At 40.7% G+C, this 72,089-nt stretch overlaps 1 protein-coding gene across 1 annotated transcript; it reads right to left on the reverse strand.

The window, feature by feature from the left end:
* Nucleotides 1-36,719: 36,719 nt before the first annotated feature.
* LOC148021219 (pentatricopeptide repeat-containing protein At2g33680-like) lies at nucleotides 36,720-37,589 on the reverse strand. The gene is made up of 2 exons (XM_087698222.1): nucleotides 37,148-37,589; nucleotides 36,720-37,021 (listed from the first exon to the last, which is right to left on the reverse strand). Exons 1-2 carry the CDS (start codon nucleotides 37,587-37,589, stop codon nucleotides 36,720-36,722), a joined length of 744 nt encoding a protein of 247 aa, XP_087554348.1.
* Nucleotides 37,590-72,089: the final 34,500 nt, after the last annotated feature.

Below are 72,089 nucleotides of genomic sequence, written 5' to 3' on the forward strand. Positions count from 1 at the left end.
TATAAACAGCCAACATTTTTCATTTCACTGAAATTGGTATTCAACATGGCCCTTGATATAGCTCGTGATATGAGGTATTTGTATTCTCAAGGTGTACTGCATCGGAATTTGAAGTCACAGAATCTGTTCTTGGTAGAGGACTTGACTGTAAAGATCACAGATTTTGAGGTAGCTTGTTTTGAGTCAGAGTGATATTGTTTAAGGAGTGATGATATTGGAATTTCTCACTAGATGGCACCTGAAATGTTCAGTGGTAAGCCTTGTTCTAGGAAAGCAGATATTTACAGCTTTGGATTGGTAGTATGAAAGCTTTTGATAAGACAGGTACCATTTGAAGGCTTATCTCCATTGTTTTAAAAAAAACACATAAGGAGCGCTCATCCAGTTCAAAGACAACTTCGGTCATTTTCTGCTACACTTGTATATTCTTTTCTGCCCATCCTGGCCAAATTGAGAGAAAACGGACCATGATTTCTGTGTTGCTATTTGTAGGTTTAAAAAAATCGTTTCTTAAGCTAGAAGCATCCTTCGTGATTGCAGAAATAGGTCTCCTGATCTATGTATTAACAGCAGGCATAGAAGTCGTTCACCCTCATCCAAGAAACATCAAAGGAGCTGATCTATCACTCCAAAACGTCATCTTTTTCACCAAAGAGGTACAGGATTCAGTCCCTATTTTCAAAGCGCTTGAAGGTCGTCATGGCTGGACAAGCTCCCTTTTTAATTGCGATGGCCTTGTTGTGTTCGCTCTCAAAGAGCTGAATCAATAGCCATGAAAACAAAGAATCCAAGAATAATGCGTCCAACTGGACATTGATTGCCCCTTTTTATGGTTGTCTCAAGAACAGTCCTTCTTCTAAAAAACTTGTCCAAGCTTGTTTTAATGGGTGTCTTCAATTCCGTCTCTTCGTGTGGCTCGCACGAGCTTAGAGCCAATCGATCTCACCTGCCTCGCAAGCATAGGAATGCGCATGCGGTTGGCGTTCATGGCGGCTTGTCATCTCTCCTTCTCCTCACTCTTTGTATTTATTCCTCCTCATCCTTCTCTCTGATTTCCTTCAGTGTCCTTCCTCTGATTGTTTTGTGTTGCCTCTTGTGCCGACTCACCTTCATCTTCACAGCTTTTGCGTTCGATCTGCCTCCCGTCCTTTGGCTTCTTTTAGATTTCACCTCCTAGTCCACCGTTTCAGTCCGCCGTCGTCTTCCTATCATCACTTTCCATTCATTCTCTCCATCAAGCATTGACCCCCCCTTTTTGTCTCCGTAGCTCATCATTGATTGACAAAAATCCTTCTTTTTTCCTTTCTTCCAACTCCTCTGTTCCCCTCTAATTGACGACAATCCTCCCTTTTCCCCTTCCATCGAGCTCCTCTGATTTTTTTCTCCCTCTGCTTTCTACTCTTCTTCTTCATTAAGCTTCTTCCCCCCAAAAAGCCCTTTTCAAAAATAGCCCTCTGTGCATCCTTACTTTTTCCAACATTCCCCAATGCTTTTGCTTTCTTCCTCTAGAAATACAATTTCCTTCAGAAAAGCATAAGGATTCCTTACACAAGTTGTCCGAACTTCACATACATTGCATGTAAATACTGCACGCATACATTGTCTTGGTGATTCACTCCAGGAAGACCAACACTCTCCAATGGATTCAAATTATCCACCAGCTTGTGAAATATGCACAAAACTGTCCCTTCCTTGAAAGGAGCCATTCTATACACAACTCCAATCCATTTGAACTGCACCAATGCATTAAAATGTCCTACCTGTGAAGAAAGTAGCAAACCAGAGCCAAACAGGGATATGAATCTGTAAACGGACATTCCACTCACATCTTCTCCAACTATTATAGCATTAGGATAAAGGGCATGAATCATGTCATTGGCAAGCATTAAATAATTGACTGCATCCATATCAGCTGCTAGCCCAAAATACAGTCATATTTCCCATGTCAACATAGCCAAGGATAAAGGGAACTCCAAAAATATTCATTATGTTGTGACAAGCAGTCAAACATGTGCTGAAAATCAAGCAAGCTCCTACATTTGGCATACATATCCACTAGTGTACTTCAATCTGCATCTCTTTAAAACAGTTTAGTACTTCCTCAAAAAGCCCATAATCGGCATATCCTGAAATAAGTGTAGCCCATGAGACTGCATCTCGAGTTACCAATCTATCAAAAACTCCATGTTCTTCTACAAGCATGTCACATTTCGCGTTCCTCTTGCACCAAACCCCTCTTCACTTTATTACCCACGTAGAATAAAAGAGCAAACATAACGACTAAGTATGTACAAAGTATCAAATCACACACACAACTTTTGGGTGGATTTCACACCTCGGATGCACAACAACACAACATCGTGCATACTCAAGAATCAATTTCAGGTGGTTAAATAATTATTAACTTTGGTTTTTTTATTATATTAAGTCCAATTTTAGGTGGTTAAATAATTGCGCATCTGGTGGTGCCTCTATATTGGCGTCTATTTACGCGGATATATAGACGCAAAATTTGTGTCTATTTACACGCTCTTTTATACTCACATATAGACGCAATGATAGACGCGCCGACTTTGCGCGTCTAACATGCGTGTTTATGCCTCGTTTCTGTTGTAGTGATGGAGGAAGATTAGGACCTCCTCATGATGACATGTGCATCATGCATGAAGTATGATATTTTGCTCCACATACATTGCCTCCATTTTTGCTTGACAAAGAAGAGACTAGTACTACAATTTGCACCATGTTTATCAACCTGTTTAATGGCATGACGCAATGTTTAATATAACAAGTAAATGGTTTACACAGAGTAGAGACTAGTACGAAAATTTGTACCATGTTCATCAACACATTTAAAAGCGTGAGTTACTATACTTTTGCCACATTGTTAGACATTGTGCACTTACAACAACCAAATACACACTCAAAATTTTACAAAGGTCTAGGCAAAGAATATAGCATCACAAAGTGCTACACAGTATATAGAGTGCATTTATCAATGCATTCATGTTCATGGATCATTGATTTTTACCCACGTTGTTACACACATTTTTAACATAGTTTGCTATAACAATAGTTGATGTAGAATATACTACATAGAGTACTAATAATAGTTATTCCTAAACCTAAAACTTAACAAACTAGTAAGGCAAACAACAAAAAAAAAGTGCATATTTTCAAGGTAAAGGAGGGGAAAAAACCACCTTTCTACACAAGCTTGGTTGTGTCTTCCTTTGAGTTCCTTCTTGCCTCTTCGCTTCAAGAGTCGAAGGATAATTGAAGAAGAGGAGAAGGAGGAGGAGAATTTGAAGCATATAGATAGATGGGTTTGTGAAAATTTGACGTGTGGGCCATTTCCATCACCCCCCTACACCTAACCCTCTTCTCACCCTCACAAAGCCTCTTTTCTTCAAGTGGTTAAGGACAAAAGAAGAAAAAGAAGAAGAGGAGGAGAATTTGACACATATTAATAAGTGGGTGTGAAAATTGGACACATAGGCCATTTCCATCACCCCCCTTCAACTTACGCTCTTCTCACCCTCACAAAGCTTGACACATGTTTTACACTCAAGTCTTATAATATCAACAATGAATTGTCAGTTTCCCGCTATACACATATATTGAGACCAAAGTATTTGAGTATGTGTAATCAAAAAACAATGTCACAACATTGTGCTAGGAAGGGTAAGGTGTCCAATTGGCTAGCAAACAAGGTTTATGCTATCAAAACCTAATCATAGGAAAGCTATCTAATTGGATCAAGTGCTTGCACACGCAGAAGCTAACTAATGAGATAATGTGCTTGTATTCTTCCAAGATATTATCATTCCACAAGAATACAACCACTTTGGCTAACTAAATAAATTGTAGAAAGCCCATTAACCACTTTAGCATTGGGTGTGGTAAGGCTTTTACCATAATGACCAAACCCTAAATTGCAAGAGAAGTATTAGCTTAAACAAAGAAACTTCAATGTACAACTAATTACAAAGATATAGACACTTTACAAGGATATAGATACTTTATAGTTGCACTTGCACCTTAAACAATCAATTGTACAAATCAATACTTGCACTCCTTAAACTCACCATTATGTCGAGAGCCCTTATGTGGACATGAATCCACATTAAGGGGGAGTGTTCAAATCATATGAATACTTTGAAGTTGCAGTTTAAATCTCACCCTTATGTGGATATGAATCCACATTCAGGGGGAGTGTTGGAATGTGTTTCTGTATGGTCCTTAGATAGAATACTTAATGTATTCCTATCCAAGCGTGTGGCCGAGGAGGACCCAAATGAGCGTCAGAAGCTCAGCGCCGGATGCGAACTGTTTTACATGAGCCATGGGGCGGTTGTTGGCCGCCGCCGTCGCGAGCAATACATTATACAAAATCCTCCACATGCCATCCCCATGCAACTGCACATCGTTCATGTCACCCCCGTGCTGATGTCGATCGTCCATGGACGCTGTAGCAGTAGGAGGAGGTTGGCTTGCAGGCTCTGCGGCAGCTGGATCCTCATGAGCTTGAAAAGCCCCCTGTTCGTCGATAAACAAGAGCTGCCACGCCAGCGCTACGCCTCCATCCAAGGGAGAGTTCTGTAAGTGATCCACGTTCAGATCCCCGGTAGACTGCAGCAACGTCATTCTCTCGTTTATCCAGTGCCTTACCTCGCCCACGCTCCTTGCAGCCACGTCGAACCCTAACTGCTCCGCCTTCTTCACCGTCCCCGCCCACACCAACTCCCTCCCCACATACGGATGGCACGTTGCTAGCGCCGTCCGCTTCTGCAGCACGTACGCCATGTACTCCGACATGCGCAGTGCACATCTCTTCATCATATCACGATCCGCCATCCCAGATCCATTATCATCTGCGCCGTTGCTGGCAGCAGCTGTGGTTGCGGATACTCTGCTAGCCTTACTGTACAGAAACGTCGCCACGTGCCATATCAGAACTTCACACTCCGGGTCCGTCCGCGCTGCCCAAGCCAGAAGACTGTCCACTCCCATTTCCTGTAGCAGTGGCAGGCAGCCCCCCGCCACTCCCAACAGTTCTGATCTTACACCGCTCAAATCCGACCTCAACACGGACTTCCGTGACTGGCCAGCAGGCCGGTCAAGCCTCTCTTCGCACAGCCTAAATATATCGTTGATCAGGTCCTTCCTCATCATATCCACATCTCGCAGGTCAGCAATGATCGTATTTGGCGCTGCCACTGCCCCCACGCGACCGCATATCACGACCCGTACGAGGGCCTGTGCCTCTCGTGCCCATCCTCCCCACACCTCTTTCAAGCGCCTCAGCAAAAGCCCGATTTTGTTGATTATGGAATTACTGATTCCTCCTGCATCCATAGCTCCAACTGTAAAAATGCAGGACCGGCCTATGTCTTTCACCCAGTAGCTGCTTCTTACGAATGGCCCGGACTCCAACAGGTGGAGAAACGTCAAAGAAAACCAGGCACAACACCTCCTCAAGGCATGGATGAACTTATAGCACACCAGCCTGCGTATGCGCAATTTCCTTCCGCCCTCCATCTGTCTATCTATTACTTCGGCTGCTAATAAGGCTTTCGTTTGAACATAAGAGAAAGCCAAGCGAACCCTGGTCCAGTCCGACATCATCCAACGACGGAGTTGGTAGACATCGATCAGTAACCCTCCTAGAAACAGCCATGCCGTCACCGCCTTGAAACCGGGCCCGTCTTCCTGGGCATCAAACTCCAAGATTACGAACACAGAGATGGCCGAGAAGAAGAGGAGACAGACACTTCGCTATGCGTAATAGCAGGCCCCAGGCTGTAAATGCCGTCCCTGCGGCTTTGGTGTAGATGCTGTCGAAGTACAGGAAGCGTAGCTCCACTTCCAGGACATCGCCTAGGATGTTTTCCTCCACGAGTTTCCTCAGGAAGAGCCTCATCCTTACCCCACCTGATTCAGGCATGGTAAGGCGCAGAATCCTGCGTCTGTAAAGCTTGAAGAGAGCAAAAGCCTTGCACAGCGTCATCAAATGGGGCATCTTGCTAAGCTCCTCGCAGCAAAGCACTTGGCCTAATGTAACATTGCTTGCCTTCATCCTGCGGTCATGATAGCTGACTCTGTCGTTCACGTCCAGCTCGTAATCGAACTCTCGCCACTGATCATTCTGTTGTGCACGAGATGCTTGTGTTTGCATCTGATCTTGTGAGATATCCATATTCGGTGACCATGCGGCAGCTGCAGTGGGAGTCCTAGAGCTATTACTTATATTTTGAGGGATACTGCTGCAGGAGGCAGAATTATGATTCGGAGTATTAATCTGCTCAAGAGGGATCATACTACCAGTCAGTTGCTCCCGATCGGCAGTATGGTAACTTGACATGTGACGAACTTGTCGTGTAAGAGACGCAGCGCTGGCGCATTGGAGTGCCCAGGTCTTCTCCATGTATTTGAGGGAGCCAAAGAGCATGAGCGGGAAGCTGATGCCCGCGAAGGCCCCTCGGGAAGTTCGGCTAAGGATGTAGAAGGCCGTGAGGACCTGCTGTGCCATGAGCAGGCCATGCGACCCCACAGCTCTGCGTCCTCCGGGGAGAAGGCGCTGATATTATCGACGCCGCCCAGGTGCATGAGCAGCATGGCGGCCCACACGGAATGGAGGGAGAGCACCTGCGAGAGGCGGGACATGGCGCCGAGGCAGTAGGACGCGACAGCGTCCGCGCCTGCGTAGGCTAGCCAGGCAACCGCTTGCAGGAGCTGCATCCATTTACGGGTGCCTCCCGTGAGCAGTAGCAAGATCTGGCACGCCATACTGGCTAATACCAGGCCGGCGATGAACCAGTGCTCCTCGAGCTGGCGCTCGGCAACCTTCTGTTCTGGGGAGACAACCATGGCGGAGGCCGAGGAGTAGGGATAAGGAATTTAGGACAGCTTCAGATGAGCACAAATCTTTCGATAAAACGGAGAAATTAGAACTGTTCAGCGGCTAGCCGCTAGTGTGTTTCCCTCCAGGAAGTTGAACAAAGGTAACTTGTAAGTACGTGAGACTAGGACTTTTTCCTCCAAGAAACTAGTTAACTAAAGGGCAAGAGACGTGCTCCGGGGCCCGCACTGACAACTGTTAGTCCTGTACCGAGGAGAGAGAATAACGTGGGTACACCAGTCTCATTCAAGTCAACACTAAGGTGGGACCGTCGTGCGGAGGAGAGAGAATAACTTAGGACCTTGCCACTTGGGTACAGCAGTCCAATGCAACTCAACCCTAAGGTGGGAGGTAGGTTTCTTTTTGAGGGTTGCTGAGCCCTTCCATAAGCATTTTGACCTTCAAAAGAAGGCAAAATTTTTTATGGCCTTGTCATAGAAGGCCAAGAGAAAAAATTGCCCTTCTTTAGGAAAGGAGGTTTTTTCTAACTTTGCTTTAGAAAGGCAGTCTTTTATTTAAAAAAGTAATTAATAAATATTATGAAGAGCCACCAAGGCCAAATTTAAACCCTCGTGACTGGCCGCCCGATTCCCACTCCCCAGTGCCTAGTCCCCAAGTCCCAAGGATTGAAATTTGAAACCCCTAATTTTTAACTTAAAAGCCACTCAAGACTCAAGAGTCGTGAGTATGAGAGATGCGGAGCGTTGGGGACTTGATAGTGACAGGCGAGTGCGACTCATCCAATTTCCAAATACTTCCATCTCGAGACTCTCGAGTCGTCTGGGTCTCAAGTCTCGACTCTCCTCTTAGTACTCAGCATCCACTCTCGACTCCCGAGGTACAATACGCTCAAGCCTCAGCTACACACAATTGTGACAGCCCACGACGTCTTGCAGTGACCGATCACAGTAGCAAGCTACAGAGTACACCATAGCTCCAGGCTCCAGCTGGCAGCCTCCCACTGCCCAGAGTCCTCGTGTCTGGACTCCCGACTCCAGAGTCCACTCTCCCATCGGTCGGCGGCCACTCCACCAACGCACTCGGGAGTCAACACTGCCAAGCAGGCTATAGCAACAAGACGGTAGAAGACCAGGTGGCACGGCGGCAGGGTCCAACTTCCAAGAAGGCTCAAGTGATGGCAGGCGCCTAAAGCGAGCGGCGGCCTACGGGCCATTGGCCAACGATCTTGCACCTGCAGCCTTGCAGGCTGCAAGGGTTGTCGCAACTTGTCGGTGCCATCGTGCTACCACTGATACTAACTAGCCTAGTAGCCAGCTGCTGCCAGCCTCGACCCTCTAGCGACGACTCGCGAGTCCAGCCTCCAGGTGGTTTTGGACAACAGAATCTGCACAAGTATGGCCATTGCAATTTGCCAATTGGCTACTAGCTAGTGACGTCACTAGAGCCTAGAGGCTAGGCCTTGGAACTCAAAATCTTTTAATTGATGCCCTTAGTCAAATGCTAGTATACACTTTATAGTTGTATGCTCCATCATTATGTTTTCAAAAGAGTTGATTTAATCATTTTTTCTCTACATTTACTATCAAGGATATCCTCATTTTTCTTTGGTTTGTCTTTTTTCATAGAAAAAATATGGTATTATAATTCCAATTTGACTAAGAAATGAAACCATTTTTCTTTGAGATGGATGGGTGAAACCTTGACCTTACTAAGATATGTATGACATAAAATAGTTTATATGACCGTTGAAAATTTATTTCATTGTTTGAAATTTATGATCTTATTGTTATTGATAAACCAATTGCATTTGAAGTTATGGCTTTCTCGACAAGAATTGGGCGCCCTAAAAAGGATTCTCAACAATTAAGCCTCTCAATGGCTTTTTTGCGAAACAGAAAATCAATAGAGGATATGCCCAATTGTATTGGAGACAATGATGTTCCAAATGCAAGCTCTAGTGCATACACACATCCTACAAGGAATGTGGGTGTGGACCTCAATGTGAGGTTAGAAGAGGAGGAAGATAACATTCATGCATAAATGAAGTAAGAGAACAATATGAGGCACATGTGGATGCAGTTTTAGACTATGAAGGTTCAGTGTCAAAAAAAATAAAGGGTCAACGTGTGTATCAGGAACATTGGAAGGTGTACTTTCCATGGAGCTATGCTACACATGATGCAGATGCAAACAAAGAATCTGTTGCAAGATGTGTACACACTTTAAGATGAGCAATGTTTTTGCTAATATTGGTAGCACAGTTCTCCAACGACCATCATTGGAGATACACGAAAGGTCCAAAGAACAAAGACCCTTTGGATGTTGATTAGGATGTCATCTATGCCACGTGGGACGGATTGAAAGCTCACCGTAGTGTCAATGTGGTAGAAGCAGAGTTCGTGTAAGAAAGCATGAGTAATGGTATGCTTTGATTGTGTTGCTATTTTGATATGTGACCATGGATTATTATAGAACTATCTTCACTATAACAAAAGGGCTCCATAGACGCCCTTGTAGACGCAATATTTGAACTGTGTTAAAAAATGTCGGACGCATTTATTACTGTGTCTACTGCTGTGTCTAAAATTTCGCGTCTAAAAGCGCGCTTATAGTCAGAGTTACACGCCCATATAGACGCGCATATAGACGCGTGTATTGATGCGCTACGTAAATATATAATCATATTTATAAAAAAGTGGATATATTCATATTGTACATCTATACACGCGTGTATTTGCGTGTCTAAAAAAGCATTTACTCTGCAAGTTTTTGACGAGAATAGACGTGCATTTATCCTGCAATTTAGACACATTGATAGATGCGCAAAACAAAGGTATGAAAAAAAACCAGAGAGCATGTGGCTTTGCAAGCCACATGCTCTCTAGGTTTTTTTTCCCCATCAACATCAAATTGTATTCTTAGGGAAAACAAAGAAAGATTATTTCGAAGATTTTTGTACTGAGAACAAAACAATGTATGTAGAACACGAAATTTCATATATATAGATGAAACATTTTTACATGATGAGTTCTAGTGTTTGTGACCTCAAGTATGGTCATGGTCGCAAGCACGCTGAAAGTAATACATATCAAAAATGAAAACTACAAGCCAAGGGGAGGCATGCATGCATGGGGCTCCTCTACATCTCCTCAGAAGAGGCATCATCGTCGCTACCACCACCGCTGCCTGTGCCGGTGCTCGCCTACACAAAGGATTAAGGTATATAAATACCATTACAAACAATAAATTAGAGTTGCCTATATATACTTTTCATGTAAAAAATAAAACATACCTCTTCTGGTTGTGGAATCTCATGGCACGATTATATTGCTCCTCCATGATGAGTCCCTCCTCGTAGAAATGCTGCCAAGTGGACGCCCGGTTATGACCTCGATGGTAGCCTACCTCTCTAGGAGTAGGCATCCTACCAACGATATGATACTACAAAACAATTTGAGCATACAACATATTAGAATACACTACATAATGAAGTGAAACAATTTACAAAATTTAATTTTTTTTAAAAAATCAAATAATACTTACAAACTCAGCCTCTCATGACTCCCTGCCACCCAATCCATAATGCAACGATTCCATGGTTGCCATCTGGATACGTCGCGCCTCTGCATGCTAGCGACTTGTCCTTTTCTCTGCTGCTCTCTTCTTGGCCTCTTTCCACTCCCTGCGGTGGCAATTGGGTGGTTGGCCATATCCAGGGCACCCTTGCTCTTGTCTTCGCAGTGACTCCTTGGCGCGTATCATACGGTGAGACCTCTTGTTATGAAGCGCGTCTCTCACCTTTGACCATCCCCAATCATCTGAGAATCGTGAATTCTCGAGATTAGGGTACCTTCAATGTAGTGCCCACAACACCTCTTGCCACAAACCATTTTTTTGGTGCTTGAAGGGAATCATGCAATCTTTGTATATGGCAAGCACGACAGTCCTCAAGTAGGCTATCACTTCCCTCCCCTCAGAGTCATGCAAGATACCACCAACGTTAGTGACAGAGTAGTACATTTGTGGAGGCTCACCTCTCTCATTTCCCGATAAGGGTGATCGAGAGCCACCTCTTAGGCAATCCCCACAAAGCCCTCGACCTCCTCATCCTCCCGCACGACTCTCCCTCCTTCCTCGATGGGCACTACCCTTTACCTCACTTGATGCACGTGCTTCTGTAGATACACGTGCTTCGGCTGATCCATGTACTTCAACTGATCCTTGTGCATCAATTGATCTGTGTGTATGCATAGTGCATGGAGTACCTATTAGTAAAGGTATACCAAGGTTTGGTGTGCCAAGGTTTGGTGTTTGTGCGGCAGTGCTAGGCAAAGATGTGATAGGTGTCCCAGACGTGACACTGAAAACCTCCTCTGCAGTGGGAGGGCGACCAAGATAATTGGTCATCTCCCCCATGAATTTCTCCTTGTTTGGAAAACCTCCAAAAAAGCTACTAACACCTCTAGAAAACTCCGCTAAGGTGTTGTTCATGCATTCCAACTCAGGATCAGTGCTGGAAGATCCAGGATTCCACATCTACACAATAAAAATCATATTACCCTGTGCAGATAAAACATATTACATGCTGCGTCTATATCTGTGTCTTTGTGTGCATCTGTCAGCACGTCTATTTCCGCATCTATACCTGCGTCTACATTGTTATCTAGACGCGCTGACAAACGTGCACAATCGGACCATTTTTTTCAAACTTGGTTAAAAAATGCGCAAAAACACCTCCATAGATGACAGCCTATAGCATGTAAAGAGAGAGAGAGAGAGAGAGAGACAAACAGACAAAGAAAGCAAACAAGATTGAGAGAGAGAAGAAGAACTCACCTTCTTTGCTTGTTCCAACGGGTAGCGGCCTGGTTGCAAGCTCCTTGTCCTCCTTCTCCCTTCCCTTGGTAAGTTGCTTGAATCTTCTTCTCTTCCTTGATGTTTGGCTCTTGTTCTTTACTCTTTGGCTCTTCCTTCCTTCTGTCCTCTTTTTACTCTTATTTCCTTCCTTCATTATCTGCATGAAGTGATAGATAGACATGATTAGTGATGTTGAGCTCGAACTGCAAAAAACGCGCAAAAAACGCAGGAAAGCACTGGTTTGAAAAGAAAGCCACAACTTTTTTTAATTTTTTTTAAATATTTGCGTAGCACGTCTGTAGGCGCGTGTAATTGCGCATGTATATGTGCAAATAATACATATTACACGCCTGATAGACGCGCACTAACAATTAAACTAATTAGATGCTAGCTTTTGGTTGTTTTTGGATCAACATGACATGACTTTCCCTGTCTTTCAATATCAAAATGTTTGCCTCCATGTTGTAAGTATCAATGCATGCATTTAGGGAATATGACATATATACCAAATGAAATCACATTTGTCCTTATGATCCATGTGTAATTATGTCGTCATCTTCTACTAGTATGGGACATGCTGAGTCAACAAACAGTACATCCTCCAGTGAGGATGAGACATTGCGTCTTCACAATCGAGACGCTTGCCTACGACGGAAAATCAAATGTATGTGTGATTGTTGTCGAGGATGTTTTTTTTAGCACGTCGAATCACAATGTCACACCTCAGCATGTATAGAGAGTGGGACCAAGAAAAAGACCGAGTAATTTTTATTACTTTATTTGCACAAATATTATTGGTCTATGTTGCGTCTTCACCATTAAACAAAACCTCCTTTTTTTTATTGAGTAGAATGCGGTACCACATTCTCAAATGGTCCCTCTAGGGCGTCGAGAGGCTACAAAGTGTCGACGCGAGGAGGCAGAGTCCTCAAGAAGAGTAGAGACTGATGATGATGATAGTAGCCCTCTTCAAATGCCCCATCAAGTTTTGGAGGAAGAGATTTTGGACAACATGGTGCACGATTTATTTTTCCACGAGGTTCGGGGGGAGGGTGCCACTAGAGAGACAGATGACCCGCTACACATAGCATCGAAAACTCCATTGTACGAAGGTTACACCTACTCCGTTCTACATGCATTTCTCGAGATACTGAACTTACAAACTATTTATGGATGGATTAATGCTAGCTTGAATGCATTATTGAAGTATGTATCATTTGATATTAATTCATAAATGCTTCTAGACAATATTCGCGGTTTGTTAAGTGCTCTGTTTGCACAATATATGCTTGTTATTGTCACAAATGCTTCCAAATGGAAATAAATTACCAACTAGAAGGGAGCAAGCAAGGCGTTTCCTGACATCTCTTGGAGGTCTTGATTACGTTAAAATCCATGCATGTGTTAATGATTGCATCTTGTTTCGTGGGGATCATGCATCTGCACGACAGTGTCCTATTTGTGGTGAACCAAGATACAACCAGGAGATGAAATTAATGGATGTGCCTCGTAAGGTTTTGCAACATTTTCCTATTATTCCACGTATTCAACTTATGTTTAAGTGTGAATCTATTGCGAGACTCATGTCATGGCATGCTAGCCACCATTCAAGTGATGGAAAGTGGAGAATTCCTTCAAACACACCAGCTTGGTAACACGTAGATAATATGTGGCCTACTTTCAAAGAAGAGCCCAGAAATTTGAGATTTGGTCTAGGATTAGATAGAATAAATCCATTTGGCATCAAAAGCACCTCATATAGTGTATGGCCAATGGTATTGGTGAACTATAATATCCCTCTGTCCATGGCAATAAAAAAAGGACATGTAATGTTGTCCCTTTTGATTCGTGGAAAACACAAAGTAGAAAACATGGACGTTTACTTAGAGCCTTTGATGGAGGAGCTAGAAAGGCTATGGAGAGGTATTGAGGTGCAAGATGTGAGTGCATCATTGTCCTCTAGAGATTTCACTTTAAAGGGCATGTTGTTGTGGACCATGCATGACTTTTCAGGCTATGGAGAGTGTTCAGGTAGTTGCATACTCTGTTTTATTCATTCTTACGTACCCTTAATCAAATATATATCATCATTAACCCACTTGTTTTTACAGGTTTAACTACATCAGGATATCATGCATGTCCAATTTGTGGTCCCTCTCTGGTTTCTTCTAGACCAACACGCTTGAAGAATGTTATCTTTGACAATCATTATTGTTTTCTTCCTATTGACCACCCCAAATATGCACCCCCCACTAATGGAAGAACTCCACAATCTCTAACCATTCAAGATTGGAAGGACACTTAGACACACGCCAATGATCCTCCACTCGGCATGAGTCGGTAACTAGTTTACTTCTTTTGTTTGTCTTTAAAGTACACTCCATTATGAGAACAAGAAATAATATATTGTTTGTGCCTTAGATTCTCTATATTTTTTCGTCTCCCATATTGGACTGAACTCAAGATCAATCACCTATTGGACCCCATGCATATATTCAAGAATGTTGTCTCTACATTATGGGATCACTTAATCGGGGCTCATGATTCTGTCAATGTAAGGGAGGATTTATGTAGCATTGGACGTATGAGACGAGCTTGGCCATGCATCAGACCCAAAGGAAAGATCGAGTTACCGCGTGCACCTTCGATGTTGTCGAAGACTGAAGAAAAGATGGTGAAGCAACAAATATGTAGCTTTCGAACTCCCACAGGATATATGAGATGCCTCAAGGGAGCCTTCATAAAGAAAAATAAAAGAGGTGTGGAGCAACTATCCCGTTTAAAGTCTCACGATTGGCACAAAATGATTCAAGTAAGGATTTTCATAGCCATAAATATATTAATTAGTAGAGTAACTATGTAGACTAATTAACAATGTATGAATATTTACATATAGTTCATCCTTCCTACTAGCATATCCCATTGTGTTTCGAAAGATGTGCATGATATCATTTACAAGATGGGTGAGCTCGTGAGGTATGTATACTTTATACTTATTTTTTAGTTTACATATTACGTACATCACATAGTAAACCTGCTTTGAATTTATGGACAAAACTAATCATTGTTCTCAATTGCATGTTGGTAGATTTGTGAGTTTGAAGGAAATCGATCCAAATACGTTGCAAGAGGCTCGAGTATTGTCCATTGAGGTGGTTTTTTTTGTGGAGGAAACTTTTCCTCGCTCCATTTTGACTACTCAATAGACTTACTTGTACATCTGATTGATGAGATCGCAATTTATGGGGTAGTTCATGCAAGGTGGATGTTTTTCCTAGAGCGCTTTATGAAAACCCTAAAAGATTTTGTAAGGCAAAATGCACAGCCCGAGGGAAGCATGGCTGAGGGTTGGTTAGTACAATCATCCCTTGTACAAATCTCTAAATATCTTACTAAAATGGACTCCTCTTTACCACGACTATGGAAAGATGATGAAGATTTGAGGATGACCTCTATAATACCTCAAGGAAAAGGAAGGAGCAAAGTGCTAATGAAAGAGGAACTTCATAAGTTAAATGTATTTTGTGTGCTTAACAACGAAGTAATGAGCAAATGGGTGACACTATATTAAGAAGCAAGGGTAAGAAGAGTAAGCGAAAGGCAAGCATTTCGTGCTAGACATGGACGTAATGTCCCATATCTAGAATATTTAAGTGCGCTTCCACGTCATATTGATATAGATTGGCTACATGAAGAAATGGAGAATATGGAAAAAGAGGAGGCGATGGATATATCGCAAGAGGAGTGGGAATACGCACAAGGTTGCTTATCAAAGGTGAGACATACTTATAATTAAATTATCTTTAGTTATATATGATATAATAATTTCACATGTATCATCTTTAACTAAATCATTAATATGATCTCAACAATGTACTACTAGTGCACATTGTTCAATGCTATTTGGTGTGAAGGCAAACATTTTCGAACTCAACGTATAGATGATAAGAGAAATACCTAGGATTGTGGTATCCTTGCAAACTTCCAGGATACCAATGGCACCATGGAAGATTATTGTGGCTTGATCCAATATATTTTGAAGCTTGACTTTAGGCGATTTTTTATATATGTGCTAGATGTGAAGTGGTTTAAAGAAGTAGTAACAACGGGTGAGCATTGCACAATTAGACGTCATCCAAGTGGTTTTGTAGTGATTGACTCTACAAAATTTTACCAAGGCAAGAATGACACATTCGTACTACCTCAACAATGCGAGCATGTATATTAGAAGCTATTTATTTTTATATATATTACTTCTTGATACATTCTCAAAATACAATAAATATCTAAGTTGCTTATTTTTTGTTTTTTAAATGCAGGTTGTGTATCACCCAATGGTAAACAATAACCGATGGTGGCACGTCATCCCCATATCTAATCATTCAAAACCAATATATGGCAATGCTACCAACATAGAGATAGTTGATGACAATCCAACAATCAATGATGATGCACATGATGATGCCATGATTGATGATATACATGATGCAGTGCAAGATGATCCCCGCGAGGATGTTCAAGGAAGCATAGAAGAGGATAACAATATGGTTGCAGATAATGATAAAGAAATTGAGCATAGCAATACATCTGACTGTGGGATAGACTTATTTGTTTCATTGCCTATTGGTAACATAGACCTAGAGGTAGGTAGTCTAACAAGGGCCAATCTCATTGAAGATGAGATTGATCATTCATTGTAGCATATATAATTAGCTTTGAATGATTGGATGTATATTTGTAATACTCAGAAAGAAGTAAAGTTGGTAATGTATTCAAACAAATACTAGCTGTTAAGATGTTTGGTCATATTTAGGGACTTTATGAGAAATGAAAAATATGTGTGTTTATTTTCGCATCTATAGGTGCGTTTATAAACACGGGTATATAGACGCGTTCTGTATACTAGCGTGAATAGACGCGCTGATACACGCGCCCGCTATTTCGCGTATACAGTGCACGTCTATAGGGCCTTTCTCTTGTAGTGCTTGTTTCCCTTTTGAACTATCTTGCTTAATTGAACTCTAGCCTTCCTCCTAGCATTACACTTTATTCTCATGATATTATTTACAATTTTATTTTGTTATGCTTAAAATCATTAGCTGATTAGTATACTAAGTGTAGAAAATTTTACTGTATCATTGTTGGTATTATAGTTTTGTAAAGAATAACGAACTTGACAAGGCAAGACAACAGTTCAAAGAAATTATACATTGATTAAACTGGAGCTTGTAAAATAGTATTCTTTTAGCTAGAAAGGTAAAATGTAGAATAGGTGACTCTCAAAGGGCAAAGTTTTGAAAAGGCCCTTCCATAAGAAAGGCACTTGCTAATGAGCCTTTCACATGAAGAAACCTAGGGTACTTGCAAAAATGAACACTAGCACTTGGACCATCGTAGGGGCCTAAATTTGACAGTTGTTTTTCCTATCAAGGGCTATTTTTCTTGTCAAAACAAGGCTTTTCAAAAATACCTTGTCAAAATACAAGTCGAAGATCTAATTTTTCCTATCATCACAACATGCCCAGTCAAAATACCCCTATCATTTGGCATGTTAACATTTTCAAGTTGCCTTTCATTTTTACTAGTTATATATTGGTATGATGTATTATATAACAACTTGCAAGTCTAGAATTGGTGATTTGAGTATCTACAAGTCCCATGCAACTTGCAAGTTTTCAAATTTCAACTAGTAACTAGGCTAGAAGTTAAAACTTCGTGGCTTGGTAAGTTGGACTCTTATTATTACAATTTACTATATTTCACTTACCTGATCTAAAACGAAAACCCAAGATTTCATAATCGATGGTCTTGAATCAATCTAAGCTTGTAATGTGGTTGAGAATCAAGATTTGAGAAAAAATGTACTATTGATTGATACTCTCGCCTTCAGTCCATATTGCAGATTGCACTCTCTGCAATCAGCCATTGCTAAACCTTCAGACTTCAAGCTCAAACTCTGTCTAGTGTCGTGCTGCATGCACACTGCTCGTAGACTGTAGCTCTAGTCTCCATCCAACAGACTTACAGTACAATCACGATTCACTAATGTACCTAAAACTTAAAGTAGACATTGGGTAGGAAGCTCAACTCTCAACTATAAGGCTTAAAGCCTTAGCCTTAAAATAGCTGGACCGTGGAATGGTGGAAGTAGGCATTGGACAGAGCTGAATCGTTGATGCTCGAGGGCTGAGGGCTGGTCGCGACTCACTGCAACTCGAAATGCACCAAGGTTCAGGTTACTCGTGAGGTGACATTGTGTTGCGTGTAGTCTCCTGAGTCGTCACTCGTGTATGGTGCAGGGCTTTGGAGTCTACAACTAAGGCTGCGGGGGCAGTGAGCACTCAGCACCGTGAAGTCAGGAGTCGACGGCTACGACTGCAAGCACTAGCGGCAACTGCTTAACTATAGGCGCTCGCCACAGTGCCGCCGGCTGGCTAATAGGTTATTAGGTGGTAGGCTAAGGCTCAAGGCTAGAGCCTATAGCCTATAGCTACGAACTCTAGCTCAAGACTCAAGAGTCAGAGCGAGTGATGCACAGACTGCAGTCACTTAGTTAATAGTGACTCATCACAGGCTATATCAAGCTGAGGAGCATCGAGGAAGGTGACACATTGCCTGCAACCCACTTCATGAATGACCAATATCAAATGGCAACTTTGGGCCTCTCACAACTCAGTGGAGGGTGAGGGAGGTGAAGGAGCAAGCCTACTCAACATGAGTCTAAGGTGATTGCAATAGGCAAAGGCCCAAGGTTCCATTGGCTCCCAAGCATACTCAAGAGTCGAGAGGAGACCTCTTCAACCAAACAGGTACCTACAGAGCCCAAGCTATTGCTACTGATACAATGAATTTTTCTATTTTATCAATTGATTGATTTGTCCTAGGAGTTAAGGTTGAATCATGATTCATGATAACTATTAGCTATTACTAATTAGCTATTAGGCTTTAGCATTTTGTCGGTTAGTAAGGAGTACTTACTAAAGTAAGATTTAAGATGAGAGGGTGAGGCTTGTAGGTTCCTTTAATTAACTTAAAAGTAGTAGATGAGATAGAAACTATCCCTTTCATTGAGGATTTGTTTTGGGTTTCTCAACCTAACTTCATGCATGTCCTTAGGAGCCATACCTTAGCCAACATGAGTGATTGGTGCATGCACATCATCTAAAATTTTGCTTCATCTTTTCCAAAGAGAGACTCTTATGAAAAAAATGTAGTCTTGAATCCATTGGAGATTATCTTTTGAACTTGAAATGTAATGTTATACTCAAAGTACATATGCATTATGATTCAATCTACCAATGGTGCTTAATATGCAATATTTGAAACATAATGCTATACTCAAAGTATAATATGCACTATGATTCAATGTTTGATGGATGTGAGCATCCTTGATAGTTATTGTGTGACAATAGATACTATTGGAGATTGAGTGGGAGGCTTGGGACTTGGAAATCTCTATCCAATTCACCAACATATATCGACTTTAGCTTTTAGCCTTTAGGTACACATTTACAAACTCATTTTGTTGTTTCACATAACAACCTTTCAAAAGCATACATATTATAATCATAACATTATGTACATTACTTTATGTGATCTTTTTATGTATTGTAGGTAGCTAGACCATGGATCCATCCAAATATCAAAATGGTTTGCCAAGGAAAATAAAGACTTATCCTTCTATAGCCTCTTTTTTATCAAGAGGCCAAAGTGCTTATGGAGGGTCAAGGGGTTTGGTATCAGGAGATGCCAATGAAACTATGGGTCAAATGTCAGCACTAAATGCAAATGTTTCTAGGATGCAAGAGGGAATGATTTCAGTAGTGTCAAATGCTACATAAAATGTAAGGGTGAATGTGGGAAACGCAACAGAGAGTTCTTCCAATGTTGATGCTTCTATTGAAAAGGTGAAACAAAAGTGGCGACATCAATGGACTGTTTTGCATCCATGGGCATATATATGTAAAAATGTATGTAATGAGGAAAGAGTGAAATGCCAATCGTGTCAAGATGCCAGCAAAGTAAATACCTATACAGAAGGAGGCTCTCAAAGCATCCAATTGTCAGCATTGAATGATCAGGCCAAGACTTCTGATCACATTAGTAGTGCAGTACGTGCTCGTAATGCCAAGGCAAAGATTGACACTGATGGCAAAGGACCTATGGACCATGGATTGGATACCATAGTCCATAGTGAACAAAATGAAATTATATCATGCATGAAACTAGTATATTTTTGTATGTGTGAGGACATACCATTGGAAAAATATCCACAGTTATGCAAGTTGCAAAGGGAGCTTTCTACTCCAAATATGCTAGCATCAGATGAGTACGGATCGTATGTAAATCCAGTTTCAGGAAGGGAAATGATGTTGGCTATAAGGGACCATGTTCGAAAGCAAATGTATGCAGAGATGCGTGCTAGTTCTTTCTTTTCATTGCTCATTGATGAGAGCACGCACTATGGAAAAGCATCTAATTATCTATGTTCCATATATCAATGATGGAGGTAGAGGACATGCAATTTGTAGATTTGTGCGGTTGTTACCAGTGGATAATGGAACATCTGAGGCCATGTATGATGCTATACATGCATTTTTCTTGGAAAGTGGTTTAGACATGCAAAACTTAGTTGCTATTGCAACTGATGGAGCTTTAGCTATGATAGGGCATAGGACAGGAGTTGTGGCATGCTTTCAAGCATCATTGCCACGTGTCATTGGAATTCACTGTATTGCACATCGACAAGCACTTACAGCAAAAGATGGATTTGTGACACGTCCACATATATTTGCCTTTATAGATAAGGTTGCAAGAAAAGTATATTCATGGTTAGGAAGATCAACAAAACGGTGGCTCTCAAGGGCAAGGTGATGGAAAGGTTTGTTCAGATTATGCCTGCTATTCTTGAGCAGCGAAAAAGACATGAGAAAAAATGGTGTAAATATGCTACAATTTTTATGGTACAATTCATCATATACCTTTTGGTAGGGGTACTTGGAGAGTTAAACAAACTCAACTCTAAATTTCAAAGGCAAGAGATGGATGTAACAACAATTGGTGCCCTTATTGATCTAACATCTGAGAAGCTCAATAGGAGATATATCACATGTGATGATGACCAATTTGGTATTGGTTCAAAGCATCTCTTGGCATTCTTGAAAATGACAAAAAATGGAAAGTTGGATTTTGTAGATGGTAATGGTATATCACATACACATGTATTGAAATATGTTGCAATTCCAAAAGTGTCAAAAAAGAAGAAAAAAAGAGCAAAGAATACAAGTGATTTAGAAAAAGAAGATGAGGACTTGGACTTAAATACAATTCCTGGAGTTGATGGAAATGAAATGATGTCAGCAGAATCAATATAAAGATTCAAGCAAAGAACAATAATATAACTCTGAAAAAAATGATGTTACTTAAAATGCATAATCTAGAGTACCCTTATAAGCGATTCATCAACAAATTGAGTAGGAAGATGCTACAAGTGTGAGGTAGCCTATGGTTCCATATCAATCTCCTCGCACAACTCCACATACATTGGAAGGTCAATAGACAAGTCACTACAAAAGGATGAGTCTACCTCATTCTCAAAGAATTCTTGGCCTCTAGCCTTTCCATCATTGTTACCCGATTCTGCCTCCTCTACACGCTCCCAAGCCATCTTCAACCTCCACCCCTTGTAATATCGACCCCTCCACTTGCATACTCTCCTCATCTATGCTAGGAACATTGCTTTCATCATACACTCTTGCACTCCCATGAGCTGAAGGCACAACATACCACCATTGAGGTTGTCAGGGATTTAGATAGAAAATCACATGTTCAAAATCATATATAAGAGAGACTTAACATTTGTGACATATCTATGTTGTGAAAAAAATAAAATAACAGTTTTATGTATTGCTTACAATGGGCCAGCAAGAAAAATGTGTCGCACAAATCCATCCATCTTTTCTCGGAATCTATTTCAAGAAATCTAGATGGACCTCGCCGAACAGTTGCCCCGACTCCTTCCAATATCACTTTGAACCACTGCACGTCGAATATGATCATGGAGAAGCTACGATAATCTAGTGAGATAACACTTTACTAGTTCCCAAAATACTCTATCTTATCTATAATGGTATTTGGATCCGTGGCTCGCCATCGGCTCTCTTGCTCAAACTTTGCCATGAGACCACAATCCATTGTGGAGCGCATTTTGTCGATGTGCTCGACACAAAAATATCGCCCGCGTGACCATGCCACATTGTATATCTTGTACTGTACATTAAGACGGGTAGTTGTTACATATAAGATCTAGATACCATAGCTTAGTAGTGTTAGAATATTAGAATGTACTCATATGAACATGTAGAGAATTTCTAGCCTCCTCCGCCAATCATCTATATCTAGCCACTTGGGCTTTGAGGAGCCACTCTTGAGTGCCTTGCGTGCATTTGATCGTTTGTGTGATATGTACGTACCAAAGTAGATTTAATGGAACGGCTTGATGATATCCACGACAGCTCCTGGTCTGCCATATCTTTGTATTGGGCCATCTAATTTGGAGATATATATGTGAATATCTCTTGTAACTTCTCGTCACTCATCCCTTGGCTCATCCTGCTCTCCGAATATCATCAAAGGTCACTTGCATAGACATAAAATGATGTCAGCAGAATCAATATAAAGATTCAAGAAAATAACAACAATATAACTCTGAAAAATGATGTTACTTAAAATGCATATTCTAGAGTATCCTTATAAGCGAGTCATCAATGAATTGAGTAGGAAGATGCTACAAGTGTGATGTAGCCTATGGTCCCATGTCAATCTCCTAGCACAACTCCACATACATTGGAAGGTCGATAGACAAGTCACTACAAAAGGATGAGTCTATCTCATTCTCAAGGAATTATTGGCCTCTAATCTTTCCATCATTGTTACCCAATTTTGCCTCCTATACACGCTCCCAAGCCATCTTCAAGCTCCACCCCTTGCAATATCGACCCCTCCACTTGCATACTCTCCTCATCTATGCTGGGAACATTTCTTTCATCAAAAACTCTTGCACTCCCAGGAGCTGAAGGCACAACATACCACCATTGAGGTTGTCGGGGATTTAGATAGAAAATCACATGTTCAAAATCATATATAAGAGAGATTTAACATTTGTGACATATCTGTGTTGTGAAAAAAATAAAATAACAGTTCATGCACTTGTTTACAATGGGCCAGTAAGACAAATGTGTTGTGCAAATCCGTCCATCTTTTCTCGGAATCTATTTCAAGAAATCTAGATGGACCTCACCGAACAGTTGCCCCGGCTCCTTCCAATATCACTTTGAACCACTGCACATCGAATATGATCTTGGAGAAGGTATGATAATCCAGTGAGATAACACTTTACTAGCTCCCAAAATACTCTATCTTATCTATAACGGTATTTGGATCCCTGGCTCTCCATCGGCTCTCTTGTTCAAACTTTGCCATGATACCACAATCCATTGTGGAGCGCATTTTGTCAATGTACTCGACATAAAAATATCACCCGTGTGACCATGCCACACTGTATATCTTGTATTGTACATTAAGATGGTCTGATTAGTTGTCACATATAAAATTTAGATACGACAGCTTAGTAGTGTTAGAATATTAGAATGTACTCATATGAATATGTACTTAGAGAATATCTAGGAAGACAATATCTAGATATATAGGAGAACTAGATAAGATGGATCTAGAACCTGTGGATAAGAGAACCTACCATATCCATACCTTTATTATATATATGTGTGTACTCTCACCTATTCCAATGCAAATGTGTAAGAAATTTCACTACATGGTATCAGAGCACAACAAGCTTTTGAGGGCCTAGGTTATTGGCTTTTGGATTTTTTCTACTTGGTGAATCCTTAGATTCATTTATGACATGCAATCCAAATCAATTGCTTTATGTGTAGATAGTAGAATTTTAATTCACGCCAAGGTAAATTAACCTTATCCACATGCACCTTATCCTCATTGTCTTGAACTTATTTTATCCTGTCCACCTATTTTTTATCTATTCTTATCATCTTCACCTACTCTTATCTTCTTCATTATCACCTCACCTTAAGATATATATATATATATATATATGTCCTCTTTATCATTATTATCATCCTTATCTCCTCTCTCCACCTACCTACCCCTTTGGTCCTTTGCCATATTAAGATCTAAACCCCTTCCCTCTCAACCTCATTTGTGGCCCACCCATCCATTACCCATTAAAGTGATCTCCCACACACAACCCATTTAATTCTCACCCAACCTTATCCTCAAAGAATCTTTTTCCTAGCCACACATATTTTCTATCTTTTCTCAAACCAACCTCACCCTCTTTGCCTTGAGACATTGAGATACCCATGCAACATATGCTTCACTCATTTCTAATCTAGCTCAAGCCTTTACATCACCTTCCATTTTTCTCCACTTTTATTGATCCTTATCCACAAACCTTATATGTAATCTTATCCCTCGGGTAAGTTACTCATGAATATATGTGTGAATCACGTGGGGTTAAAATAAGATATTTTTAAAATATCATTTTTATATATTTTTTACATACAGAAGGATGCAATGAAAAGGGGTTATTTACAGATTGAATAGAAAAGGATTATGTTTTATTTAGGAAAAATTCACAGATAAGGATATTTATAAATAGGCCTTGAATGCATGTGATATAAAGGATACACATATAGTAACTTTCCCAAGTCTTATCCTCACTTACATAGACTACCTTATTACTTTGTGCCAACATGCATATGCTTCACATAGTTTCCTAGATCCTTTCCCTTGCCACATGTTTATTCTCACCTCCTTTGTTAAACTTTAAATGTTCTCCATTATCTAAACTATTTATTACAATATATTTCTATCACATCATGCAACACATATATTCCTTGCTTGTATCCTCATTAAGTCCATTGTTCACTCTCTCTTGTAAACTAGTGGAATATATAGAAAATTCTTTGATAGACAACCCCAATCCTCTACCAAACAAAGGCCCCTCATATTCACATCTCTCTCATGGCTCTTCCATTTTGTGCTCTCATGCTCTCAACTCATCCATCCTAGCACGTTCTTGGTTTATCAGACACTCTCAATACTACAATGTTTGTCTTCCCTATCTGGCTCTTCTCTTACATCTTGAAATAGAGGACTTTACCTCAATTAAAACAACAATTGAAGAAGGGGACACCCTTTGTACTCTACATCTCGAGGCCCAAGAAGGCATTGTCGGTGGCCTCTCTATTGAATTGTATTCTTCAACACATTTGGATGGTACTTTAGTGGCAAGAAGATGGAAAAACCTTGTCACTCTATCAGTTAACAATGTGAATATGCATAAAATTCCTCATAAACTCCTATTGGATATTTCTACCAACCTTCAAGGTCACTCCCTCATGAGGTACATTGGTTCCACTTCTCTTACATCTCTATGTTCTATCCTATTTCCTTACATTTGTCACTCAGCATCTAGTCTTTATCTAAACCCTACTTCAATCTCAAGATCACATCTTGGTCCTTATCTCACACACTCTCTACGAACTCAATATCCTCATATTCTAATGGTCACCTACACATTCCACTTCACCTGTGTGCCACTATCTCTTGAACAAATGCAATTGCATACACTCTAGGCTTCCTCCTACACATTCAGAATTCTCAAAATGTTTCCAAGTGCACATAAAAATCCTATTTCCTTGAGTTTCTCATTTTCACATCACTATTTCTGAATATGCAATCCTAAATCCCTACACATGATGTTATCCTACCATCACATTCCATCCACACCATATTCATTCATATCCCATCAATCCCAAGCTATCAAATCATCATTTCTTTCTATCCTATCCTATCCTACCTTCCTCTTGAAATCATCATGCTCTAATTGTATACCCAAATCTCAGTTATTATTCTATGTTACATGGCAACAACCTCATCAACAATCACAAGTACTCTCTCTTCCAATTTTCTCTCAGTATCATCATGAAATGATCTATCTCTTGCCTTACCCAAATTACCATCTACAAATTGTATGTTTCTCAAATTGGCCAACTATTTTGGCCTTCCAAAGAAGGAGAAAAGAATGGATAAAGTACAAAGAAATACTTGTGCACATTTGCATAAACTACTTTGTATGGATAAAAGAGCGCACTGACGCTAAGTATGCTATTATTAAAGACATGATACTCAACCCTTAGAGTCCTCTCACACACAATATGCTTGACATTTCTCATCAATCACTTGTTACTTTACACTTCCATATTCATCAACAACCTTCCCAAAGATCATGTCTTAAGCACCTTATCAATCTCTATCTTACTATGGTATCTAGTGACATTGGGATCATATTTCCATCTACAAATATGCTCTCACTATTATTTTACTCCACAACTATCAAGCTCCAATTGAAATACATCATCTATCTACATGATGCACCCAAAGTCTATCATGAGGCAACCTATGGTGATCAGCTCCTCATCAAGGTATCCATCAACCAAAGCCCAAAGATCTTTATCATCAACTTACATCCCTTAAATCATTGCAAGCAAAGATTGATATACCATCTTCTTTATGGTTTGTGACCTTCCGGAGTCTAATTGTGGCCCACTCAATGGACATACACGATAACTTGAGGTAACCAAACTTGTCTCAACCTCGGGTAAGTTACTCATGAATGTATGTGTGCATCACATGGGTTCAAAGTAACATATTTTTTAAATATCATTTTTATACATTTTTTACATATAGAAGGGTGTAATATAGAGGGGTTATTTACAGATTGAATAGAAAAGGGTGAATTCACAAATAATGATATTTATAAATAGGCCTTGAATGCACATGATGTAGAGAGTATATATATAGTAACTTTCTCGAGGTCTCAACACCCCTATTGAGTTAACACAAACTTGAACGAGCTATGTTAGATATCACCAATGAGAAAAAAAGCTTGCTTACCTAAGCACTCCCTGAATCCCGAAAAGTCATGCATGGTCCACATAAGAATGGCTCGTATATTGGCGGGGACCGTCGACCATTGCACTTGCTTATATCTTCCACAGTGACCCCCTCCTCCCACAAAATCTTAAGCTCATCAACTAATGGAAAAAGATAGACATCCATATTCTTGACTTTATAGCTCCCAGGAATGAGTAAGCTAAGGATTAGGTGTCGTTTCTTCATAAAAATCCATGGTGGGATGTTGTAGTTAACAAGGACTGAAAAGGTAGAGTCAATGTGGAAGATATGAGCAAGACCGAGCCAAAGATTCCTTGGCTCTCATGCAAAGCCTGGAAAGGTACACTCAATGTGGTTCCATACGCGTGAATCCACTGATTTGTTGGACTCCATCTGTGGATCTATTCTACGCATGATGCCATGTTGTCAAGCTCGCCATGTCCGACATACGAAACATGTGACATATATGCGGGATAAGTGGAAAGTATCTAAGAACATTATGAGGAATGGTTTACCTTTGCAAGTCTTGTCTATACTTATAAGCACCACACTTTGTGTGAAGCTTTCATAAAACATGTCGCGCATCATCACATGACTTAGGCATATCAACGAAGCAAACAACATCTGCAGGAAAAATACTCAACATCCATCATATAATGGTACGTATGCTTCCTCTCTAAGAAGCTTAGATGTCTCAACATCCATGGGCATCAATGCATCAATCATTGCCTCCGTCTCTCTAGTTCCAAGATTGTAGGAAAGTCTGAAAGGCTGCCTATCTCCTCTGGTATTGACGCTATAGACTGGGTAGTGCCTTCCAAGTGGTGGATTGGCTTAGGCACTCCATCCATCGGATGCCCACAAACTCTTCTAACTGGCTGCAATAGGTGCACTCCTTCTTGGAATCAGACGTCACCTCCCTATAATAAATTTTATGATCACATCCAATGTTTTTGTATATGATATTCAATTAGTTTGCAAATACAATGCATGATTAATATACACTTTTCTTACCATTTTCTCAAAGTTTGAGATCGCTTAATCAATGATCTCTGATTGAAACTCATAGAAGTGTCATACGTGTTTTATAGACAATCGGCGTTTTTGTCTAATTACAAGCTTGCATTGAGAGTAAGGACACGGGACATGCTGATTAAGATACACCTCGCGATCTTGAACATCATGACCTTCATAATTTTCCATCTAGTCTACATTACGATGAATAATTTGTTTTTATTCTCATTATCTTTTTCTTTCATAAATTGTTTGATAAGGGATTTCTTCTCTTGTAACTCAACAAAATTAATATCAACTAAAGTCTTGGTTTTCTCCCCCTTTCTTTGCACCTTTCTTTGCACTCTTTGTTTTATGTTCGCTCCCCTTTCTCTTTCATGTTTATTCTCTCTTTCTTGTTCTCTCTTCCTCTTCCTTTCTTCTTCTCTCTCTCTCTCTCTCTCTCTCTCTCTCTCTCTCTCTCTCTTTGTTACCCCTCTCTTTATTTCTCTCCACCCCCTTACATGCAGTCCTACAGTATGTAAAGTCTAATATGCGATGCATGGGGGAAAGGGACTAGCTACCCTACGTCGGAGTGTTCCCCATCGTGTAGTATTGCACTAGACCTCACCGCCTTTTTTCCTTTATGTGTGACTCGATATGCAAAGCGTAGAAGGAGGTAGTGCAAAGCATGTCAAGAAAACCATCCATTCACCTCCAAGTCCAATCTCTCTTTAGCTTTACTGGGCTTGGAGACACAAGCCTTCTGTGCCTTCCTAAAGCGTCGAACACACCCAAGGTGCACCTTTAACAAAATCTCTCTCTCTCTCTCTCTCTCTCTCTCTCTCTCTCTCTACTGCTACTGCTACTGCTACTGCCACCATCCCACCTTTCATATATTTCTTTAAATTTTATAATACGAGAGTACAACACACACGATGACCGTTTCTCTGTTCATGAATCATATACACAGATTCTAGAGACGAAGAACATGCACATTGTTAGAGCTCTCTCTTTTTCTCTCTATCTCTCTCTAAATACTTAAAGTGAGCCTTCAACATGCTCCTCACTGCTCCATTCATGTGAGCGCATGATCAACTTCTTTTCACAATACCCTTCATCCTTCTGCAACTCTGCTAGCTCGCTCCCTCACTAAGATATGATTTTAGTTATGGTTGTCTTCCCATCATTGTTACCCGATTTTGCCTCCTCTACATTCTCCAAGCTTTGGGTAGCCTCCACCCCTTGCAATTCTATGTGCATATTGTCCTCATCTTTATTGGAAACATTTCTTTCATCACATGCTCTCGCACTTCAAGGAGCTAAAGGTCCATATTCTTGACTTTGTAGCGACTAGGAACGAGGAAGCTAAGGATCAATGTCATTTCTTCGTAGACCATGGTGGGATATTGTAGTTAACAAGGACTACATGCCACACACTGTAAGAAGTTGAGTGGAGAATGAATGGGTTCATGCCATCCATAGTAAGACCGAGCTGAAGTCTCCTTGGCTCTTGTGCAAAGCCTGGAAAGATAAAGTCAATGTGGCTCCATGCGCTGTCGTGTTGCTGCGCATTCGAGTCGTATACACCTCCATTTCTTTTGTTGTGCATTTGTGTTATTTTCTGCGTGTGATTCATTGTGTGTGTGATGCATTTCGATAATCTGCATCCAATGTACATATTCCCTTAGTGCATGTGTATGATTTGTTTGGAAGCATGATGTGTGTGTATTAGAAAAATAAGAAAAACTGATGCCAAAGGACATTATCAAGCTGATAATTTTAATGATGAACTCGAAGAAAAGTGCAGGATACCGTGGAATCAAAGGAAGCTTTATAGAAGCTGACATTTAAGCTATGAAGACAAAGGAGTAAATACAGGAATATCAAGTGTAATGGGAAAAGTTCAAGGAGTGCTGAATGGGTTCCCTTGTCGAGATGTAAACTCTTGGAATGCACTTATTGCTGGGTATGTACAGCACTTGGGACTGCTGTGGTGGATATGTATGCCAAGTGTGGTGCATTTGGCAAAGCACAGGGAGTGTTGGATGAGCTTCTTGTCTGGAATGCAATAACTTGGAATGCCCTTATCACAGGTTATGCTTTACATGGGCAGAATTGGAGATTAGCGTTAAAGCTAAAGGTGTAAAAGGAGGAAGAGGGAAAACCTATATTTGGGTTTTAAACTGCTTTTGGAGGGAGAAAAGCAGGCTGTTTTGGGAATGGCCAGAATTAACGGGTTAAGGGGAGAGCGTGCTGGGAGGACATACTCAGAGGCAGAGAGCAAGATAGGTTGCTTTTGGCATGGACAGGAGTTACTGGTGTCGGATGGTGGTTCTGGTGGATGTCGTCGCCTACAGCTCCTCCACCGTCTCCTTCGTACATTTTCTCCTAAGATTTTCGCATCCTTTTTTAGCACTGATGTTCAATTGTGTCAAGAGGGACGAGATTCAAGATTAATCACGATCATGTGATCATCCTGATGCTTGTGTTAAATCGTCAGCGAGGAGACTGGAGTTGAATTTTTTTTTATAAAAGAATCGACAACACTGGCACTGCGGTAAATCTTTATCTACCTTAAGGATTCGGCAAAATTCTGTTTCGGAGAGTAACCTCTTCTTCAATTCCAGAAGCTGATTGGTGATGCAAATAATGTCTTAACAGAGACTCTCATGTAAAAATTTGACTGATCAAGCTCTCAGTGTTAAAGAAATGAAGATGAAGAGAAGGTCGATTCAATTTTTCGTCTGTGGCTACGCTGTTGCGTCTGCGTCATCTCTCTGTACAGAATAGCACTGATAGAGATGGCATCCTCGAGCTCTTCCTGTACGTTCGGCTTCTCCAGCCCTATGGGAAGTCCCATGGCTAGATCTTCCTGGCTCTGCCCATGTTTCCGTTGACCAGCAGACCATCGTCGCCCCTGACCTTTACTTCGATGAACACGTCGTCATCCACGGCATCTCCCGAGCTCTCAACCCGGACTTTTACATGTTCCCTTCGTCCTCGGCTGTCAGAACTTCACCCTTTCCAGAAACTTAAGTTTTCAATGTGCGTGTATGGAAGAAGAGTTTGGGAGTCTGGAAAAGTTATGAATCCGTAAGGATTGTATTGCATTACTCAGATGTCTTGTTATGGGGATTGTATTACAGTGATTAAGATAGTGCAGAGAGAAGGCACCGCAGGTAGATCTTTTGTGGTCTGATGTGATGCTAAATGTGCAAACTAGACAATACTGTGGGTGGAACTATGTCATGTCCTAAAGCTGACAACACACTGTCCACCAGTGGGAGAATTAATCAACCAACCAGTGCATGCCTTCATTCAGTCTCATTCAGCCTTGAACATTGGTAGAAGGAGAGAAGACAACAATGTTGCTGCTTGCGCTGCTAAGGAAGAAAGTTTGATTCTTTTGACGGTGCTTTAAGCTCCACAGTAGCTTCACAGAACAGGCTTTCTCAAGGTGTTTGCATATTTACTTATTTGCACTAAGGCTACAACTTGGTCTTCAATTACCGATTTACTTTATGACATTCAGTGGGATTTCTGCCAGTTAATTGGTTCAATCAAGAGCAGTGTTTTCCATGATTGGACCATGTTGGCTAGATAATTTTTTAATGCCTGGAACAACTGGCTTTGTCTTCTTGGCAGAGTGCTGGCTACTGGTTCTGGTTTATTCTGAAAATCCTAAAACACATCACTGGATTGCTGTCATTACTGGAAGCGATTAAGAGCATACTGTACTCTTCAGAGGTCTTGCCACAATTATGATAGAAGCTCACATGCAATAGCTAAAGAGAAAATAAATCAGATTTTTCTGAGACAAAAAGGAGGGACTTATCAAGTGTATGGTTGTGTGGTTTTGATAAAGCAGATTACTATGCTCATTCTGACCATTATCATTCTGAGTTTCATGTAACTCACTTGACCTGAAATATAATGTATTTTGACATCAATAATTCAAATTTTCTTCTTGGTAGTCTCTTGCATTACTGCATCTAGAACCCCGTGTTCTGCAGCCCTTGCGTGAACTCTACGACAGCGCGTGAATCCATTGATATTTGTTGGACTCCATTTTTGCATCTCCGATTGAAGCTCGTCGGAGTGTCGTACATGTTCTATAAGCAATCGACGTTTTTGTCTAATTGCTAGTTTGCATTGAGAGCAAGGACACATGACACACTAATTAAGATACGCCTCACAATCTTGAATATCACGACCTTCATAATTTTAGATTTGGTCTATGTTATAATAAACAAATTATTTTTGTTCTCATTCTCTTTTTCTTTCTTAAATTATTTGAGAAGGGATTTCTTCTCTTTAACTCAATAAAATTAACATAAACTAAAGTCTTGGTTTTCTTCCCCTTTCTTTGCACATTTCTTTGCGCTCTTCGTTTTCTGTTCTCTTCTCTTTCTCTTTCATGTTTATTCTCTCTTTCTCCTTCTCTCTTCCTGTTTCTTTCTTCTTCTCCCTCTCTTGTTTCCTATCTTTCTTTCTCTCTCTCTCTCTCTCTCTCTCTCTTTCTTTATTGCCCCTCTCTTCTTTTCTCTCCACCCCTTATGTTTTCTCACTCATTCTCCTCTCTCCCTTCCTCTCTCTATCTCTCTTTCCCCATTTCATTGTTATCTTTCATGTTTTCTCTCTCTCTCTCTCTCTCTCTCTCTCTTCCTTTTCCTTTCTTCTTCTCCATCTCTCATTTCCTATCATTCTCCCTCAATGCGCCATATTCTCTGTCGTCTCTTATTTCTTATCTCATTTCCTCTCTTTCTTCCTCAATGCATATCATTGTAAAAAAAAAAAGACAAGAAAAGAAGAAATTAAAGAATAAGAACAAACCCTCTCTTTGTTTTTCTCTACCCCCTTGTGTTTTCTCATTCATTCTCCTCTCCCTCCCTCTCTCTCTCTAAATCTCTCTTTCTTTATTATGTTTCATGTTTATTCCCTCTCTTTCTCATTCTTTCTTCCTTTTTCTTTCTTCTTCTCTCTCTCTCTCATTTCCTCTCTTTCTCCCTCAATGCACCTCATTCTCAACAAAAACAAAAAAAAGAAAAGGAAAAAGAACAAAAACAAACCAAGAGGAAGCAATGCACTCATCAAAGGCCCGAGGATGGATTCTTTGTCTCCTCTTCGTGACAACAACTCCTCTTCGCCCTTCCTGCACTTCCTCCTCTTCTTCGCGAATGGCGACAGTGCAAGGTGAGAAGCTCTCCTTCTCTCTCTTTCTCTCTTTACCTCCCTCTCTGTCCCAAACACACCATCTATTTTGCTCTCTCATTCACTCTTTGCAAAAAAATGCGGCGCTTGGATTTCCACTCGTTTTTTTTTCTGAGTACCATCACTATTCATTGCTAATATGCATCGGATCTGCCCGCCGCTATTCCCCTATATCCTTGTAGTATGGCCTACACTTCATTGTCAACTTTTTGATCCTGCAAGTTCTCCTCATGATCAATCTGAAGAAGATTTCTATGGAAGCATACTGATTCAACTACATTACCACAACCATTACAAGCATATGAAGATATTTGCCACCCCCATCTCTCAAGATCTTCAAATTTCTCCCTTATACTCAAATAGGCGACCTTTTTTCTTAGTATTCACATGGATTTGTAGACTTCTAGATCACTGTCTTTATCTTTTATGGATCCTCTAGGTTGTCTTATTCTTGATACCATATCCAATAGGCATAAACATAGTTGTAGCTCCCAGTAGACTTCTTTGTTGTAGTCCATGACATCCTTTCTTATGATATTCTATAATTGGGTAGTTGTGCCCTCAAGAATAGGAGAAGCTCTCCCCTATAGTCCTCTAACTCTGGTGCAGTTAATTGCTTTCTTATTCTCTTTTCTCACCATTGTCTCCTTTTGAAATTTGATCAAATTTTCTATCTATATTTTTCTTCCCACATGTGTTGTGACACGAACTTATAACTTTTTACTCAATCTAGAATTTTGTTGTAACGTGTCCCCTAGTATCATCCAAGACACGTCTTAGCACTCCATCGGAAGGGATGTCTAGAAAGCTCCGCCCGGCACTCCCGTGGAATGTTACGGGTTTTGCGATCTAGGTCTTTCCGCGTCTGCCACGTAGCGGAAGTATCCTGTCCGTTCCCACTTAGGATCGACCGGAATTAGGGTTTTCCTGATGGGTCATCAGTAAACAGCAACTAGCGTCAGACCCGAGTGAACTACTTTATGCAGAAACGCCAGGTGCGAAGCAAATTCACACTGCACTTGGTTCAAGGAGAATGGGAAACGAGAGGGATGCAAAGCTCAACCTCTCTGCCATAAGTCATAGTCCCATTCCGTTCCCCTAAAACAACGTAAATCGGGTAAGACGTAACTTTAGGTCGTCCTTCTCGTTATTCATTTTGATGATGATAATCATTCCGCTATTCTTCGAGATTTTTGAGAAAAGTTCCCGGCTAATCGGGACCACCCAACCGTAGGACGGACCCATGGCCCATCCTCCGCACTTTCTTCGGTTTGTTTTAGTTATGTAATTATCTAACATATTAATTTGACATATAACAATCAACTTCTTTAATTAACCTTGTTAAGCACTGGTTCCTTCACGTAATCTTATCACGTGACATAGAAAAACAATATCAAGAAAGTTCTTTTAACATTTCATCATTTTATTTTTAAAATACAAGGAGTTCCGCCCGTAGGCTTGTCCATAATCTGCCCGAAGGCTAACCAGTAATCTCCAGGGATCACTACTCCAAGCTTTCGCCCGTCAACTAGTATGCGGGCCTCGAGATCCAATCCCGAGTCACGTTAGCCTCTTGTGCAGGACCCGGAAGGTGAGGGATTTACGGCTAGAGCCCCCCTTGGCACCCAAGCGTCCTCCTACTCCAAGTAGAGCTTAACGGAGAGACCTCTTGCGGCGGGTTCGGTCCACGTTCCCGGCGCGATCAACAACCCCCTTGGTTAGGGTCAGGCAGGCAGTCGGGGGTAACTGAAGCTGCCTCTCCCTTCAGGCCTTTCAACCTGAAGTATAGGTACTCATTTAATTTGTAATTCATAATTCAAACAGAGTCCTAAAATCTCTAGCAAGCACAAACATTTCCATTAATCAACCCAGTTGTATGGCAAACTGCTAAGGAAGTGTTCTTTCCTTTTTGAGTGTATCAGCACTCGTTCCCAAGGTGTCTTGTAAATTGGCAAGATCCTTTTACATTCCGGTGTTAGGGCATACCCAACTTGGTTAACCCTAAAGTGCTTTAGATATGCTAGTTTCCGGTTTACAACTTTCCTTATTTAGAAGGATATCCAAAAATACGTCTTTTTGCAAGATCACTTGCGTAAGGATCTGCCGTCCTTGATGAGGGTTTTTCCCCTTTCTCCTTGTGAGTCAATCACAAGACTAAATGATTTCATACATGTTGCGCAAGTCCTGCGATGGAATAATCTGTTTAGATTCTTTAAGCTGACGTATGTCAGGCCTAGGGTTTCTTCTTTTAAGAACCTTAGGGACAAACCCTAGTTTCTTATCTTTATGAATTTATTGTCCCTACGGTAAGGAAAGTAGTCAAGTGTTTAGGGTATGAATGTTTCTATGTTTAGATTGGTTCAATTATCTTTTGGAAGGTAATATTAATCGTCTTGTCACGGTTTTACTATCCTTGTGACAATTTACTCTCCCAATCAATACAGTTTAATTTGGCATATAGCCTAATGCCAAGGTGATACAAAGAGCGACAATACTCCTTGGGACAAAAAGGCCTAGCTGTGAAATTGGTGTATACACACTTTATTAGTCCCCAAGTCCTCAAATAGCAAGGGAAAAGTGTTAATAGAGTGTCATCCAGCGATCCCCCATTACATTTTCTTTCCAAATGAGTTCGTATATCTAATTTTTATACTTGTTAATTCCTAACATTTAACTTTCGTTTTCCTTAAAGATGAACTCATGCCAAATAACAGCAATTGCCTTGCTAAGATGTGCAACTAGCAAAGATAACTCCCTAGTAATTTGAGCATCGAAAGAAACCTTTCATGAATTTAGCCATTTACCATGATTCATTGCGAAAGGAATAAGACTAATGGTGCAAGATATAATTTCTACACCTTAGGATTTAACTAAAATATATTACTATAGTAAATGGATAATCTTGCTCGTAATTTATAATGCTTGATGCAATTTGAAGAAAGCTAAGTTTTATACATTGTCATTCCTAAGCTAAATTCCTTCGTTACAAATAACTCGAACAAATATATCCTATCCTTAACATTTTTCCTTTGCATGATCGACTTAAAACCGAATTAAAGCCAAGAGAAAAAAACCTGGTTTTGGTGTGAGATATCCACATGGATACCGAGAGATGACCCTCCCGCAGCTACACCTTGAACTTTCTTAGGCGGTGTCGTAGAGTTCACGCAAAGGCTGCAGAACACGGGGTTCAAGGTACAGCAATGAAAGAGACTATCAAGAAGAAAATTGAATTGTTGAAGGCAAAGTACACTATATTTCTTGTCAAGTGAGTTACAGGAAACTCATGTACAGAAAAATCTGAAGTTTCTCTTAGTCAGCATTGCATCTAGGTGGAAGTATCTCTTAAACTGTTTACATTCAGATGTATGATGACATTTACATTGAACGGAATGATGGGCATTAACTAATAATCCAATCAAGCATGTCCTTTAGTGCAGAGAACCTTCTGTTGTTCCACACATCTGATTTCAGATGCTTTCAGAGATTTCTATCAAATTTGGATCACATCAGCATGTACATTCTATAACCAGACTAGCAGAAGCTTTCAGCAATCCAACTCCTGTTTTTGAGTATCAAGGGTTCACAACTGGAATTGTGTATGCATAAGAATAGCCATTCTCTGTTTTCCAGCATGACCTCTATAATCAAAGATGGTATGAGTTCATCATTAGCAATCTGCTTTATAAACTGTTTTATTGTATATGATTCATGTTTCTAAGAGTTAAACACCTTGATCACACCCATAGCCACTGTTTGCTTTATATCACGGACAACAAAACGTCCAAGCGGAGGATATTCAGCAAAGGTCTCTACAATCATTGGCTTGGTAGGAATCATTTTCACAAACCCAGCATTTCTGCCTCTTATCACAGACAGCAAAATGTCCAAGCGGAGAAAATTCAGCATTGGTAGGAATCATTTTCACAAACCCAGCATTGGTGATATCAGAATAAAGTTTGTGGCCTCTTTCCAAGGCCTTTAAGCTGCTACAAGCCTTCAGCATTGAAGTATACGTGACATCGGCTGAGGGTACTCCGTCCGACCTCATCTGCTCAAAACAGTCCAGTACTTCCTCGCCAAGCTCATGGTCAGCATATCCTGCAATCATAGCATTCCAAGAGATGCCATCCCAGACCTGCAGACTCCGGAAAATGCACTAAGCATCTGGGAGGCAACCACAGTTGCTGTACATGTCTACCAAAGTGTTGCCAATGAAAGGGTCACCTTCCAGGCCCTTCTTGACAACGTCAGCGTGTATGGCGTGTCCTGTTTCGAAATTGACAAGCGTAGAACAGCCTTTGAGGAGGGAGACGAAGGTGTAACTGTTCGGTTGGACATGTTCCTGCTGCATTCGATGGCAGAGGTTGAAAGCGAGGTGCAGATCGCCGGATTGTGCGAAACCAGAGATGAGGGAGCTCCAGCAGTGCTCATTACGGGAGGTCAGCCTGCGGAAGACATGGATGGCATCTAGTAAACAACCACACTCGATCAGGGCAGGCACCAGGTAGTTGCCAAGGACTCGGTGATCTTCAAGCTTGTGGTGGCAGAGGTAGGCGTGGATCCGTTTGGCTTGCGGCAGGCTCTTGGTTTGTCTACAGTCATGCAGTAGAGCGACTAGGCTGTCCAGAAATTTGACGGAAGTAAGACCCTTAGCCACACTCCACATTCGATTCCTTTTTCCCGGACTTGCAGACTTGCAGCATATAGTCGGGGAGCGGCTCCCCCCCAAAATAATCAAAAGCTCTCCTTTTCTTTTTTTAACACTTGTGTATATTTTTCCTCCCAAATCCTTGTTGTTTCTCCTTCTTCCACGACTTCCTCTCTTTTTCCAGCAGCATCCCCTCAATTAGATTCCCCTTTCTCCTCTTTTAGCTGAGCGGAAAAGAAAAACTTCTCTTTGACAAGAATAACTTTCATTCCTTTACACCCATAGGAGATCTATGCACCCACTTTAATTTTGACCTTAAGGACTAACGTAGGGTATCTTTGGAGTCATGAATTGCCCCGTTAACAGTCAACTTTACGATGATCTGCGCACAAACTTCGACTTCAGCCTTGAGGATTGGGTGGCAAAATGCTCCCTCGGTGCTTCACTAGTGCTGTCAATAGCCCCATTGAAGGATTCCTTTACTCGCTTAAGCAGCTTTTGAGAGACTTTCTTTAACTCTATTTCATTAGATGATCGGCTTCCACAAAGCTTCCTTTGTTTCCACAATTCCCTGCACTTTTCTGAGAGATCATCATTGAAATTATCAGCTTGCTAATGTCCTTTGGCATCAGTTTTTCATATTTTTCTAACACACACACATCATGCATCCAAACAAAATCATACACATGCACTAAGGGAATACATATATTGGATGCGAATTATCGTAATGCATCACACACACAATGAATCACACACAGAAAATAACACAAATGCACAACAAAAAAAAGGAGGTGTATACGACTCGGATGCGCAGCAACACGACAGCGGCATCGTAGATGTAGTCTTTCCGTCATGGAAGTAGCTTTACAATTCCTTTTGAAATTCCACCATGGCTCCCTTTTGCAATAACTTGCACCATCCGTCAAAAGTAGTTTTAGAAGGCTTCCTCCTTGAAGTAGGGAATTCGGAAGGGGGTGATTCACAATCTTTTGCGGATAAGACCCATTAAAGCCATAGGAGGGGCTTAATGGCCTTGTAAAACTCGCACAAACAAGGAATAAAATAAAATAAAAGTGTGGAATCCCTTACGAGGGTTTTTGAGTGGGAAAGGGAGGTGTTAAAAAGATCCTCAACACTCTTTTTCCTTTTACGAGTGAAAACAAAAAAAACAAAGCCCCAAGGGTATTTTGCATGGAGAAAGGAAAGGGCTAAGGGGGGGCCCTTAGGGGGGATTTGAGATACGGGGGAGGGGAAATAAGGCCCTTTTAGGGAGAACTTACAACAAAAAAAAGCTATAGGGAAAAAGCTTTTGAGGGGGTGGAAAAAGGGGCCTAGGGGTTTAAAACATGGGGAAGAAGTAGCTTTAAAGACTATAGGTAAGGGCCTAAGGACCCTTAGGGAAAATTTCGATGGAGGGGGGTTTCAAGAGCACAAAGGAAGGGGGGTTAAAAGAAATTTTAGAACACGGGGGAGGGGGTTTCAAGAGACACAGGAAGGGGGGCTTGGAAGGTTTTAAGGCACGGGGGGGAAGAGTAAGACCTTTAAGGTCTGAGTTCTTTTTTTTGGGGGGGGGGAAAGGGGGCTTAAAGATCCCCCCCTTAGAAGCTTCCAAGAAGCTTCTTGGAAGCTTCTGAATGCACGTGGCGTGTGGAGGATGACGGAATCCCTGACGGCTCTTTGTGGACTGATTGACGATGGCAGCGGCGGTCTCAGGATGTAGGCGGTAGCAGCCTTCCTTCCTCCTCCCTCAGCTCGGTGATATGGCGGCACTCTCCTCACGGCAGGGTTGTCTCCTTCGGCCTCTTCTCTCACGGCTCCGCCTCATTTCTCCAATGGCCCCCCCCTCGTTTAAATAGTGGAGAGGAGGGGGATCTTCCCTCCTTGCGTGTTGACACGCACGTCCCCCCCCTGCCTCATAAGGCTCCACCAAGGAGCTTAAATGGCTCCTTCTATTCCCCTCCCCCTCTAGCTCGTCAGTCGACTGGAGGGATAAGGGGGGGAATATTTTTTTTTTAAATTTCTCCCATTTTATTTCTTCCGCGGAATATTACATTCTCTCCCCCTTGGAGGAATCGAGATGTCCTCATCTCGAGATAAACTGGGGATATTGATGGTTGAGAGAGCTTTCATCTATCCAAGTAGCATCCTCTTCGGGATAATCTTTCCATTGGACGAGGCATTCTTTCAAGGCTCTAGATCTTAACTGTCTTTCCCTAACATCTAAGATCCTTTCTGGCCTTAGTTCAAGGACTCCTTGACTAGGCATTACAATTTGTTGGTCATCAAGTACATGATTAGGATTGGGTACATATTTTTTCAATAGGCTGATATGGAATACATTGTGAACCTTTAGGTTCTCAGGGAGTTGCAATCTATAAGCATTGGGTCCTGGTTTTTGAGGATTTTATATGGCCCACAATACCTTGGACTTAGCTTCTTGCATTCTCCTAGGGATAGAGAACTCTTTTTAGGGCGTACCCAAATGAAGACCATGTCTCCTTCTTCGAAGACTCTATCTTGACGTTTCAAATCTGCGTATGCCTTTTGCCTATCCTTGGCCGCTTGTATGTCTTGTCTTATTGACCTTATTTAATCATCCATGTCCTCCAACATTTGTCTTGAAGCTTCAACTCTTAGGGTTGGATCAGAAAAGTTTAGGGGACTTCGACAATGATGACCATACAATGCCTGGAAAGGGGTCATTTGAATGCTCTGCTGGTAAGAAGCATTGTAGGCAAATTCAACCAAAGGCAAGTATTGAATCCACTTGTTAGGCTCTCGACAGACAGTATGCCCAAAGCATATCCTCGATGACTTGATTTACTCGCTCTGTTTGGGGATGGTAGGCGGTGCTAAAACAGAGTTGAGTCCCAATAGCTTCAAAGATAGCTCTCCAGAAGTGTGATGTGAAGAGAGAATCTCGATCACTAATGATTCTTCTAGGTAACCCATGTAGCTTGAATATCTCCTTGATAAACAATCTTGCAATGTCGGAGGCTTTATAGTTTGTCTTTACTAGAATCAGGTGTGCAACCTTGGTAAGCATGTCAACCACAACCATAATGGAATTGTATCCTCCTTGGACTTGGGGTAAGCCCACAACAAAATCCATACTGATGAATTCCCATTTCATTTGGGGAATGTCAAGCAGTTGCAGTTTCCCTGGCAGCATGACATGTTCGGCCTTGATACGTTGGCAAGACAAACACTCAATGACATACTTGAGAATGTCACCTTTAAGCCTCTCCCAATGATAGCTCTTCCTAACTGCATTAAGAGTTTTAGCATAGCCAGGATGTCCTACGAAAGGAGAATCATGAGCTTCCCATAATATTTTCTACTTAAGTGACTGGCTTGCTGGTATACACAGCCTTGTTCTGTAGTAGACAAGTCCATTATCAATGGAAAATTCCTGATACTTAGCTTGCAACTTCTGATTCTGCTCCTTGGTAGATATTTCCTTTATCATTGTTTGGTAGGCCAAATCATGGCATGCTTCCTCTCTAGCTAGTTCAAGTATAGGGTTGTTTGGCATAGATACATTTGTGGCCAGAGATCTGGCCGTTGATGGATTCTGCAAGATTAGGGAATTTAGGAATGCCTTGCGCGACTGAGTGCATCGGCAACTACATTCTCTTTCCCTGGTCGGTACTTGATTTCAAAATCATATTCCTCCAATACTTCAATCCACCGACGTTGCCTCATGTTCAGCTCGTTCTGGGTAAAAATCCATTTGAGACTCTTATGATCGGTTACTAGAGTAAACTTGTTACCCAACAGGTAGTGTCTCCAAAGCTTTAGAGCATGGATGACAGCTAGTAATTCCAGATCATGCGTGGCATAATTCTTTTCATGACTCTTCAATTTCCTTGAAGAGTATGCTACTGGATGACCTTCTTGCATAAGTACACACCCCAAGGCAAGAATGTTAGCATCAGTTACTACCTCGAACTCCTTATTGAGGTCAGGAAGCCTTAGAATAGGTGCTGATACCAAACTTTGCTTCAATTTGTCGAAGCTATTTTGTTCAGAAGTTGACCATGTAATGGAAGTCTGCTTCTTTAGTAAATCTGTAAGAGGTGCTGCAATCAAGGCATAGTTTTTTATGAAGACCCTATACCATCCTGTCAATCCAAGAAAGCTACGTATCTCTTTCACGGATACTGGTATTGGCCATTCAAGCACATCTCAGACCTTGGCTGGGTCTACTGATATTCCTTCTGATGATACTATGAATCCCAGATATTCAATCTGACGCTTGAAGAATGCACACTTCTTCATTTTTGCGTATAGCTTATGAGACCTCATTGTCTCAAGGACAATCCGAAGTTGCGGTTCATGATCTTCTTTTTGTTTGGAATAGACTAAAGTGTCATCGAAGAAGACAAGCACGAAATCATCAAGATATGGTCTAAAAATATCCTGCATTAATCTATTGAAGGTGGCAGGTGCATTGGTAAGCCCGAATGACATAACCAGGAACTCGAAGTGCCCATATTTTGTATTGAAGGCCGTCTTTGGAATATCTTCTTCCTTGATCCTTATCTGATAATAACCTGACCTGAGATCAATCTTGGATAAGATCTTTGCACCTTGAAGACGATCGAGAAGCTCATCAATTCTAGGAATAGGATACTTGTTCTTGACTGTTGATTGATTCAACCCTCGGTAATCAATACATAGTCGAAGTGTCCCATCTTTCTTTTTCTAGAATAGTACTCGAGGTCCCCACGGTGAGTTGCTAGGCCGGATGTAACCCTGATCCAACAGTTGCTTGAGCTGTTCCTTCAACTCAATTGCTTCTGGTATGGACATTCTATAAGGTCTCTTTGCAATTGGTGCAGCTCCAGGCACTAGCCTAATGTCATGATCTCCTTCTCTTGGAGGCGGAAGTTCAATCAATTCCTCAGGGAATACATCAGCGTATTCCTTTAGCCAAGAAGGTTCCTCATGAGACTCTTGCTTTTGATCTAACTTGTTGAGTTTGATCAGGTAAACGGGTAATCCTTTTCTGACTCCTTTTATGATCCGAGATACTTTGGCCAATTGGATTCTTGGCACTCCTGCCTCACCTTGAGTTGTGACAAATTCCCTTTTAGAGTTTCGAAAGGAAACTTGACCCTTTCCACAATGAATGTGGGCGTCATTAGGCTTAAGCCAATCCATCCCGAGTAGACACTCATGGATACCTAAATTCATGACTCTGAATTTGACTGAGGTTTTCTTTCCTCCCAGAAAGAATTCCACCTTAGCAGTTTGCCTGGTACAAGTTACCTCACGACCGTTTGCCAATTCCACAAGCAGGGTAGGTACTTCTACTGTGGCTATTCCTAATCTTTTTGCACAAGATGGTGAGATAAAGGAATGTGTACTGCCACAATCAATCAAGGTTTTGAAACCTTTACCTTGATAGTCCGTCACCGAGAACTGGCGATTCGGCCATTTCTTGTGTAAAGCGGCATGGACTGTCGCTCTTTCGAATTCTGCTCCCATAGTCGGATCTTCCTCATCTTCTTCTTCGCATCTTTGCCTATTGGCAATGCAGGCAGTTCTTCCTCTTCCACGGGTAACGGCTCATTGACCGCGGCCTGCACCTTGGAAAGGCGTTTGACGATGTCCTCCGCTGAGCTTGGGGCATTGCCTCTTGAAGTGACCGGGTTCGTTGCAGTAGAAACAACGGAGGTTTCGGCCATTACTTTGAGTAGGAACAAAGTTGTTGACGTTATTTGTCCTTGCTTTCTTCCTTTGTCCCTGATTGTGACCTTGAACTCTCTTCACTTGAGGTTTGAATGCTCCTCTGTTCGGGTCACTATAGGACCAAGTTTTATTACCCCTTGGTCTAGCTTGCACCTCCTGAATTATAGGTGCCGCTCGAATGAGTGCATCCTGAAGATCTGATGGACGCATAGATTCGAGACAGGTATTTACGGGTGGATTTAAGCCCGCACAAAATTTGGACACCTGCTGTGTCGTGTCCATCTGTGGTGCATACTTTAAGAGTGAGACAAATTTAGAGTAGTATGCGTCAAGGGTGAGTCCTAGCTATTTTAGCTCGTAGAACTCATTCATTTTCTGTGTACGATATGCAGGTGGCAAATATCTCCCCTGCACAGCTTTCTTTAACTTCTCCCAGGTAACGGACCCCTCTAAAGTCCCTTGATCCCTACACCATTGTTTCCACCAAAGTCTGGCTTCGCCGATGAGTTTTAACTTGGCGAGCATGGCCTGATTGGTAGGTGCAGTACCCGTTGCTTCAAAGTAATCCTCCATAGATTCAATCCAAATTTCAGCATTAGACTAGACGAATCTGCCTCTCCCGTCAAACTCGGGTGGCTTTATCTACTTGAGGAGGAACTTCTTCTCTTGGGTCACGGCAGTACTTGATGTAGGGGGCGAATTTGGAACCTGTACCTGGGGTTGTGCCTGGATAAAAGTTTCTTAACGTTATTATATGATAATTGACGTTAGCTTATCTTTAGTTCAGCTATCTCGTAAATAATGAAGCTACTTAACTTTTTAACAACTCTGATGCACAGCCAGATATTGATAAAAGAGTTCTTTATTTATATTTACATGGGCGTAGCCTTATACAACGTCTCGTGTGATGATAATCCAATCATTACATTCAGTTTGGGGAGAACAACGTTGTATTGCATTTGTCTACAGGAACTGTGTAATAGTAGGGTTTTGGGTCATGGATCTTTAGAAATCGATAATTCATTGGAAGTTCAGGATACCCTTTTCGTTGGAATCCATACTTCTCATGGCGGCCCAACACTTTAATCCTGTCGGCTGGGATTACACGGGTTACTTCCTCATATACATATGAGTTCATTTCAACCCTCCGACCTTGAATATGTAAAGTCGAATTTACGTGAGCTTCCACAAAAATGAACAGCTTCATGACTTTCAAGTCTTCCAACCACTTGATCCTCTTTAGGTTGGTCTGTAGATAAGCAAACCGGTGGGCGGCTATATAGTAGATTCCTGAAGACCCCGTCCATCTTCGTTCTATGTATAAAGGTGATGGATTATAAATCTGCTCCAGGATGTTCATCATCCCAATTCTGTCTATAAAGCGGAGAATGCATTGCAGTCATAAACATAACCCGAAACACCAAAAACTTGTTCCACGCTTCATAGTTCTGCAAGACAACATTGAAGATGAGAAAATGTTTGGACAACAACAATTTCTTTACTTCATTTTATTGAGATCTCATAAAAACAATTCCGTTGTTGGTCGGCTCTGATACCAGCTTGTAACGTGTCCCCTAGTATCATCCAAGACACGTCTTAGCAGTCCATCGGAAAGGATGTCTAGAAAGCTCCGCCCGGCACTCCTGTGGAATGTTACGGGTTTTGCGATCTAGGTCTTTCCGCGTCTGCCACGTAGCGGAAGTATCCTGGCCGTTCCCACTTAGGATCGACCGAAATTAGGGTTTTCCTGATGGGTCATCAGCTAATAGCAACTAGCGTCAAACCCGAGCGAACTACTTTACGCAGAAACGCCAGGTCCGAAGCGGATTCACGCTGCACTTAGTTCAAGGAGAATGGGAAACGAGAGGGATGCAAAGCTCAACCTCTCTGCCATAAGGCATAGTCACATTCCGTTCCCCTAAAACAGCATAAATCGGGTAAGACGTAACTTTAGGTCATCGTTCTCGTTATTCATTTTGATGATGATAATCATTCCGCTGTTCTTCGAGATTTTTGAGAAAAGTTCCCGGCTAATCGGGACCACCCAACCGTAGGACGGACCCATGGCCCATCCTCCGCACTTTCCTCGGTTTGTTTTAGTTATGTAATTATCTAACACATTAATTTGACATATAACAATCAGCTTCTTTAATTAACCTTGTTAAGCACTGGTTCCTTCACGTAATCTTATCACGTGACATAGAAAAACAACATCAAGCAAGTTCTTTTAACATTTCATCATTTTATTTTAGAAATACAAGAAGTTCCGCCCATAAGCTTGTCCATAATCTGCCCGAAGGCTAACCAGTAATCTCTAGAGATCACTACTCCAAGCTTCCGCCCGTCAACTAGTATGCGGGCCTCGAGATCCAATCCCCAGTCACGTTAGCCTCTTGTGCAGGACCCGGAAGGCGAGGGATTTACAGCCAGAGCCCCCCCCTCGCACCTAAGCATCCTCCTACTCCAAGTAGAGCTTAATGGAGAGACCTCTTGCGACGGGTTCGGTCCACGTTCCCGGTGCGGTCAACAACCCCCTTGGTTAGGGTCAGGCAGGCGGTCGGGGGTAACTAAAGCTACCTCTCCCTTCAGGCCTTTTAACCTGAAGTATAGGTACTCATTTAATTTGTAATTCATAATTCAAACAGAGTCCTAAAATCTCTAGCAAGCACAAACATTTCCATTAATCAACCCAGTTGTATGGCAAACTGCTAAGGAAGTGTTCTTTCCTTTTTGAGTGTATTAGCACTCGTTCCCAAGGTGTCTTGTAAATTGGCAAGATCCTTTTACATTCCGATGTTAGGGCATACCCAACTTGGTTAACCCTAAAGTGCTTTAGATATGCTAGTTTTCGGTTTACAACTTTCCTTTTTTAGAAGGATATCCAAAAATACGTCTTTTTGCAAGATCACTTGCGTAAGGATCTGCCGTCCTTGATGAGGGTTTTTCCCCTTTCTCCTTGTGAATCAATCACAAGACTAAATGATTTCATACATGTTGCGCAAGTCCTGGGATGGAATAATCTGTTTAGATTCTTTAAGCTGACGTATGTCAAGCCTAGGGTTTCTTCTTTTAAGAACCTTAGGGACAAACCCTAGTTTCTTATCTTTATGAATTTATTGTCCCTACGGTAAGGAAATTAGTCAAGTGTTTAGGGTATGAATGTTTCTATGTTTAGATTGGTTCAGTTATCTTTTGGAAGGTAATATTAATCGTCTTGTCATGGTTTTACTATCCTTGTGACAATTTACTCTCCCAATCAATACAGTTTAATTTGGCATATAGCCTAATGCCAAGGTGATACAAAGAGCGACAATACTCCTTGGGACAAAAAGGCCTAGCTGTGAAATTGGTGTATACACACTTTATTAGTCCCCAAGTCCTCAAATAGCAAGGGAAAAGTGTTAATAGAGTGTCATCCAGTGATCCCCCATTACATTTTCTTTCCAAATGAGTTCGTATATCTAATTTTTAACTTGTTAATTCCTAACATTTAACTTTTGTTTTCCTTAAAGATAAACTCATGCCAAATAACAGCAATTGCCTTGCTAAGATGTGCAACTAGCAAAGATAACTCCCTAGTAATTTGAGCATCGAAAGAAACCTTTCATGAATTTAGCCATTTACCATGATTCGTTGCGAAAGGAATAAGACTAATGGTGCAAGATATAATTTCTACACCTTAGGATTTAACTAAAATATATTACTATAGTAAATGGATAATCTTGCTCGTAATTTATAATGCTTGATTCAATTTGAAGAAAGCTAAGTTCTATACATTGTCATTCCTAAGCTAAATTCATTCGTTACAAATAACTCGAACAAATATATCCTATCCTTAACATTTTTCCTTTGCATGATCGACTTAAAACTGAATTAAAGCCAAGAGAAAAAAACCTGGTTTTAGGGTGAGATATCCACATGGATACCGGGAGATGACCCTCCCGCAGCTACACCTTGAACTTTCTTAGGCGGCATCGTAGATGTAGTCTTTCCGTCGTGGAAGTAGCTTTACAATTCCTTTTGAAATTCCACCATGGCTCCCTTTTGCAATAACTTGCACCATCCGTCGAAAGTAGTTTTAGAAGGCTTCCTCCTTGAAGTAGGGAATTCGGAAGGGGGTGATTCACAATCTTTTGCGGATAAGACCCATTAAAGCCATAGGAGGGGCTTAATGGCCTTGTAAAACTCGCACAAACAAGGAATAAAATAAAATAAAAGTGTGGAATCCCTTACGAGGGTTTTTGAGTGGGAAAGGGAGGTGTTAAAAAGACCCTCAACACTCTTTTTCCTTTTACGAGTGAAAACAAAAAAAACAAAGCCCCAAGGGTATTTTGCATGGAGAAAGGAAAGGGCTAAGGGGGGGCCCTTAGGGGGGATTTGAGATACGGGGGAGGGGAAATAAGGCCCTTTTAGGGAAAACTTACAACAAAAAAAAGCTATAGGGAAAAAGCTTTTGAGGGGGTGGAAAAAGGGGCCTAGGGGTTTAAAACATGGGGAAGAAGTAGCTTTAAAGACTATAGGTAAGGGCCTAAGGACCCTTAGGGAAAATTTCGATGGAGGGGGGTTTCAAGAGCACAAAGGAAGGGGGGTTAAAAGAAATTTTAGAACACGGGGGAGGGGGTTTCAAGAGCCACCGGAAGGGGGGCTTGGAAGGTTTTAAGGCACGGGGGGGGAATAGTAAGACCTTTAAGGTCCGAGTTCTTTTTTTTGGGGGGGGGAAAGGGGGCTTAAAGATCCCCCCCTTAGAAGCTTCCAAGAAGCTTCTTGGAAGCTTCTGAATGCACGTGGCGTGTGGAGGACGACGGAATCCCTGATGGCTCTTTGTGGACTGATTGATGATGGCAGCGGCGGTCTCAGGATGTAGGCGGCAACAGCCTTCCGTCCTCCTCCCTCAGCTCGGTGATATGGCGGCACTCTCCTCATGGCAGGGTTGTCTCCTTCGGCCTCTTCTCTCACGGCTCTGCCTCATTTCTCCAGCGCCCCGCCCCCTCGTTTAAATAGTGGAGGGGAGGGGGATCTTCCCTCCTTGTGTGTCGACACGCATGTCCCCCCTGCCTCATAAGGCTCCACCAAGGAGCTTAAATGGCTCCTTCTATTCCCCTCCCCCTCCAGCTCGTCAGTCGGCTGGAGGGATAAGGGGGGGAATTTAAAAAAAAATTATTTCTCCCATTTTATTTCTTCCGCGGAATATTACATTTGTAAACATTGATCATCCACCAACGTTGGACTCTTCAGCTTCTTCTAAGCGTTCTAGATTATCTTGTACTCCAAGATATAAGCTTATGGTTATTTCATTTTGCAATTTCATACCTTCACATCTATAGGTTCTGTACTAGATGATTTACATATCATATATTAATTCTCACACTTATATAAGGTACTTTTCTATATTAGGTCCAAGTATATCTACTATGATAAAAACAAATATAGTTTTTACAAATAATATTTCCCAAGGCTACGGGCCATTAGTACATACCCCAACACTTTTTGACCTTTCAACCTCACCTCTCCTTGATGGAAAAATATATACTCTCACCTCCATCCTCACAACTCTTTTCATGAAAAATTGAAGCTCAATTTCTCTTGCTACTAGTGCCCACTATATGAACTCCTTCACAATCATTGTGCACCTAAATGGAAAATATACTCTAGTACGTGATAGCTTTCCATAGGACAAGTAACATTGTAGCATCTTATAGACTTAGAAAATATGTGTCAATCTCTTAATTTGTGGCTAATAGACACCTATAATTGTTCTTTTCACAAGCATTGAGCAAGTCAAAAAGCCTCTTGGCCAATAAGTGCAAGTTTAGTTCCTATAAGACAAGACTTTGATTTCTCTTCACTACTAACAATTTCTCATAAGATTGGACTTTGATTTCTCTTCACTTCTAACAACTTGCCTTGCAATTTTAGTTCTCATAATACTAGATTTTGGTTTCTCTTTACTACTAATAACTTCCTTGCATCAACACTAATGTTATTATCTAGGTCATCAAAACTAATAGGTCCATCTATGATCTCATAATGTTCTAGAACATTTTCTCCCCAATCAAGACTTTCAAATAAACTAGGTATCTCTTTACAACCATACCCATTAACCACAAAAGTTTAGCATTTCCATGTTGGAATACAACATTTGTCTTTATAGCCATACACATTGACCAAATAAATTATAACATGCCATATTATAACACAACATCACCACCAAAATTATCTATTTTGGGGACAATGTAGGTTTCTCTTGTAGTTTTTGACTAGCTTTGGAACTTCCCCTCATCAACAAAATTAGTAGTTTCTCTATGGCACCACATCTCTTACAAAGCAAACTCCCACATGGGACATCAAATCGATCTAGGTCCACTAATTCTCTCTTATCCATATTGACTCCCAACTTATCATCCTTGTACCTCAAAGTGACCCCTTTCACCATTAGGATTCCCAAACATTTGAGGTACTCTAATGGCTTTGACACTCCTGATACATCTTCTTCTTCTATCCACAACTCTAGAACTTTAGTAATAGAATATGTTTCTACCTAATTAGAACCTATTTTCTATGCAACACTCTTATATCTCTTCTTTAACTAAGTCCTTTTAACAACTACTTTCATATTCGTGATGATGGCTCCTAACCTATCATCGACAAGATAGGCATACCCCTCTGGGGTATGCCTAAGATGGGTCCTATCCCACATGCGACCATGCTCTTGGGCATATCTAGGAGACCCCTGTACATCTGGTGTACCGAATGGGGTAGTATCTATCGGTGTAGCACCCATAGGGGTGCCACCTGACAGTTGAGAAAAATCCATAGTAACTAGTGTAGACAGCCCCACAGGTGTGACAAATCTTGGAGGTGACGCAAATCCAACAGAACGACAAGACAGAGACACCACGTCCGTGCCTCCACAGAAACCACCTGAGCCACACTCTCTAGAACTGCCACGAGACTAAGGAGTAGTACATGTATCTCGAGCCTACCGCGGGCTCACTGCCTCTATATCTTTGTAGCATCCCCTTTACCCTAAAGCACTCTCTCCCTCTGGCCCAAGTCTGGAGTGTCGACTTCGTCTGCTCGAAGCTGAAGCATTTGATCGCACCGAAATAGATCTAATAGAGCGGCCTGACAATGTTCGAGACAACTCCTGGTCCGCCATATCTTTGAATCTTACCATCTGATCTAGAGATATGTGCGTGAAGATATCCTACCACTCATTATCGCTCATCCCTCGACTCATATTGATGATCTAAGTATCCACGAAGGTCACCTGCATAAACAAAAAATGATGTTAGTATAATCAATTTAAATAATACAAAGCACGGTAATATAAATCTTAAAAAAGTGATCTTACTTAAAATACATATCTTATGTACCCTTATAAGCGATTAGTCAACGAATTGAGTAAGTGGATGGTCCAAGTATGAGGTATCCTATAGTCCATGTCAATCTCCTGACACAACTCAGTATAAACTGGAAGGTTGATAGACATATCACCACAAAAGGATGAGTCCACCTCGTTCTCAAAGAATTCTTGGACTCCTGTATTTCTATCATTGTTACTCGATGTTGGCTCCTCTACATGCTCCAAGCTTTCGGTGGCCTCCATCCCTTGCAATATCGACCCCTCTATTTGCATATTGTCCTCATCTATGCTCAGAACATCACTTTGATCATATACTCTTGCACTTCAAGAAGCTAAAGGTATAACATACCACCATCGAGGTTGTCAGGGGTTTGATAGAAGATTACCTTTTCATAAATACGTATAAGAGAGATTAAACTATTGTGACATGTATCATGTCGTAGTATAATTAACAAATAAATGAGTTCATGCACCTGTTCACAATGGGCCGGCAATAGAAAGGTGTCACACAAATCCATCTTTTTTTTTTCGAAATCTATTTCGAGAAATCTAGATGGACCTCGTTGAACTGTTGCTCCAGCTCCTTCAAGTACCACTTTGAACCAGTGCACATCGAATAGTATCATGGAGAAGTTATGGTAATCCACCGTAACAATACTTTGTGCGAAAATGTTGTCCGCGCAACCACGTTGTACTATATATTTGGCTTATCTCGATGTTTCTTTCCTGAAGTAGTCTTAACAAAAGTATTTGTGTAGAATTATCTTCCTACGACTACTTCTTTTGGTAAAATATTGATTACTACTTGGACAAGTGAAACTCCTTTTGTTTCATATTTTTGAACCTTTGGATGCATTTCTTATATTCATATACCCAAAGAGACTTGCAAAAAACTTGATCCTCGGTTTGAATGTTATTTTCATTGAAAATTCAAAATTTTTGAAGGGATACAAGTTTTATGATCTATTCTCTAGGAAGGTTATCAGAAGTTGTGACTCTATTTTCAATGAGCAACATAGGGGAAGCACATGGTCTCAGGAGGATGCTGGGAGAATGTGGTCACTAGAGGATGTTGATGATACAAAGGCATTACTTACTGATTTTCCTTTTCTATATGATGATAAACCTCTTTGATAGGATAATTTTGACTCTTCAAATTAGGATTCACAACTTGCACCTAATATTATTAATGATGACCTTGGCATTGATCTTTATGTTGATAATGAGCATGGTACCTATCATTTTTATGATGTTGATATTCTTGAGAATGCTCTCAATATTTCTAAATACCGTCTTTCTTATAGTGATGCCTTGTCATCCCCACAAACGGAACAATGGTAGGAGGCCATGGAAGCTAAGTATGAATCTCTTCTCTCTAAAGGTAGATGGATTCTAATTGAGTTACCACTTGGAAATATTGCTATTAAATGCAACTGGATTTATGAGACTAAAACAAAACTATATGGAACGTTTGGCAAATTCAAAGCAAGACTAGTTGCCAAAGGTTTCTCCCAAATTGAAGGAGTTGATTATAAAGAAACTTTCTCCCCTGTTGTTCATATGATCAATATTCAAATATTGTTAGTTTTTGTTGTTGAGTTTGATTTGGAGGTTCACCAAATGGATGTGAGAAGTGCTTTTCTTAATGGCAATTTAAAGGAAGAGATATGTATGGAGAAACCATAGGGATTTATAGTCAAATATAAGGAAAATCTTGCTTATAGACTTCATCGTGCACTTTATGGTGTCAAACAATCTTCTGCACGATCTTAGTATCAAAAGATTGATCTCTTCATTAAAAAACAAGGTTTTATCTCTTGTTCTTCAGATCTTAACTTATATGTCAAGTGTTGCAATTATATTTTTGTTATTCTTTCTCTATATGTGGATGATACCATACTTGTTTCTAACAATTTCAACTTCCTTCAACAAGTAAAGAAGGTTTTTTTTTCTATATTTAACATTGTGGATCTTGGAGACATATACTCATGTCTTGGTATTTAGATTCAATGATATCAAGAAAAGGGTGTTTATTACTACAACAAAAAAGGTTAATTGAATATATTATTTAGAAGTTTGGTTTGGGTTTTGCACATCCTACTACTACTCCTTACCTTGTGAGCTCCACCAAAAACTCTCAGTTTCTACAAAATAATGGACAATTAGCATTACATCAATCTCATGCTAATCTTGTTGGATATCTTTAGTTTTTTTGCTTAAATTCTCACCTTGACATTCTTTTTGCTGCAAATTTTATTGGACAACATATAAAATATCTGTCCCTTAAAGATTGGGACTGTAGCTAAACGAGTTTTGAAGTATTTGAAGGACACTAAAGATTTTGGGTTGGTTTATCTGTACCAAAAAATCTCTGATTCTCTGCATTCACTTCAACTTTTGGGCTATATAGATGCATATTTAGCAAGCTCTCACTTATCTATGCATTCTAAAGTGGAAATTGCTTCTTTATCAATGGTTTTCTTCTTTCTTTGGACTAGCAAGAAACAACATTGTATTGTTGTTTCCACTACAAAGGCTGAATATGTAGCTGCATCTTTAGTGGATTGAGAGTTAGTATGGCTTTGACAAGCTCTATCAAATATTGGCCATTCTCCTCTCTCTAGCACACCACTTCTATGTGATAAAGGCTATGTTAAACATAACAAGTCTAAACATATTGCATCATTATGTTTGATATGAAGTAAAGAAAGGCACGATCATGGTTGAACATTATCCAAGTGATCATATGACTGTGAATATATTCACCAAAGGACTCAATGAAGCACACTTCACTCTTTTGCGCTCAAAACTTAGAGTTGTCTCAACTTTAATCTTTGGAAATTAATCTACTATGACATTGTAGTGTCATTGTACATACTCCTTGTAGGCACTATACACTTCACACATGCACAAATATCTCATAACTCTTGGTCATCTTTGTACATACATATTTAGTTTCACTTCACATACACGCATTCACATTACATGCACACAATAATCATTCTTGATCATGTTTGTACATTTGTATATAGGAGCTCGGGGTTTTCCCTTATGCTTGCCAAAGGCTTTTTCATCCACAACTAGAAACCTTTGTTTGAGTGGGGGTGTTGGGGTTATATATAGCTCACCCTATCTAGACTAGGTCTCACTTGGATATATGTAGATTGTGATTAATATGAAATAGTCTTTGGGAGTGTACATATTGTGTCTCTTGACTCTCTCTTCTGTCTCTACATATCTTCTCTCTCTACATCTCAATAGTTAGAGACTCAAATGGATTTTTGGGATTTGCATGGATGGACTTATTGCTATGCCATAGTCATAAGGAGTTATGTGATGTGAGGGAGAGAAAGTATTGTGCGTTAACATTGTTTTGTGCAAGTTGAAAGTAAATTATAAAATTGATTGCTTGCTTGTACTATCACAAATTTAATTTGCAAAAATGAAAACAACTAGATTGATCATAAGTGCATAAGAGAATGACATAAAGTGCACCACTCACATTTCTTGGAAAAGTGAGAAAGCTTGTTTGAGTAAGAGGTACATTTAGGGTTAGAAATTGTGGATTCAAGTTGATTAAGACTCGTGCAAACTGGATAGACAAACTAAAAGAACCCTCCAAAATAAAAGGAACCCATTATACAAAGGATGAAACAAAGGAGAACCTAACGGAAAAACTAAGAGCTTTGAAGAAACATTAATTCTAGGTTAGAGAAACCCTCTATTGAAGCCTAGTTGAATAGCATCACTAGGGAATAACATGATAGAGAAGGAGGCGTTGTTAAAAGACATGCCTTAGGAATTAAAGGTGAAGTTAAAAATCCATTGGGTTGTTGCCAATAAATATGTTAGTGAGGTGTTTCTATAAGGTTTTGAAGACCAATATAGTACTGTAGCTAGTCAAAGTGGAGATACATTTGATAAGCTATTGGATTTAACCATAACTACGTAGGGTAAGAAGGAAGATATGGAGTGAGAGATTGATGACATAAGGAAACTATTGCAAAATGCAAATCTCACTAGATCATTAAGCAATTCAATAACCGACCTAATATAGTGGAGACAATTAGATAATTTGTATAACCCCTAAAGTTTTATAGAGCAATTTGAACAGATTTGTGAGGCACACAACCTCACCACCACCACAACGACAAGAAAGCTCAAGCATTTGGACTTTGCCTAAGAAAAAGTAAAGACTGTGATTCATGGGGTTCGATGTAAATGAGAAATCATGATACTCTAATCTCAATGAGTTATTTATCATGTAGATCATTGAAGCCAATCATGGGATAACCTCATCATACAACTCATAAAGTTGTAGCAATTAGAGGAAGAGAGTATGCGTGAATATATCTCCAAGGTATGAATTCTATATGACTCATGAACCGATAGAGCATTTAGTATCTACATTGTGGGGATAACCATCTCCCATATTTGAGTGTTCCAAGTCTCTTCAAGTTGTACATGTGAATGTAGTGAATACAAAGAAGCCTACTACTAAGTACCTAGATGCTTGTCCTATGTAACCATTTTAACATTAATATATATCTAGAGAAAAATAGGGTGCAATACTATCTTAGGCCTCTGAAGCTAATGCTACCAACTCCCACTCAACAAAAATTAGTGGCAAAAAGAGTAGAAATAAATTGATCTAGCATACCTTGATTCCCAACCTTGATGGTCACTCATCCTTCGAGCACGTTAACTAGTAGACAAACAAGGTGGAAAATCTAGAAAAGCTAAAGTAGAAGACAAAGGCCAAGGCAAAGTGAAACAGAAGACAAAGGCATAGACGGAAAATCTAGAAACACAAGGAGCACAGAAAAGTCCTAAATAAGGGAGAAAGGTGCACAAGGAAAAGTGCAAGTCAATACATTTGTAAAAGAGTGCAAGCGCATCATGATTTGATTTAAAGAGCATCGGGCTCTCACCCGTGCAATTTGTAAAGGTAGATGGGCGGTAAGAAGGAAGCTAGGAAGATAGGAGGATAATGGGAAAAAGGGCCTAGGCCACGGCCGGCCATGTAAAAAAGGGAATAAGGGGATGACCGCCCAAAAGAGATTTAGGGTTTTGTATATAAAGTTGAAAAGTGAATGAGAAACTCATTCTTGTGTGTAGCCAAAAGTGGCTCCCTTCTTCTTCTTCTTCTTCTTCTTCTTGTTCCTGCTTTCTTGAGCTTGTGCTTGAGAGAGGGACTGTGAGAGTGTGAGGGAGTGAGTATATGTGAGGGTGAGGAACTGGAGAGGAGAATCTCTCCATCTTCTCCTCTCTTCTTCTCTTCTCTTCTCTTCTCTTCTCTTCTCTTCTCTTCTCTTGCTCACGGCGATGGAGCTTGGAGCGTGGAGCTTGAGGATGGAGCTTGCTTGAAGCTTGCACTTGGATCGTGGAGCTACCGGAGTGCGCAGGAGAGGATGTAACTCGATTGGCATAGAGGTAAGCTCACTATACCCATAGATATGGATGGCGTGTCGGCTATGTGAGAGGTAGCCATTAGTGCTCAACCTGGAATGCTTGAAACAAAAAGCGGTCTGTGGGTCTTGGCGGTTGAGCGTGAGCTCCCACATTTTGGTTTCAGTGCCGGGACCAACGAATTCAAGCCTTGAGTGCTTGTGTGCTTCGAATCAAGCATTGAAGTAGGGTTTTCCCCGAACAGGTGCTTGAGGTAGATAGGTAGGAAGCGAGGGAGTTTGAAGAGGTATTCGATCTCCTTAGCAAGTAGGTTTTTCTTGTTTTGGACTTGGGAAAGCATGATGAAGTAGTGTAGGTATTTTCCTTATAGTTTTTTCTTGCATTTGAAAAGGATAGGAGAAAAACGTTGGAGCAAACAGTAGTGTAGGTATTTTCCTTATAGTTTTTCCTTGCATTTGAAAAGGATAGAAGAAAAACGTTGGAGCATGATGAAATAGTGTAGGTATTTTCCTTATAGTTTTTTCTTGCATTTGAAAAGGATAGGAGAAAAACGTTTGAGCAAACAGTAGGGTTTTCTGTTGCTATATAACAGGCTGAAACATGGAAAATAAGGGAAAGAAATGAAATTTTGGATTAAATGATTGTAAGGGAAGAAAGATTAAGGTGAGTGTAGGCCTCGACAAGGTGATAAGGGACCAAGAGTGGCAAGAAAGGCCACATTGTGCATTGGAGGGTTTCAGGAGAGCAAGAGAGAGAAAGAAATCTTCGTTGAGTGGAGCCGCTTCGATCTGGCAATCCGAGAGTTATTTGCCTAGCCCAGGTAATTCCACACCTTCCATTGCATGAGTAGGTTGGATCTGGAGCTGCTTGACCTGTAGGATGGCCTCCATTGCTCGACGCGAAGAATTTTTTGAAGTCTGACAAAAAAACGTGTCGCGTTCGGCCTGTCCAAGTGACCGCGATTTTGGATCGAGTCCCAGAATTAGCCCTCGAACCACTTAGTCGTTCGGCCCTCGACCCTGCCAACTCGGCCCACCAACCTAACTTGGCCCTTGGCCCACTCGGCTATTCGGCCCTCGGACAACGAGACTCGAATTGGCCAAATTCAACATTCGGACCAATTACATTCAGTCCTTTCTACTCAGTCCTTAGATGGGCTGAATTGGGCACTCGGCCCCCACAATTCAAACCTGTTGGGTCGAATTTAGATTTTTTCAAATTTTAACTTGAAGACAATGAAACTAACCAAGAGACCATATAGAGCCAAAACCATATCATAGATCAATCACTGGGCTGAAACTTAGAGCAAGTAGTTCAAAATTTGGCTATAAATGGTCTTTCAAATCATGTATGGCATTTACAGTAACGGCCCTGCAGGTCAGGGGCGATTGTCCCCCCTGGACCCTCGCGCAGAGGGCCCCCTCCACACCTCCCCCAAGTAGGTTGGAGAGAAAACGCACGCTGTGACAAGTCCTCCAAATTGGACCCTAGTGTAGTAATGGCTCTACACGAGCATGGATTCTCACTTGGTGAAGAGTAGCCAAAACCCATACCTGACCCTATAACCTCAATGGGCCAATCTAGCCAAGAAGGAAAAAAATGCCACACTGTAAAAACACATGCGTGTTGCATTTGGACTGCATCTAGTCAAAGCAGAAAGCAATAACATCAAGCTACAGTATCGAGAATGACTAGATATGATAGTCCTGACGATAGATGCTCCTTGAATAGCACTGCACTGACAATCCAAGACATCGGTGGAGAATCCACATCTAGTTGTGCAGTTGGGGACTCAAGGGCATCTGTCAAAAGGATTAAATTTACAAGCCAAGACCCCGAAGATGAAGACATAGTACCGCGTGCCTATCTTAGGGTCAAACTCACTGCGAAAAGAGAGCACATTATCAATGGCCTGATTGATGAAGGAGCAGATTTTAATATCTTGACCTATGAAGCATGGACCCTACTAGGCCAACCAGAGCTCACACCAACTAATGCAAATCTTAGCCCTTACGGGGGACACCCAAAAACACTCATAGGGAAGTGCAAAATCCTTGCAACAATTGAAATTGAAAGCTTGCCTATCCTATTTCATGTTCCTCCAAATAATGCTAATTACAAGACGGAAACCCTCCTAGGAAGACTCTTCAAAACGGCGACCAAGTGTGAGGCCGACTATGTAGCACATAGAGGATACACCTAGCACTACTGGGTGTGAGGATAGTCACAACCTTTAGCAAGGGTGACCTCATCGAACCTCAAGGGAAAGGCAAGGAAGGTGCTGACCTAACAATCAAGCCTACTAACGAGAGCAAGGACTTGTTGGAAGAGTTGATATAAGAAAATATCAAACAACGAGAACTAGTGAGTAAGGCCATGCTTGAAACAAAAAGGTCAAGAGACAATGCCAACGACGGGCTTGGGACTTATAAATACTATAGAAGACCCCAAAAGAAGCCCAAGCCTTATAGACGAAGGCATCGATGGAGAGTGAACAAAACACAATAATGGATATCCAAAGCATTGCTACATGCTCAAGGGTATTACGCAGGTAACTGATAGATTTGGGTGCCAAAACCCCCTGCTAAATCTCCTCTGTCGTTTGAAGGCCAGATCGTATCAAGAGCAAAGAAACGTAGAAGGAGATCTAAATGAAAGACCAAGTCTCGAGTCAAAAACATTAGAGTGACCAAGCCCCTCACGATCGAAATCAAGAAACCAAACGGGAATAATCGGACGGTAGATCCTCAGCCTAGTGTGCTTGACAAGCAGATATAAGATGTAATCATTGAGGATACACAAAAGCCACTAGTGCCCAAGGAGCCTTTGATTCCTCAAGAGGATAACAGGCATCATAGGCACAACATTGCTCATGGCAAGGTTAAATTCTCAACAAAGCAAATGGTAAAATTATCTAACAACCACGAGAAAATCTTCGAGCCAATGTCGAAGCCACTTAGGAGTCCCAAGTCTCCTATACCCTCTTTCCCTAAACAGAAACATGAAGCACAATAGCAGTCATCAAGTGTAGCTGCTCAATCCCAATCTCTATCTCCATCTAAGCTTCCAAATGTCCAAGAGGTGGGACATGATACCATCCGTAGCTCTCGGACCAAGGATATGTTTGTACAACCTAATGTGACTAGATCAACTCATGCTCGATCTACACAAAGTGAATGCTCAAAGGGAAAAAAAAGACATGACCACTTCCTATCGCCCTAGGGACTTGACACTGAAATCTACTAACAGTAGCCAGTCCACTAAAATAGCTACTACTACTTCCAATTAGGGATCACAGTAGTCACAACCCCTGGTCGTGACAGCGCCCCTTGCGAAACGTATCCTTAGCAGTTCACCTGTGGAGGAGGTGCCACAACCAGCATCCTTGAAAACTCCAGCACTTCCAAAGTGCTTAAAGCCTAGGCTGGAGGAGTTAAACAGAAGGGAATTGGTTGAAGAGCTAGACTCTCCAAAAAGAGAGGCAGTTGTACCCTCACAATCTAGTGAGGCTATTCAGCAGGCCACGGCTATGCCCCATGAGGACACACTCGAGAAAGAGAATGCTAAGGCCCAGCGAAGCACATCAACAAACTGATCTAGTTCAAGGTCCAGAGTCTTTAAGGGATACACCTCGATTGCCTAAGAAAAAGAAGAGAAAAGAAAGAAAACAACAACGACGGTTGCAAGTGGCTGTAGACCCCAAGAAGATTGAAACTAAGAGTGCCGAAGAGCTGAGGAATAAAGCATCGAGACCATCCACCAATGAATCCATTGATTTCTCTCCTAATACCAGTGAAACCTCAAACACATTCGTGTGTTCTTAAAAATCAAAGCAGCCGTTACCATCAACGGTTGCTTGCAAAACTCAATGCACTGACAACAAAACTCGCATTGACCAATCAAGAGTGGATACAACACTGTCACAACAGGATGACAAATTTATATCAGTCACAACTAAGGAGAACCATGACACAATAACAAAGCCTCAGGGGAAACATGGAAACCCTGAGAGCATAAGAAACCCTAGCATTGACCAATCTTGCTCATCTAGGCATGAGCCCCCAGCTATGCTAAAGCCAAGGGAAATTCCTAGAACCTTGCATGAGATAGCAACCAAGCAAGCCCTCGTTGAACATAGAAGTGTCGCAGAATGCATAATTGAGTTGGATGCTAAGCTCAAAGTATTCGCACGTGTCTATGTCCTGGTAGACATGGGTGCATTCCCTAAGGAGTAGCTTGAAGAATACTCGCCATTTCCCCTATCCTAGAAAGAGCAAGAACATCTTGACGAGCACTACGAAAAGCTCCTGCATGAACGCATGCGAGTCACCTCTGACGAGGAAGTGAACGAACTGCACTTAACTGTAACATTCAATGATGTGCTCTGCCAACCAAATCTCTTAGGGGTAGAGCAACTAAAGCAACAATCAGAGGGTCAAAGTCAATTTGAGAAATGTTGGTTTGAAAATCGTGTTGCAATGGCCGAATAAGAGCCCAAATCATGATAGTCTGAAAAGAGCGATTGGCCAAATGGCGGTCTCAAAGAGACCCAACCTATGTGGCGCCAACTTCCTTTCGAGTGCTAACTGCCATTCGGGGTATGGACTTAGCTAGAACTAGCCAAGAGAACTCTTTGGATGATAAGGTTCTCACTGAGCAGGAGCTACATGTTGCAAGTAGACTCGGACAAGGTACCATGATACTTGACGTTGCAAAATACTTAATGCTATTAAGAAGGCTGCCACGAGTACTGGATGCATGTGCCACATTCTAGTACAATCCTAAGTTTTATAATTGGTTTTTATCCTCGTGAAGTGACATGGATTTGTAAACATGTACATAAATAAACAATGAATTTTGTGACCTTGTATAGATAATATCAACACACACAAGCAATGATAGTCAAGTGCAGGGAGAAGAGTTGGGTTTGACATACTAAGCTCCTCAGGTCCTCCTCTCACCACACATTTAGAAGTCGTGTGACCATTCTTGCCTCCAACTGGAGGGCATGAAATCCTCATTATCGCCATAGGAAGCCTTGACCAACATCTCTGATGGTGTAGATGGGGCACCATCCCTTTCTATACACCTTTCCCCTTTTTCGGTCTATCCTTCCAAGGATGAGCCTTGATTCACTCCATGACAACCACTCTGTGCAACTTAGCATAAGCCAAGTTTTGCTAATGGTTGGAGGTAAAACGAACATCAACAGGGGGCTGTCCCTCTACAACAAACGCTGCAAGCCTCACCTCACCCCTCCTCTTCATATATGCTTGATAACCCATTGTATAATCCCTTCCATGCGAATATTTTTATCATGCCTCAAGGCCTAATTCTTGGTTCGCATTTTGCAGGTCCCCCTATGGTAGCAGTCATGGACCACATAGTTTAGCTGACATGCAAGGAAGCTCTCTGCCGTTGGAAAGAGCATAAGGCACTAGCGTCCCCCACTAGAACACTATGTGCCTACTCTAAAGAGGTATGCATCGAAAAGAGGCCCCAAATGACACCACCCAGGACGTAGGCCAAAAACCCCCCAAGCCAAGAGGACGAGGACTCAAGGGAGCACATGGGGTGTGGCAACACCAGCCGTGCAGGCTCCCATGAGATGCTCGGACACCAGGTTCTCGAAAGAGAAGAGGGCAGCTTGAGACAAGCATAAATTTTATGCATTGTTTAAAAACATTCTGGAAACAATTGCGGCTAGGGACTACACCATCTGGGTTCTGGCTGACATATTTCCCACCCAACCTCATAGGAGCCCCTCACCAGCAGAGCCTTAGTCACTTGACCACCTAGACTCGCTCCGCCTCGTGCAAATAGAGTAGCCCCTATGATATATAAGCAACTTAACAAAGGCCATCCTGCCATAACTTTTTGTCTTTAAATGGTTAAAGGGACAGACTCCCCACCTGTATACACTTTCCTTACCTATTGCTAATATATGCCACGTCTTTAACAGGCACTAGAATATGCATCGCAATTAGCATCATAGGATTTTGATAACGTAATATCTTGATATGATTTCATATGTTCATTGTACTTGATGTATGCAACTTGCATATACTCTCATGAAGTGACAAGTGGATGTAAGACAACACTGGTCTTCGTGCAAATGTATTCAATGCCCAAGTCACCGCAAGACCACCAACCTCACAAAGAACCACGACAAAGCCACGCTACTGAAAGCAAAAATTACCCTTGCGAGTGCCCATGTCGCATCTCCCAAATTATAATCTTAACCATTTTCTCTTTCTGGGTTACACTCTACGCCGAGCACTCACGGCAGCTGATACCCCAATTGTACCAACATCACACGTTCCAAACAGGGTTGCAATATCTCAAGTGTATCTCCCCATATCAATGACTTCTTCTCTAACAACGAGGCTAGGGCACAATCATCACTTTAATATCCATTTCCGAAGCCTTCGAAGCTTGACATTTCCCAACCCATTTAAAGGCTGATAGCCTCAACATATTGCAATAGTTGTACTCAGGCAAGTCCAAAAAAAAAGAAGAAGAAGAAAGAAAGAAAGAAAGAAAAAATAAAAGAAAAGGAAATGAAAAAAAAACAGAAAAGGAAAAAAGTGTAATGTGTCCACTAGTATCATCCCGGACACGTCTTAGCAGTCCATCGGAAAGGAAGTCTAGAAAACTCCGCCCGGCACTCCCATGGAATGTTACGGGTTTTGCGATCTAGGTCTTCCCGTGTCTACCACGTAGCGGAAGTATCCTGGCCGTTCCCACTTAGGATCGACCGGAATTAGGATTTTCCTGATTGGTCATTAGCTAATAGCAACTAGCGTCAGACCCGAGCGAACTACTTTACACAAAAACGCCAAGTCCAAAGCGGATTCACGCTGCACTTGGTTCAAGGAGAATGGGAAACGAGAGGGATGTAAGGCTCAATCTCTCTGCCATAAGGCATAGTCCCATTCTGTTCCCCTAAAACAGCGTAAATCGGGTAAGGCGTAACTCTAGGTCATTGCTCTCGTTATTCGTTTTTATGATGATGATCATTCCGCTATTCTTCGCGATTTTTGAGAAAAGCTCTCGACTAACCGGGACCACCCAACCGTAGGACGGACCCATGGCCTATCCTCCGCACTTTCCTCGGTTTGTTTTATTTATGTAATTATCTAACACATTATTTTGACATATAACAATCAGCTTCTTTAATTAATCCTGTTCAGCACTGGTTCCTTCACGTAATCTTATCACGTGACATAGAAAAACAAAATCAAGCAAGTTCTTTTTTTTACATTTCATCATTTTATCTTTGAAATACAAGGAGTTCCGCCCGTAGGCTTGTCTGTAATCCGCCCGAAGGCTATCCAGTGATCCTCAGGGATCACTATTCCAAGCTTCCGCCCGTAAACTAGTATGCGGGCCTCGAGATCCAATCCCGAGTCATGTTAGCCTCTTGTGCAGGACCCGGAAGGTGAGGGATTTACGACCAGAGCCCCCCCTGGCACCCAAGCGTCCTCCTGCTCCAAGTAGAGCTCAACGGAAATACCTCTCGTGGCAGGTTCGGTCCACGTTCCTAGCGCGGTCAACAACCCCCTTGGTTAGGGTCAGGCAGGCAATCGGGGGTAACTGAAGCTGCCTCTCCCTTCAGGCCTTCAACTTGAAGCATTAGATATCATTTCATCCTTTAGTTCTTTGAGCAAACAATGCAAACAGTGCTTTCTAAACTGTTACAAGCACAATCAATTCCAGTGGCCGTTTATTTGGCCAACTGTTAAGGAGTGAATCCTTCTCTCCGAATGCATCCAACATTCGATCCGGGATCAATTGCGACTTGGCAAGATCCCCAAGGGTTTGTTTATTCACCCTTTTGTCCTTGGGTTAGGGCCATACCCTGTTAACCCAACTTAACAAATACCTTAGGTTTTATTAACAGTAAATTTTGGCAACCATGTCGCTCCAATTTATTGATTGATCATTTGCTTCCAAGCAAATACCTAACTTCCCTTTACTTGGCAAATTTTCCCCAAGAAAGGTGATGTAACAGGATGACTACTCATCCTCTTGCAAGTTAAACTTGTGCAAGAACTTGCCAACCTCATTTCAAGAAATGGCAAAACTCTCTTGTGAACAAACCACAAGTCTATGCGACGTTGCAACTTATTGCACAAGTGTCGCATCTATTCCATGGGATCATTTCACCCATTGAATGGCATTTTCTGGTCACGGAATTATCTCCAGACGAGAAGCAGGGTTTAGGGTGTCTTCTTACCCAACCCATTCCTAATTACACTAGGCCGACAACGTTCGGTCCTAGGAATTCCAACTCAATCCGAGTTTCATCATTTGAACGAGTGATCCTTAGGGTAGAAACCTTAGATCGTTTTATGCATGAGCGTCCAATTGTCCCTACATTCCGTGAATGTGGGTAGGACCTTTGGTTCAAGGGTTCTTCTTGGTAACAAGTGCGTGAAACTAGGTCAAGTCCTTAACGTGCTAAACCCTAGTTAGCACTTGGGTTATTTATCGTATCGGTTGAGCCATCCTATGCGAATCCCTTGCGGGTTAGGCGATTTAGATAATTCGATCTACTTGTCTTGCGACAAGGACGAACCATCCCTAGAGATGTTAACTTGATCTTAAAGGAGAAAGCTAGTTGTACCATCTCACAATTCACCTAAACGCGTGATTCATTGCCTCTACGTACCCCTAAATTCGCAATAACCCTAACTTTTCTTGTTAAGATCAAAACGCATGTTAAATTGTGGCATAACTTCCATTGATCCTACTAGGACTTGCATTCAAGAATCATGCCCACAATTCTTTTTCTAAGCTTTTAAGATTTCATGCTTCAATAAACCATGCAGCCTTTCCCTAAATACAACTCTTGATGAATGAAATTTTTCATATGACAAATGTGCAACATGCACTCCTTTCCTGACTACAACGTAGTGAAATTCATGCCAAAAAAACTAGAGTTGACCTATTCCAATTTACAATCACATGCCACACGCAAATAATTATTAGAATCATTTTCGCGCTCTTCTATTTCCTACGGGGTTAAGGACTTTCCCTAATGAATCATTCAATGAAGATTTGTCTAAAAAATGCGACGTGCAATTAATCTTTCCATGCCTAGTCAAAGGTGCACTTTAATAATCTCAACCTTATAATGATAGGCAATAGGTGTTCTAGGCCGTCACTTTGACATGCACGACAAGACAACATACTATTAAGGACGTTAAATGGATAGACAATTTCTTTATATGGAAAAATACCAATGACCCAATTTCATGTCATGAACTAATTCTAATCATTGTTCGAATAGTCGATTTATTTCCAGTTGCATTTAACTTGACTAGGTGATTTTAAACACGCATACGTGCTTCCTAATCCATGAAGTTATCGTGATTAATGCAATGCTTTTGCGTGGAATCAAAATTAGTAAAAACCTGGACTTGGGGGCTCGGGGAGATATCCACATGAATATTAGGAGAAGAACCTTTTGTGGTTGCGCCTTGTGACTTTTTTAGGGCCCATCGTGAATTCGATCTTCGGTTAGCCTTCATGGATTTCGAACTTCTTGCCTTGGCTTGCAGTCTTATGATCTTGGCCCGTCTCCCTCTTACGTGAAAATCCCCTTTGAAGTACAGATCCTTGAAGAAGTACCAGCTTGCAAGATTTGGCTTACGGAAGGCCTGAGGGTTTGGAGCTTGGACCTTTTTTGTGGGAGAGGAGGGAGTTCGCAAAAAGGGCTCTTGTGAATGGCCTTGGGGCAATGGAGACTTTGAGAGTTCTTCCTCTTCTCCTCTAAAAATCCCGAGTCTAGGGATGGGCTTGTGGGTGATCGGTGGGAAGGGCTTTATACTTATTTTCTTCAAAATCCCGGGGGTAAAGATCTTGTGGACAGGGGGTTTAAGGAAATCCTCCTCTTCTCTACAAGACTCGGGGGGAAGAAATAGGGATGGCTTATGGGGGGGTTTAGTGGGAAGGGCTTAGAGAAACCCCTCTTCTTCTTTACAAAGAACCGGACCTAGGCCTTGTGGGAGATTTGGTAGGAAGGCCTTATACGCTTCCTCTTCGAAACCCGGGGAGGAGAAAATGATCTAGTGGGAAATCTAGTGGGAAGGACCTTTGTCGCCTCCTTTTCTTCAAATCCCGGGATGGGCTTATTGTGATTTGGTAGGAAGGGGTGTTATGGAAGCCCCTTAGAAGCTTCCAAATAAGAAGCTTCTAGCTTCTGATCATGGACAGCAGCGTGGTATTACCACGTGGGTTGAAATGACGTCGAACAGCCAGATGGGAAAGGATGGACGTTAACTTGGGATGGTGGTGGCGTGGAAGCATATGGCTCAATTGGCGGCTTTCAGCGATGGCAGCGGAGGCCTCAGTCACAGGCGGCGGAAAACTTTTCTAGAAATTTCAAAATATTGGAGATAGGATTGACATCTAGGTTCATGATGGGTTGTTTTTCACAAAGAGCGAGATTAGTGCCTAGTCTGAGCTCACATGAGGGGAAACTTTAGTAGTCTAGCCCAAGGTGGGAAATCCATGCTCACATATTCTTAGAGGCATTTTTGGCTAGATGGTCATGTATGCTACTATGAGTCATTGTCAATTGACATAGAGGTGTGCTAGGATTCCTCTCTATTTTCTGGTAATGATCGACATCAACATACCTTGGTGGTGGCTTGATCACCCGCTACATGGGTATCCATGGTCCTTCTTTGGTGGTATTTGTTGTATGGAATATGATGAGTCATTATCATTGTATTAGATTACCCATAATCTAAGAGAGGGTATTATTAGTTTAGTCAGCTCTCATGAGTGAGTATGGGGTTGTGGTTTAGTGGGTTGGGCACTATAGATATTTTAGATATTTTCAAATTGTCATTAGTCATGCAATTTGTGGCATTTGTGGTCGCTAGCTAACTTTATGCATTATTTATTTCCTATATATTAGGCTCCCTCCTCATCTATTTGTAACATCATCCATTTGCAGTTTTCTAGTGTGGGTCCTCTTAGAGAGAGGGAGTCAGTGCTAGTGTCCACGTAATGTAGGTCCTGTTAGAGAGAGGGAGTCAGTGCTAGTGTCCACATAGCCGCTGATGAGTCATTGTTGTACATGAGTATCTCTCGTATTTGGTTTATGGATTCCATTTCAAAATCATATCTCTGAGTTCTCCCTTTGTAGTATTCTTCTGTGGTTCTTATGTTTTCTCTTTTCCCTTATGTTGTATAATATGTATTACAATAGTCTTCTACACTTCCATCATTGCACTCACTTCTGACACTTTCACCATACATTGGAATTCAAGGATATTCAAAATCTATATATATCTATGTGTGACATTGTGGCTTAATATAGTAGTGCTCATGTAAGGGTACCTCCAGTGAATTTTCCATATAAAGCAACATTCCAAGGGTAGCCAAGCTGACTTGCTTGCTTCTTCATTCACCACGTATTGTAATTCAAGGATATTAAAATGAGAGAGAGAGAGAGAGAGAGAGGCCCTAAGACCTATCCATTATGAGAAATAGAAAAAAGAGAGAGGAGAACCTCATAAATCCTATCACTTTGATTCAAATTTTCAATGGATTAGGACATGTATGTGTATCTCCATCTCTCTCTCTCTCTTTACAAGTTATTTCAATTCCTCTAAACGTATCAACTCATTCATGCATTGGTGCATCACCTTGGTTTTAGGGTCACCTTCTTAGTGACTTCTAGGCATTCATGCTAATTTAATCAACACATCATTTTTCCTTTTAGACATGAGTTCTAAATCCGACTATGTGTCTTATTCGATGTGTTGTACATGCTTGGGTAAGTTACTAATGAATATATGTGAGCATCACGTAGGTTCAAAAAAGGGTATTTTCAAATACCATTTTTATACATTTTTTACATATAGACGGGTGTAATATAAAGGGGTTATTTACAAATTGAATAGAAAAGGGTTATATTTTATTCAAGAAAAACCCATAGATAATGATATTTATAAATAGGCCTTGAATGCACGTGATGTAGAAGATATACATATAGTAACTTCCCCGAGTGTACATGCAACCAAGTCATATTTGCAAAACTTAGAATGGGTATATTGGCTTTCCAAAAAAAAATTGCTTTAATCTTGTAGTTGTAAGTTGGTCTTTCTTCTTGCAAACATTGCCATATAGTGAATTTGGTGATCATTTCCATCTAGTCAACATTTTCTTCCTTTTCTTCAAGGCCAAGGGTTTCCTAGATAAATGTCAAAGATGCTATTGATTCTGAAAGGTCATGAGTCTAATGATATTGTTTTCAATAATGTTTTCTTTCCATCTCAACTTGTTGATGCAGACTATAACTCCATTAACGAAGGTCCTACTTTTGAGCAATGGAAACTCATAAAGAAACTCATCAATATATTTTATCGGCTCTTCACGTCTCTCTTATATTGGATGCATTTTCTATATAGAGTTCACGTGCTATATGGGATTATCTTCTTGCAACATTTGAAAAGAAAATTGTCACCAAAATTGCTTGTCTTTGTACTCTGTTAAACAAGTTGCAGTACAAAGTTGGAAGTCCTATGGCCACTAATACTGAGTCCTTCACAGACATTCTTAATCAAATTGCAATAGTTGGTGATCCTATTCCATGAAAGTAACTAGTCACATTTCACATTTCATGAAAGTAACTAGTCACATTTCACATTTAAATTACTTGATACAATAAAAGATGCATTATATGTACTACCCAATAAAGATGGCACTGACTTTGATCATACTTGTATATCATTAATTGTATATTCGCAATGACATGAATGTGTAACAAAAACTCATGAATTTTCCATGGGTACACTAGAAGATGGAAGTCTAGAAATAACCATTTTTTCTTGAAAACTTCCTTTTTAATGTTTTAGTCATGGTCCATGAAGGGGCTGCATCAATTCTTCATGACTATGATATCCTCATAAGCATTGTTCATATCGCGATTGCAATGGTCATACTAATTTTGATTGTTGGGCATGACTACATGATGAACAGCATGATATCAAAACTAAAAAACCTTAGTTATCTCAAAGGTCTTTATCCAGTTATTATTATTGTAGTACATGTCATCCATCTCATTAATGTTTTAAAAGACAACATGATCAATATCATAATCGTGCATATGCTACTCAACAAAACTTGTCATGGATAATCATGCATATCAAGAAGTTAATTTTTTTCATTGTGATGTTTGGCTTGAAAATGTACTCCATATTCAAGATGGATCTTCTTTTGTTATTGGCTCTCAAGGCACTGATAATATGACATATGAATCTTGATTGCTGTACAATTATTGTGATCTTTCTTTCCAAAAGCTTATTATCTCTTGTTGATGATACTATTTGTCAAGTTACAAGTGTTGTTGATTTGTACCTTGTACTATTTCTTCCCCCAAAGTATTGCCTAGTATTCTATTTATACTAGATCTTCCTAGAAATCTTTTTTCTATTGGATGACTTGTTGATCTTTGCTTATCTTTTGGGTTTTGATCATAATCAATGACACCTTGAAAGTGATGGGCATATTATTGCAGTTGATCCTTGACAAGGAAATCTTTTTGAGCTCTCCTCAATTGATGAATTCACAAATGCCATCACAACTCAACGTAACCTTGATTGCACGATTTGACTTTACTACTTCACACATTAAAATTTCTCCAAGTTATCAGATCTTCAATCCCATGATTTTTTTAAAGATATGATTATTATTTTTTATCTTTACATGGGTATATGTGAGTATTGTGCTCTTAAGAAGCATCATTGAAAACCTTTTCCCTTATCAACCTTTACTCATTCCAATGCTATATTAGATATTGTTCGTATTGATATATGTGAGTAATGTGCTCTTAGGAAGCATCATCAAAAATATATTCCCTCATGTACTTCTACTCACTCAAATGCTATATTGGATCTTGTTCATAGTGATATGTGTGGATCTTTTCCTATTTTAAAGTCTCATTATCAATACTTCATTACTTTTATTGATGATTTCTTGTGTTACACAAGTACATTCTGATTGCGACATAAGTCTAAAGCCTTATGAGCATTCATGAAGTTTCAAAAGGTTACAAAACTTCATCCAAGATATCATATTAACACTTTGTAGTGATAATGATTATGAGTATAATTCTAATGAATTTGATGACAACTATATAGTTCATGGTATTCATTATGAATATACTATTCCATATTCTCCTCAATAGAATGGACTTGCAACATGTAAGATCAAACTCTTATCAATGTTGTGAGGTGTATGCTGACTCATTTTGGATTATCTTGAGTTCTCTATGTTGAAGAAAATTTATTAGCACTTTGTATACAAAATCATCTTCTAATTATTGCACCCTCTAGAAAAACACCAATCATGGTATGGAAAAACAAAGTGCTTTGTGTTTCACATTTTTGAGTTTTTGGACGTATTGGTTATACTCATGTGCCTAAAGAAACATGAAAATAGTCGAATCCTCTTGGTTTCAAGGCAATCTTGATTAGATATTCAAACTTTTCCAAAGGTTATCATTTTTTTGTTCCATCTTCTTATAAATTTATTATTAGTCATGACTATATTTGATGAGGAGCAACTTAGAGGCTCTTGGTCTAGTGATAATGCAAATGCCTTACATATATTGTTTATACTTCTTTTCCTTTTCTATTTGACGATGATTTCTCCCTTGAACTAAAAAGTTATTGATACATGTGGCAATTAGTCCAAGCCTTGTAATGATGCCATTGATCTCTAAGTTGACTTTCCTATTGAGTTTGCGCATGGTTCACATTATGTCGATGTGAATAATGTTATTCACACAATGATCACACATGAATATTTGAATTTATATAGAGAGTTAATTTGATCTCCAAAGTAAATGGCCGTATAAAACAAAGACAAAAGCAAATATAACTTTTGAAAAGTTTAGTGCTTGATTAACTACCAAGGGCTATTGATAGATTGCAAGAATGGACTATCATGACACATTTTTACAAATCAATCACATGACTAGCATTTGAGTACTATTGGCTTTTGCAACACAATATGATTTCAAAATACACATGATAGATGTGAAAACTACTTTTTTGAATGGAGATCTTAAGGAAGAGATTCACATGGAGCAACCAGAAGGTTTCGTGGTTCTTGATAAGGAATATCATGGCATTGCAAACTATATCATATGCTTTAGGGACTCAAGCAAGCTTCTCGGGCTTGGTATAGAAAGATCAACCAATTTCTTATATCTCAAGGTTTTTTTTAAATCCTAAACTTATACATCAAGTGTGATTCTTATTATTTCATGATTCTTGTGCAATAGGGGACACTATAAGATAGACACCACATATCGACGTTCAAAGGGATACAAATATTCATTTAAAAATTTGCTTTTGTTATTGCCAAAAGCATTGATATAGGTGTTTCTATAAATTCATTGAAGATAGCATCGCTATTTGCATCACTATTAGTGTTGCAAAAGAAATGCGGATAGCGATGCAAATAACAACACTTTGCAATGAAAATAGCAACTAAGATAGTGATGTGTACATTAAATTAGTAATGAAAATAGCAACGATTATAGAGGAAAAAAAATTGCGAAGCAATTATATATTGGATAAGAAATTGTCATCAAGAGATAAGCACAAAAACTACTTAAAAACAGAACCATGGTGGAGAGGAGAGCTAAAACAAATATGAAAATCTATTTGTAAATATAAAAAAGTATGATTTTATACAAAGGATTATAAGTATATCTAAGGAATGCTACGTGGAAGATGCCTACAAGGATCACAAGACCAAAAATAATAATAATATGCACTCCACGAATCCAAGCACATGCTACAGATCCTTACCATTTAAAAGCTTATCTCAATACAAAGGAGCATTGAATGAACTCTGCAAAATGAACAACCAGACACTAGTCCACCATACATAATGTATAATGGAAAAAACTAATGACTACAAACAAGAAAGAGGATTAACTTACTGGATTTCTACATGCATACAATCTATCAATAAGTACAGTTAGACCATGTCTCTCTGCATATTGAGTCTTCAAA

Source organism: Lygodium microphyllum, chromosome 18, assembly GCF_053477565.2.
Source record: "Lygodium microphyllum isolate KBCC chromosome 18, Lygodium_microphyllum_v1.1.10, whole genome shotgun sequence".
NCBI classification, from domain to species: Eukaryota; Viridiplantae; Streptophyta; class Polypodiopsida; order Schizaeales; family Lygodiaceae; genus Lygodium; species Lygodium microphyllum.

Excerpts from the sequence above, each read along its gene's own strand:
- LOC148021219 (XM_087698222.1), bottom strand. The coding sequence starts at position 37,589 with ATGTGGAGTGTGGCTAAGGGTCTTACTTCCGTCAAATTTCTGGACAGC. Across the intron at positions 37,022-37,147 it reads TGTCAAGAAGGGCCTGGAAG|GATATGCTGACCATGAGCTT; the intron begins GTGACCCTTTCA and ends CTATGATTGCAG.